A 72,089-nucleotide genomic window follows, 5' to 3' on the forward strand; every position below is an offset into this window, starting at 1 on the left:
AAAGATTCCAAGTTTTACTGTCTCTTTGCTCTCTGGGAAAGGCCCCCTCCTTCCTGAGACTCTGGACTACAGGTCACCACATCAAATTACCATATATAGGTTACAAAAATCCATATGTGGGTAGTCTTTTCTTGCTTGACAATGGAGGTTTTTACTTAGTAGTTCTACGTCCTTGTTACTCAAGGTGTTCATACTCTTTTTTTTCAGGTATCATGATTGCTTGTTTTGAAAACTCAAACCAAGAAAAGTGAAACTTTAAAACCCTTACGAACCTTTAAAAAGAAAAGTCAGAAGACCTTTAGGCAATAGAGAAACGTCCAAAAAGAAGGATATTCCCTTTATAAGACATAGAGAAGAAATGTAACTAGTATATAAAACTGACATATTGGTGGTTTAATTTAGAACGACCGGGAAATTAAAGGTTCAAATTAGAGTATATTTATAGTGAATATCTATCCATAATATTTATTATGTGGTCAGTTCCACAACTTGCACCTAGGAGCATCTTTGGGTTCCTATTATGTACAGGTAGTCCTCAACTTACAACATTTCATATAGTGACCGTTCAAAGTTGTCACTGAAAAAAGTGACTTATGACCATTTTTGACACTTATGATCATTGCAGCATACCCATAGTCACGTGACCAAAATTCAGGTACTTGGGAACTGACTCATATTCATGAAGGTTGCAGTGTCTCTGGGTCATATGATCACCTTTTGTAACTTTCTAACAAGAAAGTCACTGGGGAAACCAGATTCACTTAACAACCATGTTACTTACTTAACAACTATAATGATTCACTTATCAACTGTGGAAAAAAGGTTGTAAAATGGAACAAAACTCACTTAACAAATGTCTCACTTAGCAACAGAAATTTTGGGTTCAATTGTGGTTGTAAATCAAGGATTACCTGTAGTTAATGTTATGCTATATATGAAGAGATCCCCAGATATAGAATATGTGCTTATATTGCTTGAAGCAATAGTAGTAAACACTTTGGTAAACTCTTAATAACAATCTCCTGGATTATGGAGTTTATTGAGTCCAAATCTTCCATTTCTCTAATTTTTGCATTTCAGTCACTTCTTTTTTCTTGATATTGTATTTAACATGTAATGATATTTTGAGAATTTCTCAGTTTTTTCTAACCATTGTATCTATTATATATTTGTATTACACTGATATTCACCAGATATCTGCTAATTCTAATAGATGCTACCCTATCATTTATTGACTTACTTTGAGACATAATGTCCCTTTTGTGTATCTTTTCCACACCATTCTTCCATATTGTCTCAATGGTACATCATGAAACGTTTTAACTTAAAGCAACCCATTCCAGTACACTTAAATTCATGTATAGTATTCCTAAAACTTCCATTTTATTCAAGTTTTATTTAAATGATTCTTTTATTGTAAGCAATCACTTTGAAAACATGTGCTCGTAAAATGACATTAAATGGAAAGTCAGAGAATCATAAGGCACTCCTGCTTTGCAAAGTCTGTGCAAACTCATGCCTCTTTTGGGGAGAATATCAAAAGGGAATCTATGCATGCAAATGTTATCAATTGCTCTCTTCCTTTTAAAGTAGCTCTCTAAAATCAGATGGGAGAATCACCAGAGAAAACAAAAAGAGATAGTTAATGTCTTTTTCAAAACTGCTTTCCAAAATAAAGGAATTAATCAATAAACAAGACATGCCAGTTCTAGAATAAGCATCTCACCTGGAAACATGTTGATTTTAAGCTTGGAATTTATTGATATGAATTCATGATTAATGATATGGTCATGCTGTGCCTGACATGAACATTTAGAAGGATAAATAATGTAGCCTTGGATTTCCATTGTTATTGGCTCACATTATTGAGATATATAACCCCAGGGTTTAAAATGCCTGCAGAACAAAAGCAATTGTATTAACAGCATTTGCTTTGTACCTCCTCTGTGTTATTTCCTTTGCACAGTTAGAGGTAGAAGATCCCATTATGAATTTGCCAGTTAGTTAGTAGAGCATGAATACCATGCAATATGGCAGCAGTGATAACACATCCTTTGTAGCAGTGGTAAATTTTGGAACAACTATCACTTCCTCCAGCACCTTGTCATGAATGATGGCAGATTGCCATCTGTATAGTGATGACAATGCTTCATTTCAAAAAGGATATTTTTCATTGCTAGATACAGCAAAAGATGATTCAGAGGTTTGGCTAGAAGAATAGGTTTGGGTATTATAAATGCAGAAATATTTATTCTACTTATATTAGGGTAGCACTGCGAATTGCCATAATACAAGAAAAACACAAGCAATTATTTATGTTTCTTGTTGCTATTGCCCTAAATTCAGGTTTTAAAAAATACTTATCTATTCATTTATTTGATTTACAATCTGCCATTCTTTCAGGAGCTCGCAACAGCATATATAGCATTTCCTCCTCATATTTTCCCCCAAAACAACAATCTTATGAAGTAGGTTGAACTAAGAGAAGGATCATTGGACCCAAAGTCACTCAGTAAGCTCCTTTGCTATGGAGTGGGCTAGAAATTGGATTTTCTAGTCTACTGTTTCTTAACTTGGCAACTTTAAGTTGGCAACATTTCCGCAGCCAGCATCCTGTCCTTTCATATTGCCAAAGTTGAGAAACATCGGACTGGTTCAGCACTCTAACCACATTTACCTGTTCTTCTATGTTTTTGCAGATATTCCATTCCATATTGAACATCTTGAATTCCACAGCAAAGGACAATTTCATGAGTAGCATCACAAGGGAATGTACCACAGTTTTCCGCTGCTGATACTTTCTAGAAGCACTGGCTTTGGATTTAGGAGTCTTTCTTATTTGTCTATGGGAATGCAGGATTTCTTTTTTAATGATAATGGGAAAGTTTTGCATTTCAAGCTTGCGGTACTAAAAGATGTTACCTGTAAGTATGCCTCTTTCCTCAATGACTTGTTTGTCTGACTGCACGTTACCACGTATGTGTGTCTGGCAGAAGAAGAAGAAGAAGAAGAAAGAAGAAAGAAGAAGAAGAAGAAGAAGAAGAAGAAGAAGAAGAAGAAGAAGAAGAAGAAGAAGAAGAAGAAGAAGAAGAAGAAGAAGAAGAAGAAGAAGAAGAAGAAGAAGAAGAAGAAGAAGAAGAAGAAGAAGAAGAAGAAGAAGAAGAAGAAGAACTTCTTCTTCTTCTTCTTCTTCTTAAAGAAGAAGAAGAAGAAGAAGAAGAAGAAGAAGAAGAAGAAGAAGAAGAAGAAGAAGAAGAAGAAGAAGAAGAAGAAGAAGAAGAAGAAGAAGAAGAAGAAGAAGAAGAAGAAGAAGAAGAAGAAGAAGAAGAAGAAGAAGAAGAAGAAGAAGAAGAAGAAGAAGAAGAAAGAAGAAGAAGAAGAAGAAGAAGAGGAGGAGGAGTGTAATCCCATTAATGCAGGCTTTCTCAATTTGGTGCTCTCTAGTTGGAGAACAACTCCCAACATTCCCAACTAATAGAATCATTCTGGGATAATGAAGACTGTCATTCAAGAGATCTGAACTGCTCTAGATGGGAGGCTGGTATAAAACAACCAGCTTTGAAGATGATTATCATTTTCTTGAAAAGATAGTAGAGATCACTGGAAGGATTTTGGAATGCTGCTGTATCCCATCATGATTTTCTTCCTGATATAATACTCAACTTTTGAATTGTTCATTTCTAGTTTAGGAAAATGGAGTTCACCTCATTTTACCATGTGCCCCATTTCATTCTATCTCCCATTATCAGTTTCAAAAATGAACACTGGAATGTTTCAATCTGGGCACCATCCAAGCTCATGAACAAAAAGAACTAACAATTAATTCCTGCACCTGCAAGTTTTGCTAGTCATAACTACAGCATTGCAGATGGACTTTAGGGAGTTAATTCTGACAGCAATTGGAGAAGTAGAGCATCCACTGGCATTCCAAACACTAATGGAGCTGTTTCCAGATGGCTAATTTTGAAAATCTCAATGGTTGGCAAGTGTGCCTAAGATCCACAAGCTGCTGAGGCACTACTTTCCTGCAAGTGCACACACCCTTCAAATTCAACAAAATGATAGCACGGCAATTGTTGCCTTTAAAAAAAAGGCAAAAACACCTCGCTATAAAAAGAACGTGCAGTGAAAGCATTGTTTAGCTTTGTTAACTATCCTGTGTTTGTATACTTCTTCCTGGGGGGAAAGAAATGCCAGTAATTAATGCTGAAGCACAGCTCATTTGAGGAGAGAGCAAAATAGGGCAAAGCGTGGCATGCATGTGCACGTGGCATACGAAGCTGATGGGAGAGGATCTCAAGAGATGCAACTGCAGATTTTTAAGCTAATGTATCTTGAGCCAGCAATAACCTTGCATGTTCAAGCCGGATTATTGCATGCAGAAGATTGCTCCAATTTTGCAATAGTCGGATAATGAATTTGCATATGAAACTACAGACTGGGTCTGTCTGAATATTCTAGATTCTAGATATTCTAGATGAATCTTCTTTGATGCTAAACAATTATTAGTACATGTAGTCCTCAACTTACAATCATTCCTTTAGCACACGGGTGTCAAACTCACTGCATCATGTGACGTGTTGCAACGTATCACAACTTTTTTTGCCTTGCCGGAGCTGGGGTGGGCACGGCCTCCGTATGATGCAAGCGGCCCGCGGGCCGGCAGTTTGACACCCAATTTAGCAAATATTCAGTTACAATGCAATGGGGGGGAAAAACTTACAACCAGTCCTTGTACTTTTGACCATTGCAGCATCCCCACAATCACATTACCCAAATTTGTGTGCTTGGCAACTGGCATGGCTGCAGCAATCCTGGGGTTATGTGATCGCAATTGGTGACTTTCCCAGCCAGCTTCCAATAAGCAAAGCAAGGGGGGAAGCTGGATTCACTTAATAACTGCAGTGATTTGCTTTACCCAGGGTGACTCACTTAACAACTGCCTTACTTAGCAATGGAAATTCCAGTCCCAATTGAGGTCATAAGTTGAGGACTACCTGCATTAATGGATACTGAATGGACCGTAGGGGGGGGGGAAACCTGGGGACCATTTTCAAATGCCACCTGATATCCTGCTGGTTTCCGAATATGCATCATCACTTTTTTGAGCATCAAGATTCTAAGAAGCCATTCATTTAAAAGAATCAGTCTCTACAATATTTCAGTAAGCTCACGAGGCCATCTAGAGGCCCATCTGAGAACAAAGTCAAGAGTAAAACCATCCTCCAAAATTGGTACGCTATTATCCAATATGCTTTAAAATAAATGAAGTGCTTCTGAAGCATTAATTTCAAAGAGTTTCTTCCTTCCTTAAGAATAAGTGTATATATGTGTGTATATAATCACACCATGCAAGATAAAATGTCTTCTGCAGATTATAAACTATTTATTATGTAAGTCGATAACATTTTATCTGGATAGCCACTAATGTGCGAGATAGTTTTAGTATCTCTGATCATTTTCATACTATAATAGCCAATCAAAATATACCCCCCCACACAAAAAAAATCAGGAGTCTTTTTAATTCTAGAAATCATGCAGGAAACAATGTGCCATTTCAGATTTATGGACCCCTATAAATTTCCTGGGTGATGCTGACAATTGGGAAATCACCTATGTATCTCTTTTAAAATAGAGTGCAGATTTGTGGATGCTGATTTAATTTTATAAAATCAGGGACGCAAGCTAAATAGAAATTCAGTATGTCTCACGCAGTAGGTTCGACATGCCAGCAGCTGACTCTGCGTTAGAACATTCTGCTATCTGGATGCTCTTTTTCAACTTAAAATGTCTGACTTCCCTTTTTGCAGCTCTTAATCTTTAAATTGACTTGATAAAGTGAAATCTTCAGAGAGAGGAGTTCCATACAGAACTGTGTGTTTTGTATAATAGGACCTACAACCACTATATGTTTTTACCAGTATATTGAATGCAATGGATCAGTACAGAAAAAAGAGCATTAAAGCAATTCTAAGGTTTTGAACTCCTGGGCTTCACCATATGAGATATCTGTGAGATGAGATATCTATATACATGTGGAGGTGCACAGGTCCCTTTGCAAATGTTTCTACTTCCCAAAGTTGCTTATATTTTAGGCTTTCTCTTTTCAAGTATCCATAACTTATGGATGGACATTATGGCAAAGCAACGGAGCTAAATAGCTTAGAGTCAGCTTCATGGACTCTACATGAAATAGGAAACAATCTAATGGAATGTCATGTCAGACTGAAATAACTTCCCTACGAAACAAAAATACAGACATGTGTGCACCAGAAGGATATTGGAAGTTAAGCGATGCATATATCAACCTCACAAACTAGTTTTTTTGAGGAAAAAATGATTTTTGCTTCAGCTTCTGCGATGGTATATTTATGCTTCGTACCTTCAAATGGTTTTTATCAAGCAAGAAGATTAATGAACAAATAGCTGTCAGCGCATAGAATACATTAATTGGGGGGTGTCACGTGATTTGTATTCCATTTTAGTGTTAAATGAAGTGATAAAAGTGATAAATAACATAAATAAGTGATAAACAGTGCTATCACCCCCCACAACCTGTAGTCAAGTTGAAATAAAACTAAAATGACACTAAACTGGCAGGAGTATCCAACACCCCAGAAGACAAACTCAGGATCCAAAAGGATCTTGACAAACTTGAACAATAGGCCCTATCCAACAAAATGAGTTTCAATGGGAGAAAAGCAAAGTTTTACATTTAGGCAGGAAAAATCAAAGGTACAAGTACAAATTAGGCAAGACCTGGCTTAAAAACAGCAACTGTGAGAGGGACCTTGGAGTCCTAGTGGAGTCCTACTATGAACCAGCAGCAGCCAAAAAAGCTAGTACAATCCTGGATTGTATAAACAGAGACATAGAATCAAGATCATGCAAAGTATTAGTACCGCTTCATAAAACCCTAGTAAGACCACACCTGGAATACTGCAACCAATTTTGGTCACCATACCACAAAAAAGATGTTGAGAGTTTGGAAAAAAATCAGAGAAGATCAACTAAGATGATCAAAGGCCTGGAGACTAAAGCATATGAAGAATGGCTGCAGGACTTGGGTTTGGTTAGTCTAAAGAAAAGAAGAAATAGGGGAGACGTGATAGCTGTATTCCAGTTTTTGAGGGGCTGTCACAAAGTAGAGGGGGTCACGTTATTCTCCAAAGCACCAGAGGGCAGGACAAGAAACAATACCGTATTTTCTGGCATATAAGACGACTTTCTAAACCCTAAAAATCTTCTCAAAAGTCGGGGGTCGTCTTATACGCCCAGTCGTCTTATACGCTGGAAAATACGGGTATTCTATTTTATTCCTTTACACATGTGGTTTGGCATATTACTCATCAGGTTTTCTCTCCCCCCCCCCCTCTCTCGCTCAAACTCTATATTTTAACTGGAAAAGCTGGGGGTCGTCTTATACGCCCAGTCGTCTTATACGCCGGAAAATACAGTAGTTGGAAACTGATCAAAAAGAGGAGCAACCTGGAATTAAGGAGAAAATTCTTGACAGTGAGGACAATTAACCAGTGGAACAGCTTGCCTCCAGAAATCACTGGAGATTTTTAAGAAAAGGATAGAGTGTCTAGCTGCTAGACAGTCACTTGTCTGAGATGGTATAGGTTCTCCTGCTTGAGCAGGGGCCTGGACTAGAAGACCTCCAAGGTGCCTTCCAGCTCTATTCTATTCTATTCTATTCTATTCTATTCTATTCTATTCTATTCTATTCTATTCTATTCTATTCTATAGAATTGAAAAATTCAATAGACATTTTTTTTAATTCAACACAATGTCCAAGGAGCCACTGTCAGAGGAACTTGGAGATCAGATCGCATGAGATATCTTTAATGTAAATTTAGGTATAGAGGAATAGATTGTCATAGTACAGCAATAGATGGAGGTTTTTAAGAGACTAGACAGTCACTTCTCTGAAATGGTATAGGTTCTCCTGCTTGAGCAGGGGCTGGACTAGAAGACCACCAAGGTCCCTTCTAGCTCTATTCTGTTCTGTTCTGCTCTGTAATAATAATAATAATAATAATAATAATAATAATAATAATAATAATAATAATAATAATAATAATAATAATAATAATAATAATAATAATAATACATCTTATATTTTAAGGAGATACCTGGTTGACACCTAGGATGCTCGTAGCAACCCATGTCAACCATCAGCACCAGCCAATTTGAATGTTCAGTTGACTGAGGTTCATGTTTAATGAATAAAAGATAATAATGATGATGATGATGATGGTGGTGGTGGTGGTGGAAGGGACCTTGGAGGTCATTTAGTCCTGCTCTGCTCTGCTCTGCTCTGCTCTGCTCTACTCTACTCTACTCTACTCTGTTCTATTCTATTCTATTCTATTCTATTCTATTCTATTCTATTCTATTCTATTCTATTCTAGTATTGCTCTTCAGCCACATTCTTGCTGTAATTTGTACACAAGCCCACTGAGCAGGAGCCTCTGCACATTCATCAAAATCCATACATGAGTACAAAGCATTCATGACAGACTGTTTCTATGAGTATCTTATTATAACCATCAAATGCTTTAGGCTTGCATCATAAACCTCATCCTCCCTTTCATTCAAGCCTCTTTTAATGAAATGGAAAGTGATATCCACAAGGTGGAGCACACAGACCAGGTATCCAAGCATCAAAACTCAGCAGTTCCTCTTATCCACTTTTCCTTGATGTTGATAATGATGATTGCTTTTGTTTTATTTGCTGTTTTTACTGGAAGAAAGAGAATATTGTGCATAAGGTGTGCACAATCACCTATATGCACACATATATACATACATGTAACATGTATGTTACATGCAGACATATCCTGGGTTGGGTCTTTTTAGAATTTGTTTCAGCTGAAGTTGGAAACCTGAGGTTGACTTGTGATAGGAAAAGGTGGGGATATGGACACTGTATAGAATTTTTGTCTCTTTTATCATTGTTTTAAATATACTCTTCCTTTTGTAATTGGATTTCAACAAATTCAGGGTTTTCTTTCCTTCTTTTCTAAGATAGTTTTTCTAGGTTCAACCTATAGGACTAAATTACTCTCAGCCACCATAATGTCAACAAAAATGACATTATGATGTCAACAAAAAAATTAAGAATTTAAGAAGGCTTATTAGAACTAGGCTGCAAAAATCTGGGTAACCAATAGATAGCAGCAAATGGGGGGATTGCAACCTAATGCTATCATAAATTGTGTGAATTTTTTCAGCTCAGATCTGTAAGCTCAAATTAGATCTCGGCAAGAATCTTTGGTCTTCCCAGTTCTGCATCCCATACCAGGGTTTTTCATGTACTATAAGAAGCAGTCATATTTACCAAGGTACAACTAGGTGCTCTTATACAGGTAGTCCTCAACTTACGACCACAGTTGAGCCCAAAATTTCTGTTACTAAGTGAGACATTTGTTAAATGAATTTTGCCCCATTTTTTTATGAGCTTTCTTGCCACAATTGTTAAGTGAATCACTGCAGTTAGTAACATGCTTGTTAAGTGAATCTGGCTTCCCCATTGACTTTGCTTGTCAGAAGGTAGCAAAAGTTGATCACAGGACACTGCAACTGTCATAAATACATGTCAGTTGCCAAGCATCCAAATTTTGATTACGTGACCATGAGAATGCTGCAACTGTCATATGTGGGAAAAATGGTCATGTCATTTTTTTTCAGTGCCACTGTAATTTTGAACAGTAACTAAATGAACTGTCATAAGTCAAGCACCATCTTTATTGTCCTGTACTAAACCATCATGCCAGCAACAGAATTAAATTCTCTCCATTTCATATCCTGTCACATACAATTATCTATTTAAAATGACCCACAGTTTAGCTTATGGTTTAGGAAGAAAACTATCCTGGAAGGTCAAATATATAAATACCTAATGTGAAACATTTTATCCTTCCTTCTAGTGAATTCAGAATATTTGTGTTGACCTATATTTGAACAGTGTGGGAAACACTTGGCAACTATTTCCCCATCAATAACGCCCCACTGCTGTTTTCCTTTTCATTTATTTATTTTAGGAACAGAATTACTTTTTTTTTTACATTTCCTTAATTTATTGTATTGAAGGACTTGCTAAATTGGTAAAGCGAAACCAAAGGTTAAACAGGAAATTTCCATTTAAATTTCCATATCTCAGATTGCCAGCAAGCCAAATAACATTCAAAAAGTGACTCATTATGAATTATTCCTTTAGCTAATTTGGACATGCCTGTTTGCTTTTCATAGTGTATGCACATCTGCTTTCTGAAGCCTTTTCAAGAATTCATCATTTTTCCTCTCTATTTTTTTTTTTTTCTAAATCAGCCTGAAACCAGACAAACATCTGTTTGACTTTCTGACAGGCCATTTTTCTAAGGGCGTTTAATTGCAGGTTCTTCCTGACAGCCAAAGACTGAAGAGGCCACTTGTTGGCAATCTCTGACAGCTTGTGTTCTCAGAGGCAGGCAGTTAAAAAATGACTCCCATTCCTCACCTATGTTGGAAGAATTTGCTCATAAGGAAAAATACATAGAGAACTGCTTACAGAAATCGGATTGCTCAGCTGTGTGGGCCACATTGCCGGTGCCTATGGTACTCCAAAGTATCTGTTTAGGTTACCTTCCTTGACTTATATTCTATTTTTGTAATTAACAGTTTCTCTAATAATACAATTAATCTGACTCTCAATGCTAAGATCATCTTTCCTGGCTGGCTATTTTGTCTTCCATTGTTTTTTTTTACTGCAGGAGAGCCCAAATCTGTCTGATGACCAGACCAGACTGTTTACGACTTGTTGAGGGCAACTTTCCAAAGGAATATAGAATACCAAATAATAGAGTTGGAAGGGACTTGGAGGTCTTCTAGTTCAACCTGCTCAAGTACCGTAGGAGCCTTTATACTCAGTAGTAGGATTCAGCCAGTTCGCACCACTTTGGCAGAACCGGTAGTTAATTTTTTGTTGCCGAGGCCCAGAATGGACTTCCGGAAGCAGCATCCACACAGAGAACTGGTTGTTCACATGTTTGAATCCCTCCACTGCTTATACTACTTCAAACAAGTGGCTGTCCAGTCTCTTCTTAAAAGCCTCCAGTGATGAAGCACCCACAACTTCTGAAGGCAAGCCGTTCCACTGGTTAATTGTTCTCACTGTTAGGAAGTTTCTCCTTAGTTCCAGGTTGCTTCTCTTGATTAGTTTCCATCCATTGTTTCTCATCTTGCCTTCTGGGCTTTGGAAAATAAGTTGACCCCCTTTTCTTTGTGGCAGCCCCTCAAATATTGAAACACTGCTAACGTGTCACTCCTAATCCTTCTTTCTCTAGACTAGTCATACCCAATTTCACTAACCAATCTTCACATGTTTTAGTCTCCAGATCTTTAATCATCTTAGTTGCTCTTCTGTGCACTCTTTCCAAAGTCTCAACATCTTTTTTATAACGTGGTGACCAAAACTGGATGCAGTATTTCAGATGCGGTCTTATTAAGGTTTTTATAAAGAAGTACTAATACTTCATGTGATTTTGACTCTATCCCTCTGTTTATACAACCAAGGACTGCATTAGCTTTTTTGGCCGCTGCCACATACTGCTGGCTCATATTTAAGTAATTGTCCACAATTGTGGGAAGAAGATCAGGGTTGTAAGTGGTAAAATGAATGCTTTCACCAATGTAAAACAGAATGCACCCATTTCCCCTCAAACTAAAAAAAGCGGAACATATAGTGGCCCCATCTGTTCTATTGGTTTCAGTAGAAAAGAAATATTTGTAACTTAGGATTAACTGTAAGGTCCTTGGTGCTCTCTGAGTTTCGTGGTTTTCTTGCAGACATGTCATTACCCAAACTAGATAACATCATCAGTCCTAGTAGGGAGAAGGATTTGATCTCATTTTTTTTATATTTTTATATTCTAGTGGTGTTAGTATATAAAAATAAGAGAAAGGGTTTACCTTGCACTAAACACCTTGGGTGTGACATTACTGTAATGATATTTCTCATAAAATGAAGAAGATGGCCACAAACTCCATCCCAGATCACGGAAAGAAAGAAAAGTTCATGCCTTCCTGAGGTACTGGGTGCCAGAATTGGTTAAGATAGATGGCCATATACATTTTTAAATAAATAAATAAACATAGCTATCCAGGCAAGAACAAATAACAAATTTTGAATTAATTATATTTTATTCTATTCTATTCAGGTATCATCCCCTCCAAATTAATTCTGAGCTTGAACACTGGGCGCTATCTAACAAAATGAAATTCAATGGTGAAAAAAGTAAGGTTCTACATTTAGGCAAGAAAAACCAAATGTACAGGTATAGTATAGGTGGTACCTTGCTCAATAGTAGTAACTGTGAGAGGGATCTCGGAATCCAAGTGGACAATCACTTAAATATGAGCCAGCAGTGTGCTGCAGCTGCCAAAAAAGCCAACACAGTGCTGGGCTGCATTAACAGAGGGATAGAATCAAGATCACGTGAAGTATTAATACCACTTTACAATGCCTTGGTAAGGCCACACTTGGAATACTGCAGCCAGTTTTGGCCACCACGATGTAAAAAAGATGTTGAGACTCTAGAAAGAGTACAGAGAAGAGCAACAAAGATGATTAGGGGACTGGAGGCTAAAACATATAAGGAACGGTTGCTGGAATTGGGTATGTCCAGTTTAACGAAGAGAAGGATGAGGGGGGACATAATAGCAGTGTTCCAATATCTCAGGGGCTGCCACAAAGAAGAGGGAGTCAAACTATTCTCCAAGGCGCCTGAAGGCAGGACGAGAAGCAACGGATGGAAACTGATCAAGGAGAGAAGCAACTTAGAACTAAGGAGAAACTTCCTGACAGTTAGAACAATTAACCAATGGAACAACCTGCCTCCAGAAGCAGTGAATGCTCCAACACTGGAAGTTTTTAAGAAGAGACTGGACAGCCATTTGTCGGAAATGGTGTAGGGTTCCTGCCTGAGCAGGGGGTTGGACTCGATGACCTCCAAGGTCCCTTCCAACTTTTATTATTATTATTATTATTATTATTATTATTATTATTATTATTATTATTATTATTATTATTATTATAACATACAAAGAATAAAATATCATAACAAAGGAATAAGAAAGAAAAGAGATGACAAGTCCATCTAACCGTATCTGCACTCTAAACATATCTGACAAATATTTATCAAATTTGACAGCCTGAACTTTTGTGATTTTAAAGTTGCCATAACTCTCCCAGATATACCAGTTTCTAAACTTTTGATATGTTAAGAGGGAAAGTTGTTTTTTTTTAAAAAAAATGAGTCAGGACTTCACTAATTCTTTAATCTGCTGGGATGTGCTTCAGACATTGTTCTTTTTGTCTCAGCAAAAAAAGAGATTTAGGGATTCTAACTTCATTTAATTTGAAAATGTAATTAAATATTTTTTGTATGCCAGAAACCCCATATATAAATCATACCAAACCTTTACAGCAGCAAAGCTTGAATTATAGCTAATATACTAAGAACAGTTTGAATACTCCAATAGCAGAGAATATACAGTATATAACTCAGGGCTGAGCTGTAGACTTCTTGGGACTCTCTCTCTTATAGGGTCTCTTATAGGGTCTAGATTAAAATCATTATCTATAATATCAATGATACAATACCATTGTACCCATGTTTTTCCTCTTTCTGTTAATAGGCTATTTTGGTCACAGTTACTCCATCACCATAATATATCTAAGTGTTCTTTTTTCACTGCACAATAAGTATATATTTTATTCTTTGTTGGTGCTGTAAGGTTCTTAAATTGTTTATATTTGTATTTCTCTACTAAATAAAAAGTCTGTGGATAAAAGTCATTTGAAGATTAAGTTTGGGGTAAATATGTAAGTTTAGTAATATTCTTGGATTTCGGTTCTCTTGAGATTGCCTACTTGTCAACTTTTAGACCAATATTTGGAGCAGGCATGGTTGCATTTGCATAGCACCAGTTTGCTGGGAGAGAAAAAAAATATTCACTGAGCTTCAGACTGGGGGACTTTGTCCACTGCAGCAAGTTACTGGTCTGTATTAATTAAAAATAAATCAGAATTAAATTAGATTAAAAAGACTATAATAAATTTAAAAGACTAGAGTGTTGAAGTCCACACATTTTAAAAGTTATCAAGTTTGAAAAACACCACTTGAAGTAAAAAAAATCTATTGGCATTAAGGAAGAATTAAGATTAGGGTAACAGTTCTATGAGTTCTGCAGTTAAATTTAATAGGGCAGCTATTTTTTGCCTGAGTTTTTATTAAATGCGATATATGCTTTGGCATATACTACTGGGCATGGAAACTTCTGGTGTGGAAACTGTTTTGCCAATAAACAATTAGCCTTAGAATAAATTTTTAAGTTTAATAATGCTAATCTCAGACAGATGTTTTGTAGTATTTCCTTCTTGGCTAACTTTTAGGTGAAAATGTTCTATTTGTGTACTTTGAAATGTTGACTTTTCCCATAATGGAGGGAATGGATAGTGAAGATGATGGAATTTGCTGAAATGGCCAAATTGACTGCTTTAATTAGAGAAGACATTGTCAAAATTTAATGATGGGTGGAAACCCTTTATTGACTTTTTGAGGAAAACAGAGAAAATATGATATGTAGTTCTGAGGAATAGAATAAAAATAAATTGTAGAGAAAATGTAAACAATACTGTAGCCACAGATTAAGAGGTTGTTTTATATTTATACATATACATATAGCTGCTGTAAAAGAAAAATTTCCTCTTTTGTCATTGTAATTGTTAGTTCTTGTTCATTTTTATTCTGCATTAAAAAATTTAATAAAATTTTATTTTAAAAAAAGGGCTGAAGTGTTGCAGGTTTCAAAATAGTTACGCTTTTGGCTCACACATAGTAGAGAGGAATGGGAGAACTCGCCTCAGCCAACTCGCTGCGACCAACTCGCCATGGTCAACTCACTGTTTTTCATTCTACCAACGGAATCTAACCTCACCTATCATCCTTGACCATTTCACAAGTGATCCAAGATAAAAGTAATAACTCTGGAAAGGTGACAAGCAAATTTCACAAGGATTTCTCACCAGAGAGAATTTCATATTGCTTTCATTGGGTGTTCTTAGTTTCTAACCCTGATCATATATGTTTACAAATCCAGGAATAGCCTGAAGGAACATGTGCAAATGCTAAAAATACAGTACGGGCTATAACTTTTTTTAATCAAGTTGATATGTGAACACAGGTGTTATTGAAGACACAATTTGGGAAAATAATTCTGCTATTGCTTCCATAGAACGTTCTCTTGCAAGTTTAAGCATTTTATATATATATATCATGACATTGAAAATACTGCAGGCAAAGCAATTCTGTGGTAGTATGAGAAGCCTCAAATTCTTGCCATTTATAGACTTGCAGTTTCAAAAAAGAGAATACATCTCTCTGGCACTTCTTGGGATATTATAAATTTATATTCCATCCAAATGCAAGTAATAGTAGGATTATGTAGAGAATTCCCCACATATCAAAAAAAAACAATTGTGAGAACACTATGCTCTTCTTATGATGCTACATTTGGGGATTCTTTGAATTCAGGATTTGTTTTGGGGAAAGCACCAGTCTTAGGCCAGAAGGCAAAAGGGGCAACTTATATAGGATTTCCCCTTTAAGGTCAAAGTATTGTCTCCAAAGTGTGAGCCCCAGGAAGAGATAACTGATCCACACTAACCTCTGATGTTCTCCCTGGATCAATAGTGTTGTAGTGTCAAGTTCCCATTCATTTATACTGTTTTAATGATCAGAAATTGGTACCTTCTAGATCTTGGACTATAATTCTTTAAGACTGTGCTAGCTGGGGTTTATTAAGGCTGTGCTCTTCAATTACTTGGGCTAAAATATTGGAGAAAATTGAATGACATTATAGACACTGTGGTTGTAAAAAAAAGGGAAAGGGAAACTCTCTTCTCCAAAATAATAGTATGTGTTCCCATTGATGGATGATTTAGAGCAGCGGTTCTCAACCTATGGGTCGCGACCCCATTTGGGGTCGATTGACCATTTCATGGGGGTCGCCAAGCAAGGCTATCCGCCATTTTTAGCCCCTTTTCCTGCGGGTGCCTTACCTCCCTTGAGCTGGGCCAGCTGGTGGTCGGCCTGCTTCGTCTCTGCCGGTTGCCAGCTATGCCTCGGCCGGCGCAGGGGGCGGAACCATGCATGTGCGGCGCTCCCGGCAGGGAAAGTCCTCGACTTACGACCGGTTGGGTAGTCCTCGACTTACGACCGGTTTAGTCCTCGACTTACGACCGGTTTAGTCCTCGACTTACGACAGGTTGGGGGTCACGGCATTAAAAAGGTTGAGAACCACTGATTTAGAGAATCCTTCCAAAACATTGCCTTCCTTGAAAAACTCTGTTTCATATTTGGGATTCCATTTACCTCTTTTATATACAATCTTTGTATTTATTTTTCTTCCTGGACAAATATTCCTGCGTTTATTAGTCTACCACATTTAATGGAGCCAGTTACTGTCTACTGATAGATCAGAAAGAAGGAATTAAACTTTACTTTGTTGCTTGAATTCATCTCATTTCTTTAAGCGCTTTCATTTTCTTTTTCACTATATGCTCTTTTATTGCAAATATACTTATTTAATAGAGCCCTTCTTATATATTTAAAATGCTAATGAGTTTGGTAGAAAAATAATGAAGATTCCGAATATAAATTCATTCAATCATTTATTCACTTAACAAAAGTATATAGTTGCTCTGGACAGTTACTGTATATAAATTTATAAAAGCTAGTTAAATGTATTACATAGTTACAGCAAGATGTAACACACAATCAGATGAATGAACATTAAGTCAATTGAGGCCATTATTTAAAAAAAACACCTTACTGTAATGTCCCACCACCCCTCACACATGCTAAGCTCCATTAATATCCCAATCACAGTGTCTGAGGTTATGGTCTTCACGGATCTTCATAACACTCTGGAAGGTCAAAAATGATGGTGCCATCTGAATTTGGGGGGGGGGGGGAGAGATGTTCCCTAAGGCAGGAGCCCTATGCAGGTAGAGACACTTTTTGGATGCACCAGAAAGTACTGTTCACTGAGGAGATCCATAGCATGCCCATGCTAGATCTACTAGGCAGGCAGAAATCAATGGGGATGGACAGTCCAAGTAACCTGGTCCCATGCCATAAAGGGCTTTAAAATTGACAACATGCACCTTGAAAGGTATCTAGAAGCCTACTGGGAGCCACTATAATTCATATAGCAATGGTGATATATAAGCATATCATAATGCATCCAATACTGCAGCGCTGCTGCAATTCTAGATCTGTCAAAACTTTTGAACATTTTTCAAGGACAGCTCCGTGTAGACTACATTACAATGGTCCAAACAAGAGGCGATTAGGGCATACATGACTGTAGGCATAGGTGTAACTAGTGCACAAGATGCATTTATAACACCTCAGAAAAGCAGCCACCTGCTCCTCAAGGAAACACAAGGAGCAGGTAGCAATTGTAGTCTGGAAATTTGCACAAATATACCTTTGCGTGAGTTGCATTAATTCCTGTGACTATCATCATAAAAATAACCCCTTCAGTTAAAAAACAGTTGGCTTCAACGTTAAATACTAAACAATCGGGTGGAAGGTCTTGCCTTGATTTCCCTCTGCAACAGTCTGTACACATAATCTCCAGATCAATTACAGGTGGTCTTCAATTTATAAACACAACCGGGACCAGAATTTCCGTTGCTAAGCAAGTTGGTTGTTAAGTGACTCAAGCCAAATTTTACAACCTTTTTGCCCCAGTTGTTGAGAGAATTATTGCAGTTGTTAATGATTCATGTTCATTGATTTATTAAGCAAATCTGTCTTGCCCCATTGACTGTGATTGTCACAAGCTGGCTGGGAAGGTCGCAGATGGTGATCACATGACCCCAGGATGTGCAATTATTGTAAATACATCCTGATAACCAAGCATCTGAATTTTAATCACTTGATTGTGGAGATGCTACAATAGTCGTAAGTGTGAGGACCTGCCATAAGTCGCTTTTTTCAGTGCCATTGTAACAGTCACTAAACAAATAGTTGTGAATTGAGGACTACTTGTATGCAAATCAACAGATTTATGCAACAGAAATTAACCTGAAAAATTGGGATTAATATACAATTCTTTGAGTCTCAGTTACATTGTGCTTGTAAACTTCTTTTCTGATAAACTATAGTTAAAGAACACCAGCTATCAAGTCTCTGTCTTGACTCATTACATGTGTGATTTGACTATTTCATTTAAAAGTCACCATGCTGTAGTGCAGGCATATCAAACTTGCAATGTCACGTGACGTTGCATGACGTATTGCAATTTTTTCCCCATTTCCAGCAATGGGGTGGGCGCGGTTTCGGCGTGACGCATCCGGCCTGTGAGCTGGCAGTTTGACATGCCTGCTGTAGTGTAATGTGGTCTTATTTAAATATTGTTACCAAGTAACCACTAAATTGTTGGTTTACAAAAGAAACAGTACCACTTTACTTCACAACTGAACTGGGCATAGCTAAAATGGAGACACACAAGCAAAAATACATTTTTGTTAATGCCCAACAGAAAACACAATGTAATGCACATACTTAATTTACAAGATTCAACTTGCACAATAAAACAGAAGAGTTTATTTACATATTGACAAGGGACATATCAAAGAAAAGGCAACAATTTTGGTAATGGTTTTGCTACTACTGGTTTATAAGTACTAAACTCTTTCATCATGATCATCTCAATCTAATCTGGAGCTTGATCTCAGACTTCTGAGGATGGTAACTTTAAATACAATTTTGACACTCAAGAATTCTGTTCCTAAAAACAGATCCCCAAGATCACGGGTGTCAAACTAGCCGCATCATGTGACATGTTGCAACGTATCATGACTTTTTCCCCTTGCCGGAGCTGGAGTGGGTGCGGCTTCCACGTGACGCATCCAGCCCGCGGGCTGACAGTTGACACCCCTGCCCTAGATGATAGTCTTACATTCTACAGTAAACAGAGCATATACACACATATAAAGACATCTGCTAACAAATAAATACAACTTGTTAAAGGTCACCACTAAAATAAATTAGGGGGGGGAATGTGCACTTCCTACTTATGACTAGGCTTCAAGCTTATTAAAATCAAATGTCTTTAAAAATATTTTTTATTATGTAACAGTCACTTGAGTGATCTGAAAATTACAGTATTTACAAACTACTAATTAAAGAAGGCTTCACACATGACAGCTTCCTACATACAGGAAAACCACAAGCTCCATATGGTTCTTGCATAACAGCAAGGAAATAAATGCATCTTTGATAGTTTCGCCATTTGCTTATAGAAAGATAAGATAATATTGCTTCAAACTGGCTTGTTGGCAAAGGCTTCTACAATGTGTAAATATGGCAAAATAGTTATTTATACAATCACACTGAATTAGTAGTAAAGCTACAATTGTTGCCTGGGAGTAAGTCCCACAAAACACAATCAAACTTATTTTCACTCAAAGCACAATTGCACTATATAAAACTTTATATAGACACATTAAGGAAAAAAAGAAATGAGTAATATTTTGAAAACTTCATTCATTTTACAGAAAAGAACTTTTTAGATTGTCAGGTCAAGTTAGCACAAGGAAATAAGCACACAGTTGTGCCTAAATCTGTAAACTGCAAAGTTTAAGGCACATATTTTATTAGTGCACAATTTTTAACTATTCTTTAAGGCTAACTATATAGAGGTATTTTAAAAGAATCGGCATTTCTTTTTAGAAATGTTTTAGACGTTTCTATACTGTTGCATCCATTGTATGCATCTTCAAAGCATTATAGAATGATCAAAGAACAGGTAATGAACTATTCCAACTGGGACATCCGTAAGCAAGTGGCTGAAAGAAAATTGCTGGAAGATATTGGGTGATTTCCTTTGTTAAACTAGGTTAGGCATATTATGCAGTTAAATTTTCAATTTGAGTGTGTTTTCTTATTTAGAATCCTGGGAAACCATGCTGTTGATTTTTAGCAACACTTATGAAAACAAACTTTGGGGGCCACAAAAGCAGGCCTGGAACCATTGATTGTCCTTTCCTTTAACTGGGTAAATAATAAAGTATTACTTAGGGAAAGTGTATGCATAAATCTCACCCTTCAACAAATAAAAATCCAAGTCACAGTTATATTTCTGAAACTGCCAGCAAAAATCAAATAAAACAGAAATATACACATCACTGTTTTCAACGGAAGCAATTTATACATTCATCTATAAAAACCTGTCAAGTATGATGCATGGTAGAAATCAGCCCTTAATACTGTTTTTTTCCTTTAAAAAACTGAACAGAACAAAAAAAAATCATGCGATCCCTAATCTGATGTTGGCAAATCCCTAATCTGATGTTGAACTTTTTTAAAAAAATGTCAAAAATGGCTCATTAGAGGATCTGTTCGTGATGCTTTGAACACTCATTAACAGAAGTTTGGCAACAATTCTAATCCTCAAGGCTGCAGAGGTAGAAAAGAGGGTGGTAATCATGTCCTTTGGGGTCTGGACCACCAGACAAATTCCTAGAGCTTTCATAAGGTGTCTGTACCACTTACTAATACATTCTAATACTGAAAGGAGCATCAAGCGATTAGTGCAGATACTTTACCGTTAATATACGTCAAGACTTATTCCTCTAACTCCTGGAACTTTCTCAGCGGATTCCCAGTTTAGAGCAACTAGAAAGTCTTTGGCCATCAGAAAAGGTCTACATAGAAGGAGTTGTGACGGGAGTCCACGTGGAGGCAAGTCTAGCATGCACTGAGGCATCATACTGACTGTCAGTAATATCTGTGGGTGCCCCATTGTCATAGAGGGGAGAGCCCGAGGAAGTCGTAGCGACGGAATGAGGAAGTGTGGGGTAGTGGGTTGTAGAGCCTCGCAAAAACTGGGATCCTATCCCACTGGACATTCCACCTGACTGTGAAACTGGTGAGATGGTGCTGTTGCTCACAGACCACAAATTGGGATATTGGCTACAAGAAAGAAAAAAACAAACACAGGTTTTCCATTTGTAGAAAGGTAGCCTCGTTAGCTAAAGGCTAAGTAACTTAACATATCATATACTTTTGCAAACTATGGCTCACCTCATTAGACACACTACTCTAAAGATAGAATTTATCAACATCAACATATTTGGGAGTAGGGGAGGAAGAAATATATGCATTTGAGTCAGGCACTGACAGGATGAAAACAAGAGAGATAAACCTTAGTTCAAGTGTGTATTTACCTGGATCATGCAGTTAGTATATAGCAGTGAGGGGGAACCTTTTAGAGACCGAGTACCCAAACTGCAACTCAAAACCCACTTATGCATTGTTGGGTGCCGGGTGGGCGTGGCCCATTGGCTGGGCGTGGCTGCGGTGGTAACGCCAGACTGGGTGGGACTAAAAAGTTCAATCAATCAATTCCAACTTTGCAAAACCTTTTTTTTTCCCACGAGAAGTTGAAATTGACTGATTGATTGAACTTTTTTTTTTTTGTACACAGCAGCGGAGGCCTAAAGCGAAAAGGTTTTATAAAACCCAGCTGAAGGCCTAGCACTGGGGCGACGGCGCACATGCCCACAGAGAAGGCTCTGAGTGCCGCCTCTGGCACCCGTGCCATAGGTTCGCCACCACTGGTATATAGCAATATCACTTAGACTTATATACTGCTTCAGAGCACTTTATAGCAGTTTACAAGGTCAGCAAATTGCCCCCGACAATCTGGGTCCTTATTTTATCAACCCCAGAAGGACGGAAGACTGTGTCAACCTTCAAACATGCAAATTTATAATGCACATAAATACTGCCACCTGACTCCAAATCACCTTTTTGGCTTCAGAGGGAAAGGTATGGCAAATCCCTCACTAGGAGAAGTATTAAAGGTTTTTGGAAGGCATGTCGCAATTGGGTATTTAATACTGAGTCAGACTGGTCTCAATATAGGTTCATGAGTCTCTCTCCAATCTCAGATGCACAATGCCCTTAAGCAGCCTATTTACTTAACTTCCAATCACCAGCTACTAAAATGGAACTATCTGTAAAGTTAAGCCCAAAATCCAGCAGGATCCTCACCAGTATAGGAATTGGAAAATTATATCAAATCAATTTTCTTATTGTGGTCATAAACTAGCAAATTATAAATACTTATTAACGATTCCTCACTTCAATGACTAGCATAAAGCAACGTTCTTACACAATAGCAGAAACTTTAGTTTGTAAAAGGAAGAAAGTATTTTAGGGAACTTTGCACTTGGTGATTTCCTGCAGATTAAAGATGTGTTACCGTATAGGACAGGTTTGTTTACATACAATTTCTTCAGAATCCTGCAAATTGCCATAGCTTGCAAATGCCTGCTGCTGTTAGATGGAGTCTTTCCCTAATAATATTTTTTTACTATCCTAGTATTTATTTATTTAGTAAATTTATATGGCCACCTGTCTCACTGAATCGGGGCAACATTTCGTAAATTCCATAATAAAAGACCTATTACATCCAAGCTCCTTAAGCAATTTTTTTTTAAAAAAAATGGCCATCAGCATCAGGAAAGAGAGAAGAGAAGTCCTATTTCCTTGGACTTGCAAGAAGTAGGATTGGCATCCAGAATCTTGTCTTTATTGACCTCTGTCATGGATGCTAAGGAGGTGTACATTTGCATCTTACTAACCTTTTTTTTATACACCAATCTCTTCTCCCCCCACCCTTTAAGCCAGGGATGGCTGTAGATGGAACTAGTGATATAGTTTTACACTATTTTTCAGTGGAAAGTGTGTTGGCTCACACTCACCAAAGGGAAGGAGTTAAGAGACTCAAAAGTTTGGTTTTCAATAATGTTAAGTCACTGATCTCCTCCAATACGCATATAAAAGGAAATAACAGATGAAGTGAAAAATAATTTTCACCTATAGCAACAAAGAGAGGCGGCACAGTAGCTAAGACACTGGGCTTGTCGGCTGGAAAGCCGGCAGCCCAGATTTGAGACCCAAGCTCCATGCGATGGGGTGAACTCTCTTCTTCGCCCCAGCACTTGCCAACCTAGCAGTTTGAAAGCATACAAGTAGATAAATAGGTACCACTTTGGTGGGAAGCTAACAGCATTCAGTGGTGTCATGCTGGCCACATGACCACGGAAATGTTTGAAAGCATACAGGTAGATAAATAGGTACCACTTTGGTGGGAAGCTAACAGCATTCAGTGGTGTCATGCTGGCCATATGACCACGGAAATGTTTGAAAGCATACAGGTAGATAAATAGGTACCACTTTGGTGGGAAGCTAACAGCATTCAGTGGTGTCATGCTGGCCATATGACCACGGAAATGTTTGAAAGCATACAGGTAGATAAATAGGTACCCCTTTGGTGGGAAGCTAACAGCATTCAGTGGTGTCATGCTGGCCATATGACCACGGAAATGTTTTCGGACAGCACTAGCTCAATGCCCTTGAGGACTGCCCCCTATAATTGGCAATGACTAGCAGAGTAAAATCCACAGGACTCCTTTACCTTTATAGCAAAGTGGCTAGTATATCACACAATAGCTGTTATCCTATTCTTGCAGATAAAGAACAGAACCACTCCACCCCTGCATAAAACATACTATACAAACAGTATTTGTGCACAAACTATAGTTATATTGGGGGTGGGGGGTCTCCTCCATGGGACTCGTGTAGAAATGGATCTACTTTTTCACAAGAGGACTTCCTCGTTCATAGAAGAGGGCTTACCTGGAGCTGGTTGGTGGACCGCTACTGTGATTCATAGGCAACATACTTGTTGGAGTTGGAACTCCTAAGCTGGACCAATTATCGTGGCTTTGGAGCATAGAAAGGCATGCTGAAGAACTATCTCCGTAGGGTGCTGCAAAAGCAAGCATTTTGTGTAAGAACATTACATACTTTCAAGTACAATACCTAAATATGACCTTCATCAGTATAATTGAATTCATTAGGAATTGTTAGAATGTATTTGCATTTCCAGCAATGATATAAGGATGTTTAAAAATACTGCATTTTGTTCTATATAAGTATCCAATCATTTTGCAATCATATGAGTATAGACCCAAAGCAGGGGTAAATTCTGTATATTTAGCCTACAAAGTTTCAATGGAGCAGGGACATATCAACTTTTCAAAAGAAACATGTAACCTTCTTAGCCTTTTTTTGAGTCATTACTCTATAATCAGGTTTGAAAGAAATGAGCAAAACATCATTTTCATACCAACAAAATCCAAGTTCTTTTTATAAACAGAAATAGATAAGATAAAAGTGTCTTTAAAAAATAAACAATCTGTTGCTGAAATAAGAAGAATTGCTCTCTTAGAGTTCTTTCGGAGAGCCATGATGGTGCAGTGGTTAGAATGCAGTATTGCAGGCTAACTCTGCCAACTGCCAGCAGTTTGATCCTGACTGGCTCAAGGTTGACTCAGCCTTCCATCCTTCCGAGGTCGGTAAAATGAGGACTCAGATTGTTTGGGGTAATATGCTGACTCTGCAAACCACTTAAGAGAGGACTGTAAAGCACTATGTAGTCTAAGTGCTATTGCTATTGCTAAGTAGCTCAAAACCAAGTATGTAGTTTAGATTTACCTCAGATTCACCTTTCTTACAATCACCTAGCTGGAAATTTTACGACTTATTAGGCAGCTAGGCTCTTTAAAACTGCTAATGAAACTGACTGCATACTGTAATTGAAAACATTATATAGTCTTTATGGAATGATGAATTGTGTGTGAAAATCAAGAGGCTTGCCTCTTTTTACTAAATCCCAGTGCCATAAAGATGAAATCAACCGAATCATCGTAACAGGCCAGGTTCTCACAAAAATCTGATTTTAAATAAGATTGAAGTCTTTTACTGCAAAGACTCTCAATTAAATGATCTATCTGTTATTAATAGTGCACTCTTTTGTAGACTATTCAAAACATTTAACAATTATTTGAAGAACGTATTTTAAAAAAACAAAACTTTACTTTTACTTTTCTGAGTAAAAATGCCATGATTCAGATGGTTAATGAAATCTCATTTCTGTCATTCTGAAGAGATGTTACAATTCCTACAATTGATTAAGATAAATAATCTATCCCTCCCTCCCTCCCTCCCTCCCTCCAATCCATCCATCCATCCATCCATCCATCCATCCATCCATCCATCCATCCATCTATCTATCTATCTATCTATCTATCTATCTATCTATCTATCTATCATCATCATCATCATCATCATCTATCATCTATCTACCTGAGCTTGAATTAATTCATTGCAGGATTGAAGATTGCATATGCACCATAATCTATATGCTGGTCAAAAGCAGTTTGTATAAATGTTTTCCAACCTCTCAATCTAAAGCTAAAAGAGGATGACTGGCCCAAAGTAGCCAGACAGCTTTCATGAGCGTTAGAACCTAAGTCTTCTGCTGCTAATTCAGCATTTTAACTGCTACACCACATTAAATCAGATTTAGATCTAGCCTTTACCACCCAGGACTAAACTAATGGTCCTACAGATGTTGCTGAATTACAACTTCTATGGCTCCAGATATAATAATCTACAGTGGGGGACAGATTTGTAGTTTAAGACTGGGGGGGGGGGTGTCACAGATTCCACACTTCTGCTATACATTCACACTGATATCTATTAGTATTGTATGACATCAAACAACTGTAGTACAGTATAAAGTACTTACTTGGAGAATTGGTTCTATGGGTGTATGGATTTGGATAAGGGGCAGGACGGTGATTTCTTAACGACGAATACCTTTCACAACTGTGAGCAGGAGACAGTGAAAGAGATGTGCCAAACTGGGAATGAGGACTGGCAGGAGGACAAAGAGTCCCTGTTCCAGGAATTAGCCAACCACCTACTGTAAAAAGATGAATATCATTTTACCAATATATAGCAGGATTATTTGTCCAAGATGACAGCAGCTTGTTTGCACAAATCAATCCTAGAATGTAAAATCTATTTTTAACTCACATTTAAATAATAAAAATGGATTGCAAGCTCTTCTTGTCTCTCCCAGTAACTTGTGGCTATAAATAGCTTTGTTCTGGCACAATTACGGCATATTTACCCATCACTGCTGACCAATGGTGTGCCATAAGTGAAACATTGTGACACAACAACATTCCTACACATTAAAGCAAGAAAACAGGAGCACCATCAGGAATAATCTCAAATCATGAACATAAGATTTTTATAACCTCACATCTCTTATTTGCTACATCAGTGATTCTCAACCTGTGGGTCGGGACCCCATTTGGGGTCGATCGACTATTTCACGGGGGTCACCAAGCAAGGCTGTCTGCCATTTTTTTTGTCCACCATTTTTTTTGTCCGCCATTTTTTCCCCTTTTCCGGCGGGTGCCTTACCTCCCTTGGGCTGGGCCAGCTGGTGGTCGGCCTGCTCCGTCTCTGCCGCTTGCCAGCTACGCCTCGGCCAGCGCAGGGGGCGGAACCACGCATGCGCGGGGCTCCTGGGCAGGGAAAGTCCTCGACTTACGACCGGTTTAGTCCTCGACTTACAACCGGTTTAGTCCTCGACTTATGACCGGTTGGGGTCACGGCATTAAAAAGGTTGAGAACCACTGTGCTACATCATAATCTGGGAGGTAATCTTTTGCATCTAATAGCTTTGAAGAAGCAATGTGAGAACAGCAAAATATCCAAGTAAACATATATTTGAATAAGTGGTAGTCATAGATCTCTATGGAGAAAAGAGTGGGAGAATGACAAAATCTGTGTCACGATATAAACCATCTTAGTTATACTCTGCATTGAACTTTACTATATTGGTATGAAAGGTGGGAAATGAGCCTGTCAGGTTAAACTTTATCTTCTGTCATTTTTTATATTATTGTAATTACAGGGGAGCTATTCAGACAGCAGCACAGTAATACTCAAACTGTGAAACTCAGATAAAGGGAAGGGTTCCGCTAATATTTCTAATTAACCTAATCAAGCTTCTGATCTTCTTCAAAACTTTGTGCTGTTGCCAGCAATCCCTGTCTCAAAGATTATTGAACTCTTCTGAAAAACAACAGTGAGATTTCAGCGGGGATATTCCAGACTTTGCATGGATTGATACATTTGACCAATTGATTGATATACTTGAACAAACGAAAGAGATTGTAAATACCAAATTACACCGGCTTTTTCCTTATCCCACTTAATTTCAATACTAGAGGCACAAAAAAACCCCGATGGCTAATATTTTAGGTGCTTTAAGCAAATAGCTTTTCTACATTTTTAAGTGTGAAATCCTGTTTTTGAAATGAGGCACAGGTAGTCCTCAACATACGACCAGAATTGAGTCCAAAATTTCTGTTGCTAAGTGAAACATTTGTTCAGTAAGTTTTGCCCCATTTTACGACCTTTCTTGCCACAGTTGCTAAGTTAGTAACACGGTTGTGAAGTGAACCTGGCTTCCCCTTTGACTTTGCTTGTCAGAAGGTCGCAAAAGGAGATCACATGACCCCGGGACACTGCAGCCGTCATAAATATGAACCAGTTGCCAAGAGTCCGAATGTTGATCATGTGACCGGGGGGGGGGGTTGCTGCAATGGCCGTGAAGTGTGAAAAACGGTCATAAATCACTTTTTAGTGCCAAACGGTCCATAAATGAATGGTTGTAAGTCAAGGACTATCTGTAGTATGCACATGAGGAAAACTGCAGAAGGTGAGTTTCTACAATTCCAGGTCACACCTTTAGTCCACATCACATGGTATTTTCAACCCTGATTAGCGGTGGTTTTCCCCAAGTTAGCAGGAATTTTTTGAATTCTACTTGGAAATGACCGTAACTGAACCAGGGTCCTGCTGCACTCAAAATATATATTCAACTGCTGTGCTCTGAGCCCATTAAAAGCAGAGTACATTTCGCTGCTTAATCATCAGATACCCTAAAACGGTGATTCTCGACCTTGGCAATTTTAAGTGAGGTGCTGACTGGGGAATTCTGGGAATTGAAATCTACCCAGTTTAACGTTGCCAAGGCTGAGAAGCGCTGCCCTAAAATATCTAGAGATCCAGGAATGTGGAATCTTCCAAGGTAGAGCACATTCTTTCGCCTCTGATCATTTTTTTCTTCTGTTTGTTCAATGCAGGTTCTTCTTCATTCTCAATGTTCAGTAACAGAAACAGGGCAAGGACTTTAATAGTGTTTACAGTCTTTGGCATCAGGACTGTAAAATTATAATACCACTTCTCAGGCTGAAGTATATTGCAGTACACATTTAAAAAGAAAAAAGAAAGAAAGCTTTCTAAACTGTTGGTGAAGATTATATTTTATGAAATATACATTCATGCATTTTATATTCATGAATAATGTTCTTAACTGCATAACAAAGTAGAACTGATACTGGAACAAAACTGGTTTGAGATTTTTTTTCATATGGCAATGGTGTAACAAAAATATAACATAACTTTCAGAAGAGAGTTTAGACATACATTGTGAATATTGTGATTGCTGACCGTCTCCCACTTCATCCATCATGTCTTTGTGATCACTTCTGTCAAAGAAACACAATTCATTAGCAAAAATATTAAACGGCCTAATGAAATGCAATCTGTAAATGCAATTAAAAGCAATCAACAGCTCTCACCTTTCTTTTGCATCCAGGAAAGCTTTTGCAAAGGGGTTATATTTTATCTTTAATGCTGTTATCTACGAAAAATGAAGAAGATATTTCAAATTCAAATGTAATTTTAATTATTTTCTTGTTAATTGAAAATATAATTCAGCAGCATTACTTGCTAATTCCACTAAGGTTTTTGCAATTGATTCTGGTGGGAAAAAGCCCAGAATGAAATTATTAAAACTACTAAGACTGCAAGAGCACACTTTGAAATCCTCTACAATGTCCCCTCTTTGCCTTACTAAGATGCCTGGTTTTATTATCCTATTAAGGAAGTACATAAAAGGGACGTAGGGTGGAGGGAGGATACACTAAAAACAGTTATAAAAAGTGTCAGGTTCCGGGTAAAAAGAGGGGATAATATATTGGAAGAACAAATGATTTATTTTATTAAGAAATGAGCTATTGTTTCAGCATGGAGAATTTAAACACAAAGGATTTATATCATAGTTCTACCCATTGTTCAATGAAACAGAGACATCCTAAAAACTTTGAAACAATGATGTATAAACATTTAACAGAAGATTAACTACTTGCTAGACTTTAGCTTGCTATACATTAATATGATTTTTAAAAATTAATTGGTAATCATTAGCACTTAGCTAGTTTAGCATAAGTGCTTAACCTCATTACAATTCATCATGTAGGCTTCAACTTGAAAGTTGAAGGAACTTTATTTCTCTCTCTGGAGGACCTAAACATTTATTCAGAATCTATTAAAGCATGATGAGGCATAATGCTTAGCCCTTTACATGTTCTGACAAGACTCAAAGTGAGCAGTAATAAACATTAGAAGCTAACACAGACATAAAATAGCAGATAGAAAAAAGAGTTTTACAAAAAAATTAATGGTTATTATTTTTACAGGAAAGTCACAACATGACAAAGAATAAGTTCAAATAGGTATATCTACGTAGTACTCCTATTACTTCACTGATATTTATATATCAACTGATTAGGACAATTCAAGTATATGTTTAAAATGTAGGTTTTAAACAATCTTTCAATTTGTATATTATGATAAATTGCTTAGTGCTGTCAATAATCAAGGCTGTTTGGATTCAAAGTAATTTTTTAAAAATGATTTGCATAATACAGCTATTTTCTACATTAAATAATGACAACGTGTATTGAAAATCAATACTCCTTTCATCAGACTCATCGAATAAGCTCAGATCCTGGTCCTCTATAAATCTTCTTGGAAATCAATTCCATATAATCCAATGGTGTTAAGTTGCAATTAAAGAGTGCTCAGTAATATAAACAAAATAAAGAGGTGATTACTGATAAAGTCTTGACGTTAACTGAAACATTTTCCAAACAAGCAAAAACATCAGACAACCTTCTTTTTTTTTAACTCAAAGAGCGAGATGCTTCTAGTTGAAAAAAAAAATCACTTAATATTCTCCTGAAAGTATAATAAAAGTAGTTTTTTTTAAATGGCCAAAATAAACCAGTAACATAGAATTGTATCTACCTTATTTCATTGCTAAGATCTTTTTATGCTTAAGACATTTTCTCCTACTTTCTAGAAATTCCATTTCTTTTCTTTTTTTTAAGTATTCACTGGAAGTGAACAATTACTACATCTCCTTTGTAGCATCTTTTAAAATTCTTGTAAACAGCATACCCCTAATTTTAACATCCCCCTTCTCACTCCAAGTCCCTTTACTACTTTGAAGGAGAGCAATCCATGCCGGCTCTTCCACACTTTATGCCTACCTCTTCGTTCTGGTAAGCTGTCACAGCTATAAACTGTGTCTCCGGGAAGGAATGGCTGGTGATCATTCGCTGAGGGCCGCCAACTCTCACTATGTGAATCCTAGGCTCATACTTGTGCAAGGAGTTCAACATGATCTGTTGGTGTAAGAACAATAGAAACAAGCACTGAAAGAGTGATAAACCCTATTCTGAGACTGCAACACCAACTATAGCAGTAATTTTGGCTTTTTAATAAGAAGGAAAGAAATTTGCTAACTTAAATCTAAAACAAAAAGTAAAGGTAAGAGTCCAGACCTCAGTGGCCATTTTACCTTTTGTCTTTCCAGATGAACAATCAAAACAGGAACATTTTATTTACACTTAGTTTTCAATTTTATCCAAGGTAGGAAAGTAATGTTACTAGCTTTGAAATAAACTAAGACATTAAATAATTAAAAATTGATTTATTAGCTTGGATTATTTCAAAACTGATAACTACATTTTGCCAAACTCTAATTAAATGTTTATAACTTGATTTTCATCTTTCGTTATTGAGGGAGGAATGAAAGGATTCCATGCAGAGCTTTATTCGTTGCTCAGAAAGCAAGTTATTATTATCTAGACATAATCAATATTACCCAATTAAAAACTACCACTGCAAGTTTTTATAAACTGACCAGAATACAAAATACCCACAAAACTGATCCATGTTTTTGTGTGCAAACAATTTAAGTGATATGTTTTCCTAGTAAAAATAAGGGAAACTCCTTTTTACTGGGTTCCTTAATGACTGTCATATCATAATTGCAAAAACATTCATTCAATAAAGGAAATATTAGCTTTTGGAATCTCATCAGAACCAAAGATATGTTAATAACAACAAAATATAACCAACCAAGGACCTTTTGGTGCATATACCATCCTACAGGATTCTTTTTAAAGATTTTTTTTATCCGAGATTATTTTTATAAGTAACTCAAGGTGCCAAACATACCTAATACTCTTTTCTCCTCCTATTTTCCCCATAACAGCCCTGTGAAGAGAGTTGGGCTGAGAGAAAGTGATAAGAAAGACCAGCCAGCTTTCATGCCTAAGGCAGAATTAGAACTCACAGTCTCCTGGTTAATAGCCTAGTGTGTTAACTTAAGGGTTTCATTTTTTTTTCTTTTATAAGAAACTTAAAATACTGAAAATGCATAGTTAGATGATGCTAAAAATAATAATAATTGGAGAACAACAGTAATCGGTAGTCTTGGTTAAAGGAAAGACAATGATTCCTCTGTAATTAAAACTGTAATTTCTAACTTTGTTTAACTAGCACAGTACATGGCATATTTATGCCCAATACTGGAACAAACATCAAACAAACTATACAGGTTACCCATTAGGTATCTCATTTTACTGTCAGATTAAAAATTTTGCTAATATATATTATGCTATCAAAAATAGAGAACCATGCTGAAAAAAATGTACATTTGTACTACAATATACAGCTATAAACATTTCTAAAATTAGTGATCAGCATGCTATTTAACTATATTTCGTGCCCATTTCAGATATATAGAATGCTTTACATAAAAAACTTTCTTTATAACTAGGTTACATAAATTACAGAAGCTAAAACAATCTTGGTACAGATTATCACATTATTCATTATAATAAGTGACTTGAAAAATGTATCTGCAAATTTATTGAAACTTTCATGCTGCCAGATTGGATGCTAACCTGTCATTTTTCTTCCTAAAAAAATCCAGGTATTAGCCAGTGAAATATTTACATAAGAGTTTCACATGAATAACTTTCCATGCCTGGCATATCTCTGTCAAGAGAGGGCAATGAACAGAAAAATAGCTATTAACATGTCCTATCATCACAACAATAAATATGAATTGGGCAATGAAAACATACTTTGACATTTCCAAAATTTCACTAGCTGTTGGTCCTACAATTAACTTTTTTCTGTGCACAAAGAGAAATTTATGAATAAAATTAACATTAAGACTTGCTCAACAGTCATATATTCTGTTGCTGCCATTATTATATATCGCCATATTACCCCCAAGCTCTTAGCAAACTGGCCCTGGATTATTACTTTGGTTAGTCTTTATGTAGCTTGTAAATATGCTAAGAATGGTGCATGTCACACATCACTTTCTCCAAATTGTCTCTATACTTATCTTGAGATAACACCCTAGAGGTCTAAGCATGTTCCAGAATGTTGACAATAATATGCAGCACTAGATTTTGCACCCAACCATTGCATCCATTTTCTGCATTAATATTAAAAAAAAACCTCTGTAGAAAACTACAGAAGAGTCCTCTGTGACTGATTTTGTCCTATAAAAATACAAGTTGAATGGAATATCCCTCCAATCCAGAACAGAAGACAATTTTATTAAAATATTTTAGGTCCATGCCTTTTATTCTTATGGAGTTCCCAAGAAAATTTGTGCTATATGAGTTTGCTGTGCATTACACTGCCACACAGACTTCACAAGACTCTAATCCAAAATTTAATTTGGTAGCAATTAGGGTGAGACATTAACAGTTCCAGCATTCAGGACTGCCACAAGGTATCTGGTTGCTTGAAAAAAAAATTCTAAATTTCCATGAAAAATAATAAACAAAATAATTATAAATCATTGCTTTTAAATAAAATTAATTGTTGAGGATAGGCTATTTCACTCTTCTTAATTATAGGACTAGAACTACCAGGTAGTTTCTAGGTACCTGCCTCCAAATAGGTTAAATCAGGATATACTCCAATTCACCTTACAAATCACTGTTCTTGTTGTTTTGGGATAAAATAAGTTTTTTTTAATATACAAGTGTATCTACAAAAGTGAGTTTTGTAGATGCCAATTCTCTGGGTCCCAAATATACAAATAGCTGAGACTGTGTTTCATTCTAAGAGATGGATACAAACACACATTGCCAGTAGGTTATCTTTTGACCCTCCTCCAAATTCTTATTGTGTATTTGTTGCTGCATGCTGTTTCAGTTCTTAACACATCGGAATCCAGGTTTTAAATGTTCTTAAAATTATAGGTTATGTCAGAAATTAATGATTACAGTTTAAGTAACACAGACAGAAGCTTCAGAACATTTAAAGCTATCTTGGATGACAGTTCACTTCAACAGTCAATGCAATGTCCTATACTGGCCGATGAATATACTTAATACCTCTGATGGACATACAGAAGTTTATGCCACACTAAAATATGCCCAATGCTTCAAGGAATTGTAATACTAGTTTGGGATTTCTTTTTCTGCTTAAAGACATCATTACCTTCTTGCAAATTGTGCAAGCTCCAGATGAAAATATTGCAATCAATTTCAGATCCCTAGGACTGTGTGCAAAGCAACTGGCCTTTCAGGCAACTACCCAAATATGAAAAAATTACCAGAGTGTCTATAAAAATCCAGACTACAGAGCCCAGGACACAAGAACAGAACACATTTTCCGGAATCTCCTCCAGGCCGCACATCTCATTACACCGAATAAAACAGCTAAACTGGGTTTCCTAGGATGCTTTCCTGTGCAAGGCAGGGAAGGGGATACTCAAAAAGCAGCCAAAAGGGTTGACAAGATGGCAACGAGGGACCTCTGTGTAAAATATTTTCCAGATTCCTAAGCTGAAAAATAAAAGGCGGCTGAAGGCCTAAGAATGCCTATTGAAGAGGCAACTCTCTGGAACCCACTGACATCAAAGATGTTTTCAGAAGGCGCTTACAATGGTCCAAGCTACTTACTACACATTCGACCTTCATTTCTTCTACAGCATCCTAAGTTCTAGGGTTGCCAGGTGTCCACTATTTGAGCGGACAGTCCACTTTTTTCACATTATGTTCACTATTTTTTTTCACAAAATAGTGGACATTTTTTTTTATTCAAAAGCTTTATGATGAAATGGTACGTAATCTAAAGCTGTACAGTCTACTTTTTTTACTACTTAACCCCCACCCCCCGCTTGTCCACTATTTTTTGGAAGCAAACCTGGCAACCCTAAGTGAAGTGGACCTGCGTCCTTCTCCCCAAAGCACCTTGCTCCTTCTCTGCCCCCAGCCCGTTATTTTTGGATGCCTATTCCTGTCCGCAGGAATATATATTTTTTTTTTCCACCTCCACGCGCACCCTCCTCACCTGGCCTCCCCCGTTGAGCTTATTGGTGAGCTTGACCTTACTGAAGGACACGGGCGCCTTCATCCAGTGGGCGCCAAAATTGGGCGAATCCGGGTGGATGTAGACGCAGCTCGGGGCCTGCGGCTCAGGCTTGCCGCCCGGCACCCATTCGCCGTTGACGTACTTCCAGCGGTGATTGTCTGCAGCCACAAAGTCCAGCAAGAAGGAGTACATGGCGTTGGGGTCGAGTCCGGACACGCTGGCCTTCAACACCGGGAACATTCGCCTGCAGGGAGGAGACGCAAGGAGCGAGGAGAGGCGGGAGGAGACACGGGCGGCGCGGCCTCTCGGGCCAGGCCTAGGCGGCCGACGTCGAAGCCCTTTCTGCCCAAAAGACAGACCCTCCTCCGCCCCGAGTCGAGGAAGCCTCGCCATGCCTGGATGCTGTCTAGAATCCAACGTAAAGGAAAACCCGCTTCAGTTTGCAGCCCGCTTTGCGGCTGCTTTCACGCTAACATTTCATTGGAGCGCAGGCGATGAACTCCTTGGGTTGGATTCCCAAATAAACATGCACTGGGGTTAGTTGGCGGTTAGTTATATTTCTAAACCTGGAGGGGATTCTCATCTCACCCCCTCGAAAAGAGGTCTTTGGAATCAGTGAGCCATAATTAGTGACTAGCAATAATTTGGAAGGAGGCTCCTCCCTGGCCAAATGACATCTTACATGGATTCTATCTTTAGACTAGGAATAAGCCATTTTAGAGATCAGATGCAAATGCTTTAAAAGGTACCCCTGTAGGGTATGGCCAACCAAAGCCATTCTTTGTTCTCAGGTTGTGGAAGTAAATTCTTCTGATTTAGTCATTTTGAGGGATGCACTTTGATCCTCCCTTTTTAATTTCTTTGATTTGGGAGAGTTCTCTCTGCTTCGGGGAAATTCACTTGCATGTTAGAGGCACAGGTTCGCAGACTTACAGCTTTGGATTACAAAAAGGGAGAGTCTGGGTTACAGCTTCCTTTTTTTAAGTAATCTTCCATTTGTTGTGATTGCAAGCTTTCCTAAACAGGCTAGAAGGCCCACAAAACTTTTTTTTAAATGGAGACATCATGGCAGTTCAAATTAGTCATGGAATGGAAGGTAATCTTCAAAAAAGACTGATGGGAAAGATGTTTATTAGAACTGAAATTCTACTGATATCACAATAAAATCCTGTACCCCACTAGGAAAACTTTTGTTTTTCTCTCCTGGGAAAGCTAATCTTTATGTATGCAATTTATTGCCAGGGTGTTAGTTTCTTCAAAAGGCACATGAAAAATCTAGTTTGAAAAAACATCACTGCAAGCAGCCAGGTGGCTGCCTTTGAAAAATAACTTTCTGCATTTCCACAAGGGACAATCTCATATCCTGAGTGGAAACTCAGGCTGTAATCCTCCTCCTTTACAAATAGACTGGACAGGATTGTTAAGGATTACAAGAGCAGAGGAAGAGGAATGGAATAAAGACTGGAAGGCTACAAGATGACTGGAAGAGACCAAGAAGGGGTGCCAGTGGTCAAGGGGCAAAAGAGACATTAAGAGGGTATGTCCCAAAAAAAGAATAGGACTTGGGAAAGATAACTGAAGGAATTTCCTCCGTTAGCTACTAAAAGCAATTGAGAGCAGAAGGCTTCCGATGCTTGGGTGACTGATTTTCTGAAGTCCAGGGCAACAATTGAATGAACACAAGAGAAAGCAAAGTGGGAACAACAACCTGAAAACATCAATACATTTCTCTGTCTTTCTCTTTCCTCCTACCTGCCATTTTTGGTGACAATCATCTCATTGGTGAGTTCTTTGAAGCGCAACCACAGTTCACTGTCCTCCAGAGTGACTCGCAGCTCCCTCTCGGTAGGATCCCCCTTTTCTCTGCCAGCTTGTAGTTCGTTCTCCACGGCGCTTAGCAGATGATCCACTTGATACTGCAGACTCTTTCCTGAGCTGTCCGTGGTTGGAGAACCCATCTTACTGGCCACCCACCAAGCCCCCTTTAATACCAAGATCCTTCTCCAGCCTTTTGGTACCCCCGAAGCGCTCTGCCTTGGAGAAATTGTCAGAGGAAGCCGCACAACAAGCTGTAGTGAGGGAAGTCAAAAGCACCCTAAAAGTAGGTGGTGGGGCGTGGGACAGGTTTGCAGTTTGGGGGCAGAAGGGTTAATTCCACTTGACCTCTCTGATCCACGCCACTTGAAACGAAACTAAACTAGTTAAACGGGGGAGCAATTAAGCCCCTGGTATAAATATCCTTGTGACATCACAATGCCAGTAGGGGGCTCACCTGATTGGAGGACAGTCTCTTTGATGTATCTGTCCCGCCTACCTGATTGGCTCCCTGCGGCCATATCAGAACGAAGCCCAGGGAAAGCCTGTGATGTTAATTGCAGCCAGTGGGATTAAACGCAGCTATTTTATGTAAATCTGCCCCCAAATGTTTGCACCTCTATCAAAGCTGCCGGGCTGTAGTTTCAGCAGCCAAAGGAGGAAATGGCCCAGGTCAGTAAGAGAGCCATAACTGGTAGACACTCCGCACTCACATTGCTTATTCCAGTAGCACCATTTACCCATCCAAAGATGTGTCTTACTACTCCTGCAAAGAGCAGGACGGTCTGGATGAAATCCTTGTGGGTAGGAGTATACCATGAGAATGTGAATAGCCATGGATCCATCACCCCAAACTTTGGTCTCCAGTGACCGGATCTTGTAAGCACACCTATTTGCATATCAAGGTTGTTCAGATCAGTGGGACTTTGATGTAAAATGAGCCACAACTGTGGCATGAGGAAAAATGGTTATTTACAGTCAAGAATCCATTTTAAACATGCTGTCCATTTACCAAAGGAGACGGAATCATGGATACTTTATATTTGTGTCCAGTTTTACAGAGCCTTTTAATGATATATTAGCAGGAATTCTCACATATTTTAAATGTGAAAGAGTGAAGTTTTTTTGGTCTCTTTAGTGCTAAAACCCTAATGGAATTAAAACTAACTGAAAGGATAAATATTCTCTTTCCATAATAAAAAAAAACAACCTCTCTCTTCCAAAGAGCTGTAATTATAAATAAAAACCAATTAAAATTGGTTTTAAAAACCAAGTACAAATATATAAGAGAGAGAGAGAGAAAGAGATGATACAGCAGGATCCAATTCTGAAAGAAAAACTAGGTATCAATCTCTGTAAATATATAGTTAAGAGATATGTTCCAGTGAAGCAGAGTTTTGCAGCTTTATGGATGTGGATATTGGATAGGACCTACATCTCAGCACTTTCTAGTTTTTATGGGGAACTTAATCAAGATTAAAGTTACTTCCTCCAACATTCTGTTGTTTTATACTCTGAAACAGATTGGGAAACAACTAAGGTATGTGTGCTCTCCACAACTGGAATAAATAATTGCTGTAAGTTGAATAACTTGGAAGTGTGCTCTGAACTTCAAGTCTGTATGACAGGCAACAGGGCAAGAAAGTTGACAGAGGCTTGGGATCAAAGAAATATTTCAATATCTTTTTAATTATTTCAAAAAGTAGCTTGTAAATGTGCTCTTACTGCATATAATTTAACCTATGCTGGAAAAGGTAAGGAACCCAGCATAAATCTGAAGTCAATGATTCCATGCTTAAGGATGGAAGGTTGTGGAGCTGAAATCCAAGCTGTTTAGATAGAGACATTTCAGTCAGCTAACTAAGATAAAAGATAGGGACAGTCTTACAGATCTTAATAGATGACTTTACTCTAATTGCCTGGGGGAATATAATGTTATGGTAATTCCAGTCCTTTTCAAGGAAAATGGAATCAGTAGGGTTTGGGAACTCTCTTTTGAGGTATCATATGTTTCCATCTCATTTCATATGCTTTTCACTACTGCCACAGAAAAAGGTAGCTAGAAACTTTTAATTTCAATCTACTTAAGAACATAAGAAGCAAATTGGTAATCTAGCCAACCTTCTTAGGGATGTTTTTAAGTATAATTTTAATTGGAATACAGCTTCTAATATTTGGTTTTTAATTTGGTTTTATAGGGGTTTTTATTTCTGTATTTTACATTTGTATCTGTTTTAATATGCTGTGCACCGCCCTGAGTCCTGCGGGAGAAGGGCGGTATATAAATTAATAATAATAATAATAATAATAATAATAATAATAAATTATTATTATTATTATTATTATTATTATTATTATTATTATTACTGTTGTAAACAAAATGCATTAAGGAAACACAAAGACTTGGGGGGGGAAAGACTGATATTTCTCCTCCACTTTTGCTTCCTAGCAGCTGGTGTTCAAGGTTGTCTGCCTGTGAATCCAAGGGCTAGGAAACAGACATCAATGCTTCCTTTGCAGTTGTCCAGTTCCTTTTTAAAACTCTCCTAATTGGTGGCCATCACCACATCTGATGACAGCAAATTCCACGGGTCATCTATGCTTTGCGTAATCCCAGGGAGGCTGTGGGCTTTCTGAACAGATGTCCAGAAGCAAATTGGGGATGGATGAGAGCAAACAAGTTGCAGTTTCATCCAAGTAAAATGGAGATGCCCGGGTGTGAAAATGGAGTAATCGGAATGGGTGCCTTTGAAGATGATTCAGAAAATTCGGCTAGTGCTAAGTGTGGTTTCCCAAATGCTTATGGGTGCTAAGCATCAAGATATGTCACTCTGGTATTATATCAATTGAGCAACCTACATATTTGTTCCATGCCTTTTTTTTTTTTTTTTTTGTCTTTTTAAAGGAATCACAATTTAAAATCTCATAATTGCTCACACACATTTAAGCTTTCATGGGACTGATCAGTAGGTACATTCAAACTGGTGGGGTGTGAAAAAGGAATTTATTAGAGACGGGCCACTGTTTGGAACTTCCTTCTGACAGTTATGTCTAGACATTGCTGATAGTGCTGCCGTTTCATAAATGCTTCTTTCCACATTTGATTAGGCGTTATTTTATTTTTATTTTTTATTTTAGTTTCAGAATGTTTTTAACTCTTAGACTTATGTAAAGGATGGTATCTTTTATGTGGTTCTCTAAGTGATCAGAATTTTAAATTGTCTGGTTTTTCCATTGGCTGTATGTATTATATCTTGATATTCCTTATTACTCATTGCTAGTTATTTTGCAAAAAAAACCAAACCCTCAAACAATGGCATAAAGATCTTTTCGGTAAAACCGATCATCCCAGAAAGAAAGAATTGAGCTTTTGTACATCATTTTTTTTTTGTTTAAGAGTTCAAACGGTCGAAACAAGAGTGAGCTATATATGATAGGAGGACAAGGCACATATATATGATATATATATGATATATATATATATATATAGCCCTGATGATGTCAGCAGTGGCTGACGAAAGCTTGGCGTTTGTAAACTTGGTATTAAACTTTTATAGTTTAAGGATTCTCCCTGGTGTTCACTTTTATTTATTTATTCTGAAAACACACACACACACACACACACACACACATATATATCCTTTAAAATTCTAAAAATTGGAGGATGTAAATATATATGTGTGTGTGTGTAAAAATATATATATGCCCATATATATATATGTAAAATATATATATATGCCCAGGATAGGGTCCTGGGCATATGTATTTACTGGGAAAATCCTGACCTCAGTGGAACTTAACTTGGGAACGAACTTAGATGGGGGAAAATAGCAAGGTTGCAGTCCTAAACAGGTCGCCTCTCTGGAGTGAAGCGGACTCTGTGCCAGAAGGCCGGTCGCATAATAAGAGCGATCCGTGGTCTTCAGGATAATCATGTTCGAAGATGCTGAGAAGGCGCGACCGATTGCGCAGCAGCTGAACTGGGAGTCGCTTCTGTTTTGATCCGACGCTGCTCCCGTTTAACGAGATCTTTATTGTTCTTCCAGAAGCCCAAGCAAACCATTTCCTGCCCATTGTCACCTCTCGCTCCCAACTCCCCCCTCCCCGCCCGGCCTCATCCTCCTTCTGGTCAGAGGTTCCCACCGCAAGGTAATAAAGTCGCCCCTGCTAAGAACCGAAACGGCGGCGGCGGCGGCGGCGGCGATCCGACAGTTCCCCCCCGGATTCCTCTTTTGGGGCTGCTGCAGCTGAAACGAAGCCTCGGCTTCGGGGAGCGCCCAGTCTCTAGCAGCTGGCCTTTATTTTATTTTATTTTATTTTATTTTATTTTATTTTATTTTATTTTATTTATTTTATTATTTTATTTTATTTTATTTTATTTTATTTTATTTTATTTTATTTTATTATTTTATTTTATTTTATTTTATTTTATTTTATTTTATTTTATTTTATTTTTTGAGAAAGGAGCCCAAGGGGTTGCTTTTCGGTTGTAAACCCGAGCTGGCGCGATGCACAACATCAGCCCGCCCTGTTCCCACGCTCCCCTTTTAGCCCCGCACGCGGGGGCTAAAAGATGAGGGCGAAACAGTCCGTGTTTCAAACGGCTGGCTTGAATAAACCCAGAGTCGGTGAGCCCTGGCTTCGGACGTGCTGCCAACCTCGTTTCAGACCAGTTGCGTGTTTGTTGCTCTTGTTTGAAACACCGTAGAGGTGCGCGTCACGATGTTTACACTCAGGAGTTTCTTATCTAGCCCCCATCCCGGCGAACGACAGAAGTCTAGACGGGTCTGCTCTGACGTAAACTCTTGTTGATTTCAGGAGGGACCTGTTCCTAAAGGAGATAGGTAAATGATTCCCACCTAAATTTATCTTCAAAAAGACTTGGCGATTGTTTTGGCAGAGGCCACTGTAAGCTGCACTTCGCGCTTGATACAGCAGCGCTTCTGCATCTCTCTTACAGCGCCTCAAAGTTCGCACGCTCTCAATCTTCCCCACAACAAAGGCAAATCGTAGTTAGTGACTGGTAGGATCATTTCATTTCATTTCATTCATTTATTATATTTTACCCCACCCTTCAGGAACGCCTGAGTCCCGCCGATTGTCGGATTATTTTTGTTTATGTTTTCATGTTTTTATGATGGCAATTTTGTATTAATTTTCCTTTATAATTAAACCGGAAACAATAAAATTTTTAATAAAATTTTGGGTTGATTTTTATGGGGAATCCGGTCAGGACGGTCGAATTTATCGGTACAGAACTCCCGCGCCGGGAAGGGAGATCCGGGATCACCCTGATCTCTGGGGGTAGTTCGTTCCATAGGATCAAATATGAACCTGATTAAAACTAAATAAAAAATCCCGGGGAGGGGTTTTTTCACACTGTAACAGCCCTAGGGCTGGTTAGCCATCTCCCTCCTTCCGGTGTCCCCCTCCCCCATCCCAGTCTTTTCCCAAGAATTCTTTTCACGTAGGATGAAAGAGTGGGAGGTGGGTGTTTCCTCAACAGTTTTGAGGAGGAGAGACTTAACAATCTTCTTAAATAACCCCCCAACAGACTGGTTCCTCATTGTCTTAGCTCAAAGGTCCGCGGAATTCAGGGGCGAATCTCGGCAACACCTTAAGCGAAACCCCATTTGGATTCAGCAACTTGTTTCGCGAATCCAGCCCAAATGGTTTGTAAAGCATAGCTTTAGGTGGTGTAAGAATCCAGACATAGAATCTCTGAAGAAGTATATGATAGTCACTTTAGCCCACGTAATCTGGTTTTATTTGGTTGTGTTCGCGCCACATGAGTGGCTAATTTAGTCATGGGTGAAATCCAGTTTTCAGTCATGCCTTTATCACAGTAAAAGGTTGAAGCTCAGATGATTAGTTTGTACACGGCCACTCCAACCTGGGTGGGGTGCAAAGGTTGCCCACGCGTGCTGAGGACAAGGCAACTCTTTGAAAGAAAGTAATTTGCTTTTCACCGAGGTTCCATCCAGGTTCTTCTGGATGAGTTCAAACACAACTTCCATAATCCACCAGTGCTGCGGATCTCTAGCAGGCTGGGAATGAGGACCCAAAGCTTCGATCACTTGACTATGAGCCAGCAGTGTGCAGCAGCAGCCAAAAAAGCTAATACAATCCTGGGTTATATAAACAGAGGCATAGAATCAAGATCACGCGAAGTATTAGTAACCGTTTTATAAAACCCTAGTAAGACCACATCTGGAATACTGCAGCCAATTTTGGTCACCATATTTCAAAAATGATGTTGAGAGTTTGGAAAAAAATCAGAGAAGAGCAACTAAGATGATCAAAGATCTGGAGGACTTGGGTTTGGCTAGTCTAAAGAAAAGAAGAAATAGACATGATAGCAGTATTCCAGTATTTGAGGGGCTGTGACAAACACGAGGGGGTCGTGTTATTCACCAAAGCAGGACAAGAAACAATGGTTGGGAACTGATCAAAGAGAGAAGCAACCTGGGATTAAGGAGAAACTTCCTGACAGTAAGGACAATTAACCAGTGGAACAGCCTGCCTCCAGAAATCGTTGGAAAATTTAAAGAAAAAGCTAGACAGTTACTTGTCTGAGATGGTATAGGTCAGGGGTAGTCAACCTTGGCTCTTTTATGACTCGTGGACTTCAACTCCCAGAATTCCTGAGCCAGCTAAGATGGCTCAGGAATTCTGGGAATTGAAGTCCACGAGTCATAAAAGAGCCAAAGTTGACTACCCCTGGTATAGGTTCTCCTGCTTGATCAGGGGGCTGGACTAGAAGACCTCCAAGATTCTATTCTATTCTATTCTATTCTATTCTATTCTATTCTATTCTATTCTATTCTATTCAAGAGCTCCGCCAGGTTGGGAAAACTGCTATTCTAGACTCACAGGAGTTTTCAAAAATACTATCTGCAAGAGCGCAGCGCGCGTTTCCGTCCAAAAGGGGCGGTTTGGAGAAAGTGGGGGTAGATGAAGAAGGGAGCCCTAACTGGCGTCAATTCCCCATTTGCCGGTTCCTATCGCATCTTTCCTAAGCTTCAGAGAGCACGGGCAACACGGGCGTGCTAATCTGGAGGGCGCCAGGTTGCCGAACTACGGTTCTGTCCCCACTTGCACCTAGCTCGGCCTTAAGGCCCCGAAACCGCTGCGGTGGATGAAGGTCGGCGCTGCCAGCCTTTTCTTCTCCGGGGTCCCCTACTGATTCTCAGGATTCGGCCGCCTGAGAGATCCTATACCTCAGTGTTTCTCAACCTTGACAATTTTAAGGCATGTGGACTTCAACTCCCAGAATTCCACAGCCAGCCCTGAAAATATGGCGTTTGGTCTTTTCCTTGCCCTGATACCTTACAGTGTTTCTCAACCTTGTCAACTTTAAGATATGTGGACTTCAACTCCCAGAATCCCCCAGCCAGCATGATAGCTGAGGAATTCTGGGAGTTGAAGTCCACACGTCTTAAAGTTGACAAGGTTGAGAAACACTGCGCTGAGAACAACAACGTAATAAATCTGGCCACTGGGGAGAATTCCGAGGCAAAAGATGGCAATTGAATTGCAAGGGGAGGGTAATCTACCGCCGTTTCCACCTTTTGTTGATTTTATTTTTGCATAGAGCCATGCGCTCAGAGTCACTTCTGGTGAGACGGGAAGCTCTATAAATTAGATAAATAAATCAAAAGGGTTAATAAATAAGACCCGTCAATTACACCTTCCAGATGGAGGAACTGTTTACGGCCCGGCGAACGGCTCCTGCGGGAAGCTGCATTTCTATGCAAACCAGGAAGACGATTCAATTGCAATAAACAGAAACGTTTATCTGGCTGACTCTAGGGGCGAGATGGATCCGGTTTTGTAGGCGCAAACTTCCTTGTTGTGGTGGTTTTGCAGCGTCTCCATGAAGTTGTTTGCGTATTGTCTCCAATCCACGAGTGAGACAGATCAATTTCTGCAGGGCTCTTCTTTAAGTCGTCTTGTTCCTCCCTCCCTTATTCAGAACCATCTAAGGACACCCTCAAGGTGTCTCACACCTGTTCGGCTTTCTCCAGTGTTGGTGGAAGGGAAGCCAAGAGCCGGACACCGACTGCCAAGAAAAGCAATAGAGGCAATGGGTTAGCATTGGTGACTAGTATAATTTTCGGTCCGTTGTAGGATAAGGATCATATCTATCAAACGGCCCATTCTCCCGTATTTGATTTACATTTTCAGCTAATGTTCGGGATTATTTGTTTATCGGATTATTAAAACTTATTTCTACCCATCGCAATCAAAACAATTCTCCGAGGTTCAGGAAGAAAAATTACCATGTAAAATAGAAAGCAGCACCACAGCCGCATTGAGCGGTGCGGCCGGAAAAAAAATAAAATAAAAAGGAAGCAATATTAACGGGCTATATACTGAACTTAACGCTGGAGGAGGGGAAAAAACCCTTTAAATCTAGTTCTAGAAACAGCTAAGTTAGTGTTTCTCAACCTTGGCAGCTTTTAAGATATCTGGACTTCAGCTTCCAGAATTCCCCGACCAGCATCCACACATCTTAAAGTTGCTAAGGTTGAGAAACACCGAGCTAAAGATTTTTTTTTTAAAAAAAAAGCATCTACACCAAATCTGATGCCCTTCGAGGGTGCGTTTGCGCGCAGGTGTATTGGTGATGGATGGAGGTGACGGTAAATTGGAGCTGCACCTCCCGAGCTGAGGAAGCTAGTTGAAACTCACGGGGTCCTGAGCCCATTTCATGGGGCATTAAAAAGATGGTTTCTCTCAGCTTCAACCAGCACGACAGCCCTTCTGAGACTAACTTCGACTTACTCCCATTCACTTTCCACCTTTTTAGCAATCGTGATTTCCTAGCTTAGTTAAAGAGGATCTGGAGATCCGCGACGGTAATCCCCTTGAAATCTAAATGAAAGGCAACGGGGAGACGCTGGACTCGGCCCTGCCTTCTTAAAGCGGTAGGACTGTGGTAGCAAAGATGGGCGTCAGAGGCGGCGGCGGCGGCGGGAAGAGTCTGCGCCCCGCAGGGATTTTACTGCCGGATCTTCTTTATTCAGAAGAAAGGCGCCCGTTGCGTTTCAGCGCTCGACTTTCAAGAGTCAGCGTAGGCAGAATCGTAGTCCTTAAAGGACAAAGTTCCCATGGTTAGCAGTGCTAAGTATTGCTCTCCTGAGAAATTGACCTTCTATGGGTGTTTTATATATGAGGGCTGAATTGGGTGTCCAATTTCTGCCCTACGATCTCTCCGAGTCCCTCTCGAGGCCTGGTCCGCGTCCTGGCCTCTTGGACAAGACCAAATTGCGGGTGCAGAACGACCCAGGCGGGTGGGGGGAAGAGAGACGACAGGCATATTTCACCCTGAAGGAAAGACTTCGTTCAGAAACTATTTGGTGGAAAGAGGCTTCGACAAGGGTAAAATAGCACGGAGGCGTTTCTTAATGCTTTCGTTTTGGTTCAGATTAAGGAGGCTTCAGGTATACTAGCAGTGTTTCTCAACCTTGTCAACTTTAAGACGTGTGGACTTCAACTCCCAGAATTCCACAGCTATCATGCTGGCTGGGGGATTCTGGGAGTTGAAGTCCACATATCTTAAAAGTTGACAAGGTTGAGAAACACTGTAAGGTATCAGGGCAAGGAAAAGACCAAACGCCATATTTTCAGGGCAAACTTAAAACAGAAATGTTTGCCAATGGTTACAACCGGACATATTTCATGATATTATATATGACACATGAGATCTGCAGTATCCGGATATGTAATTCCTCAGCAAGGCAGGCTGGGGAATTCTGGAAGTTGGAAGTCCAAACGCCTTAAAATTGCCGAAGTTGAGAAACTGGCCTGGAGTGAATGTTGAAGATTTCCATAGCGTTGGCGAAAAACAAACAAACAAACCACACTTTGATCCAGCACGGCTTTGGCTTTCCAATATTTGTCTCTTTCCCCCCCCGTCCCCACGCCGATTAATGTTCACGGCAGACCAGAGACCCAAATTTTCCTTCCTTGCCCCTCGTCGCAGAATGCAGCTCTCGCTTTATTAAATGGCACCGCCGAGAGCTTCCCTCCACACAGCCTCAGCTCATTGGAGTCTGCGCCTGCGCATTTGGGCTCAGCCTGATTGAAGGGGAATTGCAGAAGCTGCGTGGGAAGAGAAGTGAAAAAGTGAAAAAACAACAACAACCCGGCTTTTCTTCACCTCCACAAACGTGTCAGGTTTTTTAGGAGATTCCTTGCCCTTTTCTGGCCCTTTTCCCGGGCGATCTTAATGCACTTCGATCCTCAGAAAAAGACGAGCAAAGCCCCCGCGCTTTTCTCCCAACTTTTAGCTGGAGCTACTGTGGATGATAGTTTTTACTTCAAGCCAGAGCTATGAAACCTTCTGACTTAGAGCAAAACTCCTTTGAGGGACCAAGGATCAGTTTTTCCACCTTCTAGGTGAGGGTTCACCCAAGGTGCTGAGCCCTCAAGGGGATTATTTCTTTTCTATTTTATTCACTAAGAAGATTCTGGCTTCTCATGGTGGGTGGTTGTATCTGCATAGGAGCCTCTCTCCCAAAAATTGTGAAGTGATGTGATGCTTTCTGTCCCGATATTTAGGGAACCTTTTTGCAAAAAATCTCTGCATCCCAGGAAGGACTGCATCCACCACAAGCATAAACTGATTGTGTTTGATCTTCAAGGCAGTAGTAGGATTTTCTAGGACTTTCCAACCCTAAACAATACAGACAAGGATGAATAAAGATGGATCCCATAATTTTTTAAAAAAAATACTTTTAGGAAAGCTAGTTTTTAAGAAGAGACTGGACACAGCTACTTGTCTGAAATGGTATAGGGTAGTGGTGGCAAACCTATGGCAAAGGGTGCCAGAGGCGACACTCAGAGCCCTCTCTGTGGGCACGCGTGCCGTAGCCCCAGTCCTAGCCTTCAGCTGGGTTTTATAAAACCTTTTCGCTTTAGGCCTCCGCCACCGTGTGCAAAAAAAAAAAAAAAAGGTTCAATCAGTCAATTTCAACTTCTCGTGGGGAAAAAAAAGATCTTGCAAAGTTGGAATTGATTGATTGAACTTTTTAGTCCCACCCAGTTTGCCATTACCACCGCAGCCATGCCCACTCAATGGGCCACGCCCACCCAATGGGCCACACCCAGTCAATGGGCCACACCCACCCGGCACTTGACGATGCATAAGTGGGTTTTGGGTTGCAGTTTGGGCACTTGGTCTCTAAAAGGTTCGCCATCACTGGTATAGGGTCTCCTGCTTGAGCAGGGGTCTGGACTAGAAGACCTCCAAGGGCCTTCCAACTCTATTATTCTGTCATTCTAGGAAGACTCTGACATTACTATTCTCCCCATGGATAAAATAAGTACTACAGGACAATCCATAAGTATGTAAGGGTTATGTGTATAGGCCAATAGGCACAGCTTTCTTTGGAACAAGTGAAAGTGGCGGGTTGCTGTAATGACAAGAATTAAGCCAAAAATCATTGCAGTAAGTATTAGGGATGAAAGTAGGAAAAAAACTTGGGAAAAGCATCAGTTCTCAGACTCTCAAAGTGGTTATCAGGGTGATGTAGGAAGGGGAAACCATCTTGCATGTTATTCTGTAGGATGCATGTTGTATGTTAAAATTTGGAGGTATCCTGGACAGGAATTTAAAAACTGCTGCCCTATTACAGTTAATGATGAATCAAGCATGATTCATGCAGATTAATTTGCCAGTAGATATAATTTCATTTATTAACCTGTATGCTTGTATGACACCCAACTCTCAACAACAGATATCTATAATCCATCCATCCATCAATCAGTCAATCAATCAATTATTATCTCTCTCCAAGGGGCTGCATTAAAATATTATGAGTCATTCTTCCTAAGTATTTTTCCATTGTGCTGGTGCAGCGCTTTTTGCAGAATTAAGTTACAAAGTCCAACATGAAGCCCCAAAAGTGAAATTTAAATAATGATGCAGATAGGATCCTGAAATACCTATGCTTTAATAGAACTGCTTTGTCAAATGAATAACCCAAAATGATAGGAATGTTTTTCATGAAATATTTAGATTTATTTATTGATTTTATCTTTCTCAAAACCTACTTTGAAGGGTGCTGATGCATGTAAGATACCTAGTTTATTGAATTTTCTAGATCACGGGTCTCCAACCCCCAGTCCACGGACCGGTACTGGTCCGCGGCATACCAGCAACTGGTCCGCACAAACAAGCAAAGCCCCATCCACGGGATGCAGGCAGCACCCAAAACCACACCTCCTCCGGTCCATGGAAAAACCTCTCTCCATGGAACCGGTCCCTGGTGCCCAAAAGGTTGGGGACCTCTGTTCTAGATGCTTAAAACCAGGTTAAAAAAAACAAAGACAATTTCAAGCATAAAAGATATGTGACTGAAATTTGTTGGATTTTAAGGCATCTGCAGAGGACATTTCAAAATGAAAAGTCTGTGGTTGGTTTGTTTCCATTCTGTGGAACTTTGTAGTTTACACTTATTTGTTTTTTCCATTCTGTGGAAAGTTGTGATTTTGACTTATTTAATATAATTTCAGTCTACTCTGTCCTAGGCAGCTGAATTAACTCTGTATAAAGCCTAGATCAATCTTTTTCAATTCCGTGTAACCCTAGGCATTTGTGGGAGGTTACTGGGGGTTCCATAAGAGAGTATTATTGAAAAAAGAAATTTTTTTGAACTTTGCAGACACAATGATAGTGCTTGTGAGCTGTAGATATAATATTTATTTATTTATTTATTTATTAAACTTGTATAGCTGCCCATCTCACAAAAAATAGCTTTGGGTGGCATACAACAATTACCTGGGACCTATTAAAAAGGTTGAGAAAGGCTAATCTAAGTTGTACACATAGATGTGTTGATAAATACAAATGCAGAAGATTACTGTGTTTTGCGCAGGTGTACTTATCAAAACAGCAGATTTCTTCAAGTGCTTGAAACAGTAACATTAAATCTTACTGAAACTGCTTGAACGGCATTGGTCCAAATGCCAACTCCTTCTGTTTTGTTGTTGGATGACTCTTGGCAATTTTTGTCCTTTTAATCAAATCAATTGGGATATAACTTGTTTTTGAATTTCTGAGAGAGAATTTTAAAATTCCTGGGCTTTCTATTTTTGATACTTTCTCCCAAGGCTTTGGGTCACCAGTGCTTTGCAAAACATTTGAAAGAAGAGAGAGAGAGAGAATAAGAGGGTGGGGGAGGTGATTAAGGAGAATCTCTGAATCTTCACCTTTTGGCTGTCTCAAGTACTTGTCTGCCTTAAAGCTTAATACAATGCAATTGATGAACCACCATCTTCTACCCTTCCTGCCTTGTCTCATGACAAATGTGCTGGTAGAAACGACACGTTTTTTAAAAAAAGAATTGTGTTTATGGAAGATGAAGAATTTAAAGAAAGTGGAGGGGCAAAATACATATGAAATTACCTGAAAAGTTGTTAGTTGCAAATGTCTACAAAGGTTCATAAGTACCAGAAATTTCTAAACACCTGTCAAAATCTAGAAAAGCTAATGATGCTGTTATTTATTATTTTTGGAATTATTGCTACTGCTAGAACAGAAAAAAATAATATATAGGAATATATGTAAGAATTCTGAAGTATTTATACCTTTTAATTACCTCCAATAACATTAAATATGATAATGATAATGATAAAGTTGGAAGGGACCTTGGAGGTCATCTAGTCCAACCCCCTGCTCAGGCAGGAAACCCTATACCATTTTGGACAAATGGCTGTCCAGTCTCTTCTTAAAAACTTCCAGTGTTGATGCATTCACCGCTTCTGGAGGCAGGTTGTTCCACTGGTTAATTGTTCTAACTGTCAGGAAGTTTCTTCTTAGTTCTAGGTTGCTTCTCTCCTTGGTTAGTTTCCATCCGTTGCTTCTTGTCCTGCCTTCAGGCACCTTGGAAAATAGCTTGACTCCCTCTTCTTTGTGGCAGCCTCTGAGATATTGGAACACTGGTATCACGTCCCCCCTCGTCCTTCTCTTTGTTAAATATGTTTTGCTATCTTATTTTTTCAGATAAAATGCACACTGAAACCTGAAAAGTAAGTACAGATATTTTTATGTTTCATTTGTTTTTGTTTCTGTTCTTTTAGAAGCCTCATGTTTATGATATATGCAGAATGATTATTATTTTTAGATCATACTATACATTTTGCAACAGAATAGACCAATATAAACTATTGATCTATGGCAACAGGATGTTTTCTCACATGTCAAGATATTAGAATACATCTCCCACCCTAAATACTATTATTAAATACTAAAATATTAAAAAAACCCAGAATGAAGCCATCGTGGTTCACTAAAATAATTATAATAAAAAGATGGAAGGAAAAATGGATAATGATAAAACTTGGGAATTCCATAACAACTGAACACTACAAAAAGAAACAGAAGGCTTGATTTTGGCTGCTCAAAGACTTTTTGAATTATTACAATCAAGGCCAGCATTGAATAATCAAATGATTCTGAGGGAAGTTTGTGCAAAGCAGAAGAAACAGTAGATCATGTGTACTCATTACATGCAAGAAGATCACATGAATTAATTGTAAACAACAATATAACAGTTACCAAAATGATTCACTAAAATTTATGTAAAAAATTGTATGTGCCAATAATGAAAAATTGGTGAAATGTACAGTTGAAAAAGTAGTTGAAAACGAGCAACATGTAGCCTTTCCAAAGACAAACTGATAAAGTTTGGATAACACACTAATAACTGATGCACCAGATCTAATAGTAGAATAGAAGATAAAGAATTGGAGAAGATCACAAAGTTTCAAAAACTGAAAGTTGAAGTTGGAAAGTTTATGACATAAGTTGATTGTGGTGGTCCCAGTGGTTATTGGCACAGTGGATGCCATATCAAAAAAATCTTGGATGGCACTTAGAAAACATGCACATGGACAAAATTTCCATCTGTCAATTACAAAAGACATATTGTTTGGATCTGCACATAGCCAAGGCCAATAAATTATGAAATTCTAGGTCAGTGGTGGTGAACTTATCGCACGGGTGCCAGAGGTGGCACTCAGAGCCGTCTCTGTGGGCACACGTGCCGTCGCCCCAGCCCTGCCTCCCCCCATGGCCCCCTCCCCAGCAGCCCCCCTGGAGGAGAGTCGCCCCCGAGTGCAGTCCACGCGGAGCAGCGCAGCTGGGCCAGCGGGGACAAGACTCTGCCCTCGTATCTTGTGCGCAGCTGATGCTGTGGGGCATGGGTGGACAGTGTGGCTGCCATGGCACTGCTGGGCCGCCTGGGCAATCTGTGGCAGGCCATGGAGGCGGTGAGTGGTCCTGTGGGTGGGCAGGGGTGGGGCCGGTGGCATGCGGGCAGGCGGTGGGGCCAGGTTTTGGGCACTCGGTCTCTAAAAGGTTCGCCATCATTGTTGCAGGTTCTTGGAAGGAACTTGATGTGTGAAGGCCAACACCACCTAAAGACTTGGCAGCTGTGATTTTATTTTGTTGTGTATACAATAATAATCATAATAGGTAACAGAATCAATAGCTGAATAGCACATAAAGATCAGCATAAGTGGCACAAAGAACTACATTGGCTTGCCATTCTTAGGGCTAAGATTTACACCCTGTATTAAGCCAAAAGATTATTTGTTTGTAGCATAGCACATTGTGTGAGTCCAGCTATTGTTGTTTTGTTAACCACAATTGACAGCTTAGCATTATGTATGAATCATGACTATCACCACTTAGCAAGCTGTGGATAAAGCCTTTTTAACATGACATCTAAACTGAGGTACTAAGAATTTTAGCTCCATCACTGCAGTTGAATACATCTTGAGATCCTTAAAAGTTTGTTCCTTCCACGAGCACTGTATTTCCTAAGGTTCCAGGAGAGAAGGGGGAATTATTGCACAATAATTATAATTTTTATTTATTGTTTTTTAAACATGCCTGATTTTTTGAGGGGGGTGTTCCTTCGGATTAGTATTGATTCCTGGCAACTGCCGGGACTAGCTCCTTTCAGGGTTTTTTTTGGCAAGATTTCACAAGTGGTTTGCCCTTGCCTTTTTCCCAGGGCTGAGAGAGATTGACTGGCTCAGGTCATCCAGCTGACTTTGTACCTAAGGTGGGACTAGAATTCACATTCTCCAGCTTTGTAGCCTGCTATTTTAACCACTACCCCAAACTGGTTCTCTCAGTGTATCTAACTGGTACAGCATACCAAAATAAAAGTGCAACAAGCCTACTACAAAATATAAAAAAATAAAATAAGCTAAGAATTGTAATATATGTTGCTTGACCTACATGTCTATGTTGTTTGCTACCCATGCCTGGCTTGGCTAAATAAGGTTTGGATAATCCAAGTGTCTATGGAGATTCTCAATCATCCAGATCATGGTTCTGAAGTAGCTTCTTGAATGAGAAGCGAAACATTTTTGGGGGGGAAACCCAATAAAGTCTTTTGGAAAAGCACCTTTGGATAATCCAAGGCACATGGAAAAACCATGTGCAAGGAACAAACAATACAAATTCTTTGCTACTTTGTCACTTTGCCTACCCAAAGCATTGTCGTCTTGCCCACTATCGAGATATCACATAGCTTCAGATAGGCATTCTCATCCTAGTCACCACAAGATTCTACTACTGCAAGGCTGTCTTTGAAAACCATTCACAAACTTCAATTAATTAGAATGCAGCAGCATTGGCTGTAATAGTCATGCCTCAATATGCCAATATGGCACCCTTGCTTCATGAGCTGTACTGACTGCCACTATGTTTCTGAGTGCAATTGAAGGTGCTGGTCATCTCACATAAAGCTCTATATGGCATAGGGCAGGGGTAGGCAACCTTGGATCTTTTATGACTCGTGGACTTCAACTCCCAGAATTCCTGAGCCAGCCATGCTGAGGGAAAGGGAGAGGTTTCCAAGCCAAGCCATGCTGGCTCAGGAATTCTGGGAGTTGAAGTCCACGAGTCATAAAAGAGCCAAGGTTGCCTACCCCTGGCATAGGGCTAGGTTATTTGAGGGACCATCTATCTCTCATGCCCTGCTGTTATGTGCTGGCAGAGGTGGTATGTTCAGGGTTCCTTTATCAAATAGGACCATGCATCAGGAGTCAGGAAGCATATCTTTTCTGTTGCAGCCCCCCCCCCCCAAAAAAAAAATCCATGTGGCTGCCATCTTGATGTTTTTTCTGTACAGTTTTGAAGATCTGATTACTCTCCCAGCCTTTGGATTGAGATGTATGGGGCGTCTTGTTGGATATGTTTTCTCTGTGGTTTTGTATAAAGCAGTCATATCCTATTGGGTTTCATTTTCTATTGTGTCTTTAAGGTTCAATATCTTGTCAGCCACTCAGAGTCAGTTTGCAGTCCAGCAGTGTCTAAATTGAATTAAACAAATAGGTCTGGCAGCAGGATTAAGTATCTGGGTTTGCACTGAAAGCTACAGCATGCACACTATTGAATTAAATCTCTTAGGTGTAGTGGAAGGGGCAGTATTTCTAGCAATTTTTAATGCTGAACTATTAAGCATTAATAGATATTAAGGAGCTAAATCTGAAGCACAAGAAGGTGGGAGTAAATCAGGTTCCTCTGCAATGCAGAAAAAAGAGATTATTTACACCTTGCAAAATTTATACAGGATTGTAGGACAAAAACTTCCAAAGCATTCGAATATTCACGTTTCATCCTGGCAGGAGTTCTTATACCTATTTCCCACTTATTTCCCTATTTTGCAGTGTACAGCACACAGCCAAGGAGAAAGCCATTGTTCTCAGAGAATCCTAGGTATACCTTCAAATAGCATTGTAAAATTTCAAACATTACACTTCCACTCTTTTCTGAAAAGTGTACTAATTCAAGTTCTATTGATTAATAGAAAGTATTGCACAGAATATTTTAAGTCGTTTCTGAGCTGAAGAAGACTGAATATTGTAACACACACACGCACATAATTGGCTTGTAATTTCATTACTTTATGACGGGTGTCAAACTCAATTTCATTGAGGGCCGCATCAGCATTGCGGTTGCCCTCGGGGTGTGTGTGGCCAGGGTGGGTGCGGCCTACTGGGTGGGCGTGGATGGAGTGGGTGTGGCCTAACTGGGTGGGCATGGCCAGCTCTACATCATTTGCGTCAAGGGTGCCTGTGGGAGCCTGAGCAGGAGTGGGACAGATCTGAGGGTCTCTGGCAGAAAGGGGTGGGACTGGGGCAAGCGCCAAGGCATGGTCCATTTCTTCATTCCTCACAAAGGATGACACCTCCCCAGCATGCACCCAGGGGGTGGGGCCGACACGGCAGGGGCTGGTTCCTCGCTGTTTCTAGACGGCCTTGTGGAGCTAAGACTGAATGCGTTTCAGCATAGATGGCCACCACAAAATTGTACATTGGCTCCCGGCCGGCCTGGGCCAGGGCCAAGGCAGTGGAGGCCGTTCCCTCACTGTTTCCAGGATGGCTTCGCGGGCCACATGAAACCACTTTGTGGGCCGCATCCGGCCCCCGGGCCTTGTGTTTGACATGTCTGCTTTATGAAGATAGTGTTTTCAAAGGAAAAGTGCATACAAATGCAAAGAATAGAATCTTCTTGCCATGGGGAAGGCGAGTCCAGCTGTCCTCCCCTCCTTTTCTAATAAAGTATCTACCTGTACTTATCACAATGATGCATGCAGTTTGGCCCTAAGGAACTGTTCCTTTAAATCAGCGGTTCTCAACCTATGGGTCGCGACCCCATTTGGGGTCGATCGACCATTTCACGGGGGTCGCCAAGCAAGGCTGTCCGCCATTTTTTTCCCCTTTTCCGGCGGGTGCCTTACCTCCCTTGAGCTGGGCCAGCTGGTGGTCAGCCTGCTCCGTCTCTGCCGCTTGCCAGCTACGCCTCGGCCGGCGCAGGGGGCGGAACCACGCATGTGCGGCGCTCCCGGGCAGGGAAAGTCCTTGACTTACGACCGGTTTAGTCCTCGACTTACGATCGGTTTAGTCCTCGACTTACGACCGGTTGGGGGTCACGGCATTAAAAAGATTGAGAATCACTGCTTTAAATACTTAGGACTTAATTATTAAATATGTTGTTCTCAGTTACTTCAGTGACGTTGACACTGGGAATGTACTGCTCCTGTATCACAGGTTTAAGCATTTTTATTTACAAACAGGGCATGGAAAAGCCCAGGAGCTCAGTATGAAGAGAAGAACAACTTGGTTGTTCTTGGTTCTATGTTCTCCCGGTTACAGATGATTTGTGAATATGCAAGCTGCATATGCCTTTCTGCAAGACCCAACATGGTGTGAAGAAGCTTAAGTCTAACTCTGATCTATGTCACACAACATTTCTCACTTCCTTCGTATCTGAACTCCAGCCATTTACACCCTTCTCTGCCTTTTAACAATCTGAGCTTAATCTTTGTACGAATGTTGCTGCAAGCATTTAATCGTGTACTCCAAGGCATTTCTATCAATTTTAATATTGCCTTTATTCTTCCGGCCGTTGTTGACTCAGTTGTGTATATATTCTTTCGAATTACCCTTTTGTTAGTTTTGATAAATGTGTTAGGGTTGTAGCAACCATTTTTAATCAGCATTCCAAAAATGACTTCTCACTTGCTTTCCAAAGGGTGCCTCATTAATGTTAAGAACTTGAATAGCACCCAGGAGGAAGTTGTCAATTAAATTCTCTTATAATACTCTAAATCTCTCACATAAATAATTCATTATCATAGTGGGTAGTTGAAAGATTTCACTTCTAAGAACTTTTTCAAAGTGTGAGAACCCCAGAAGTCCATTCGCCCCACCCCCCCACCCCACTCCAATGTTTAACAACTTACTGTAGTAGAATGCAATCTGGAGTCAGCCGCCTTGGAGTGATAAAAGAGGAAAAGAATATAGGCTGCTTCCAGAAAGAAGCACATTTTATCCTTGCAGAATTAATTAGCGATATGCATTCCAGAGCTGGAAAATAATTCACAGCTTTCAAAGTTCTGAATGATGATGATGATGATGATGCTTATTATGTCGATGCAATTTATCTACATGTGCTCTTTGCTAAATTTTTGGTGTATTGTTGTTCTGTCACTGAAGTTTGTGTTTGATTCCTAGTTAAATCACACTCACTACTCCTTCTACCAATGTAAAATAGAAGGTTGGAAAAAGTTTGCCTTTTGTCACTGTCTACGAAAATCACATGATGTTTACAGCCATGCCTTTTGGGTTGTACTTTAGTGTCTTTGTCTACCAATATTAATTCCATTGTCCTGCTCCAAATGAAGCCAAAATGAACTTGGCTTCCGATTACTGGGTGGTAGAGAGGGAGGGGGGGAAGCGAAGTTTGATAGTCTTGGAAAACTGGCAACCTACCAAATTAGATGATGTGGAAACAGGAAAATCAGGGACCAAAACAGGGAAAGTGAGGCTTTAATTACAGGAAACAGCCAGGAAGTTTTAAAGTACTTAACATACCCGGAGGGCAATATACTGCCAAACCTTCACACATCTCTAGGATCTAGGGATGGTTTCAGATGTATTCTAGGGGAGGACTTCTTTTTCAAGGGCTACTTAAGAGTTAAGAAATATTCATGAAGGGCAGTTTAAGAAAAATAGGGGCTTTTCCCCCCTGCATCTATCGGTGCATATTGGAAGCAGATGGCACTGGTGTTGCTGTTGTTTTTGAAAAATAAACTCACAAACTCTGCTGATAATAGTTAAAAGGCTTATTTGATGGAAAGATTATGCAAACGTAGACTGGAAAAAAAAGTTGGGGGGGGGAGAAAAGTCAATGGTCTGAAATAGCTTTGTGTGAGAAGCTTTTCTCTCACAAGGGTTTTAACCTTTAACAAATTTCTTATGTTATATTGCATCTTGTTTTGTTGGTACTCCTATCTAGTAAATACCATTTGACGTGAGTCAAAAAAAATGGAAGAGTTGTGCAAAAAGTTGGTTTTTTTATTCAAGATTTTCACTGAGAGGACCACTGAGTCAAAATTTCTGATTGTTTTAATCATTGGCACATCATCCTGGGAGATTTGCACATATATTTTGATAATACAGTTTTAATTAATATTCTGCAATACGTCTGGCCATCTTGGGTAAGATATCCAAGACTCAGTATGAAGATGAAATTGTTACATAATCCAACAACAAAAATAAAAATAAAAAAACTCTCCATGATACTGCCCTACAATAGCAGCAATCAGTCATAGCTGGAAAGGCAGTAATTCAGTTGAACCAGAACAGCAGCTTGCTATCTACAAATTTTAGCTGGATTATATTGTTTAATTTGGCTAAGAAGTGTAAGGCATGGTACAAACTCAATTATACTCAAATATAGGCATTTAGCTATATAAAACAACATTTTTCCTTTATTAGAAAATTGGGCTAGTAGCATTAAGTGGCCCCAAAGGGGGGAAAAAGCATTTAAATAGAATAGAATACTCAATTGAATATTAGCAACAAGGGGACAATAGTAGATGAACAATAGTGGAGTAGATTATAAGTAATAAATGATGGAGCACAATCCCAATAGCAGTGGTTAAGACACTTAAGTTAAAATGTGTAATCCCAAATACTTCCTAAAAAAATTTCTACATATAATTTAACAAACGTAATACTTTTCTAGGCTGAATTGCAGACAGTGGGAATGAAGTCTTTTAGCCAAATTACATAATTTTAAATTTATTGATTGATTGATTTTGTTAAATAAGAAAAACAATTTCTTTTTGCATTCTTTATAATGCAGAAACAACAGAAGAATGTAAAGGGGGGGGAATCCCCAGAGAGTAGATATTTCTTCCAACCCTTCATTTTCATCAACTCATCACCAAAGTTTGGTGATTTCTTTGTAGCTGGGAATTGATATATTTATCTATAAAATTTATAGACAAACCAATTGTACTGCCAAGAAGAATTTAGATAATGATATGGAACATATATATTAATACAAATTCCAATACATAGCAATACAAACTCCAATATTGCCAATATTACATCTGCGTATGATGGGGATTATAGTATGCATGGCATCACACCGAAGAAGACTGGCATATGCCAGCATCAGAATTTTGTAGTTCTCTGAGAAACTGGATTAAAGTTAATTTAGAATCTTGAAACAATAGCCAAGCAGGGAGAGGCAATTAGTTGCAGGAAGGATATGTGCAGAAGAAGTCTAATCCATGATCCAAACCCCCTCATGAATCATAGAAAGGAAAAGTGGAGAGTTTGTAGACTGTAAAGTCCTTTTCAGCTCCAATCAGCTTTCAAAAATCCAAGAATAGGGATAGGAGCAAAGAGCTGACCCCATCCAACTTCCCCATTTCCCTGCCACTCTGCCTTTCATCATGGAAACCCCCCCATGCTATAGCTACCCAGCAGACCTGAGTACAAAAGCAGATAACCTGGATCAGTTTGACCAGTTTACTGAGTGCAAAAACTCTCTGTTCAAAAACTGTGAATTTCTGTGAAAAAGAGCACATGGTACTTATGAGGCATGAATTCAAGCCAACCTGGTAAATTTTTCATCACCTCTTGCGAAGATGTGGAGAAGGCAATAAGGTCAGAGCTAAAAGAATATCTGAGAGTGAATCCTTAGCATATGGATACTGGCCAGAAAGCATGTTTAAGAGCAGACAATGAAGCACATTCATTCAAGGGTCTTCCTCTTCATTCATGAAAATGTGAATTAAGAGTATCAGCTTGCATTAAATGGAATTTATTTGAAATATATTTACTGGAAAATACAAAGAACTGTACTGATGCTCTCAGAGACCTTAGCAATACCACGATAGCAACGGAACAATTAAAAATATGATTAATATTAGTATAATTAGTAAGAACGAATGTGTATAAAAAGTCATATTTAGAGAATTACAATGAAAGAGTGGCATGAGAAGGATACAGTACACATACAGTCATAAATCATGTTGATCAAAGTATCCATAGCATGTTTTCACAGGACCAAATATTTAGTTAATATTTTTCATGGTTGAAGAGATTTTTGCCCGTGTAGTTTGTCCAATATTTGCCTATTTGCTTGGGTTCCTAAAAAATATTAAAAAGATTTTAGTATATCAACTAGTATATTTCCTCTATTTAAACAAATTAACAGCCAATACATCAGAATACACATAAGTAATATTACCAGCATTTTAATAAGGGAGTTATCCAATAAAAAAAAAGATTAATCTGATAAACCTTATTTTTGACATATCCATGCAGAATTCTGGTAATTGCTGCCTTGTTTTCAAGATGCTTGCAGATCAATCCTTTAGTGAAATATTTAGACTCTTTCCCAATATCAGTATCAAACTGATTGGGTTTTTTATAGTTTTATTTAATTGTTTAAGAGACATCCATTATGGCTGCTTTTTTTTGTTCCTGCTCTAGAGTAGTAATCTTTACCCTTTTTTATTTCCAATCCCTCTCTCTCAATTCACCACGGTTCCTGAAACCATATCTGCCTTTCTATAATGTCTTACTCTTCTGTAATATTATTATTATTATTTCTCTTTCATACCTCCTCCATTAACTGGATAGATGTATGGAGGAGAATGGTGACTGAGCAGATGTAGAGGCAGAGGGCTTTTTCCAGTATCTTGGCTCCTTGTCTAGCTAGCTAGGGCCAGAGAGCAGACAGTGAATATTTACTTATTTAATTATTGCTATGTTTATCTCTTGCCTTTACCCCCAAGGGCAAAAGAGCATTTCCTCCTGTAATTTTTCCCCCAACAGCAATTGGCTGAGCTTGGGCTGAGAGACAGTAAGAGACTCGAAGTCACCCAGTGAGTTTACAGAAACGAAGCGTAAGTTGTAAGTGGATTTCTCCATTTGTAGTCCAACCTCTTAACCACTATACAACCCTGGGCTCTCACAGATGTTAGCTCAGCTGCCAGTGGATGATGTTTATTTATTTGCCATCAGTTATTATGTCCCCAACTCAAATTCCTGTTGGCAGCAGGTACACCTGCAGATATTTTCTTTGGCATCTATCAATCCGCTTGCTCCTTTTATTCTTAAAAAATAATTTTAAAATGGAGCCAGATTGAAAATATTGCCTTTGGGCATTCTTTTAAAAAAAAAATATTTGAAGGAAGATGGCTGGCTATTTATTGCCCACTATCAGGTTTGAAAATGTGCCCACTGCTCAGGAACAACCCTCCCACCCCCAAAATAAGGTGAGGTGATAGGAAGCATGTAAGGATGATACTAAAGCAGCAAGTTACTTTGCCTGTTTTCTGTCTTCTAAATGGGTGTTATTTGATTAATGTCCAGCAGGACAGCCCTGAATTGACAGGCCTTGGAGTAACTATTTATGAGAAGATCCAGTAAGACAGTCCTCAACTTACAACCACAATTGAGCCCCAAATTTCGGTTGTGAAGTGAGATGTTTGTTAAGTGAATTTTGCCCCATTTTATGAGCTTTCTTGCCGTAGTTGTTAAGTGCAGTTGATAAATTTGTAACATAGTTGTTAAGTGAATCCGGCTTCCCCATTGACTTTGCTTGTCAGAAAGTCGTAAAAGGTGATTACAGGACCCCAGGACACTGCAACCGTCATACATACATGTCAGTTGCCAAGCATCCAAATTTTGATTACGTGACCATGAGGCTGCTGTGAAAAATGGTCATAAATCACTTTTTTCAGTGCCGTTTGTAATTTTGAACGGTAACTAAATGAACTGTTGTAACTCAAGGACTACTTCTATATGCTTTCAAAATATCGAGGTGACCACCAGTCTAGAAAAGTTGTCTCGCTGGGAGCACTTAGATGCCACTGGTAAGCTTGTGAATTATTATTAAATAATGAAAAAAAGAAAATAAAAGAAAAAAAGCCTACCATTACAGGATGGTAAAGGGCTGCATCTTCCAGAGATAAAGGCACAGCAATAATGTTTTTCTCACCAAGAGCAGATGACTTCTCATCTTCAACCCTGTCAGGCAAAACAAAACTGGAAACCAATAGCTGTATTAGTTATTATACCTTCAATTATCATCCATTTATCATGGCATCATGGTATGAAGTAGCTGACAGAAGCACTGAGATTTTTTGTTCTAGAGATCCTGTTTTTACATAATCTAGGGCTAGGCAGTCCCCAATTTACAAACACAAATGAGACCAGAATTTCTATCGCTAAGTGTTGTGGTCATACTGCTGGATGTCACATGACCACATTGTTTAGCAATGGCAATCTTGGCACGCCCCACTGACATTGTTAAATTCCACCAGCTTGCTGAAGACCTACCCCAATCAAAGCCATTCTGGGCTTAGTTCCTTCTTCAGCTCCCCTCTCCTGACCAATCTCCCTCCCCTTTGGACCACTCTGCACCTTGCCCTGAAGGATGGAAAGCAACCTCAGAACCATACGGACCTGGAGCTGCTTGCCATATTGTGGTTCAGGGGCATCTTGGCATGCCATAGATCTGAATCCTAAGCCACAGCCAATCCTGGAGGACTCAGCCACCTTAACAGCATGGCAAAAAGCCATAGTGCCCCAGGAAGTCCCCGCAGTGCACTGCAAAGCTGCAGCATCCTGATAAACCTCAGCTATCCTAACCCATGGTTACCCATGCCATCTTGGACTCTGAGGCCCTTGCTGTCCTGCATTCTACAGCCCCAGCTAACCTTCACCATCTTCTTATTCTCACTCCTGATGAGGTCTACCTTCCCCTGTCCTTTGCAAGGCAGCTATTGGTCATGTGAAGCCATATTTCCCAGGTCTTATGAGGAAGCTGTCATGAATGACCTTGGGAAGAAAGCCTCGTGTGGCCAGCAAGAGCTAGAGCAGGCATGTTTGATCAGCAACAGGAGTAAGAAGATGGCAAAAGGCAATAGGGCAACAAAGGCCATGGAGTGTAGAGGACCAAAATGGCAGAGACAGGAGGAGGATAGGCAGGTAGAGGGAATTGTAGCACTCCTACAGTCATAAGTGAAGGTGGTGAAGTGCCTGAATTTTGATCACTGGCCATTGTTCGTAATTTCAAACGGTTGCTGAATAAATGGTCATAAGTTAAAGACCACCTGTGAGTTGCTTATACATTCAAAAAGCTAAAGTCAATCAGCATACAGTAAACAGATATTGGAGCCAACACAATAGCAAACTTTAGGATTTCCAGCTCCAAGTAAATTAGAACTATCAGTCTCTGTCCACTTGGTCCATTAACAAGACGTGACCAATCAGCAGCCTTAAAGACAAAAAAAAAACTTACACATCAACATGTTTCTCTTGCTTCAACAATATTTTCTTTTCTTTTGGAATTCCGAGCACTTTGGGAGAGTCTTTCTGATGCATTTCTTGCTGCTTTGCATGAATTGTACATGGAATTGTGTTTTCTTCTATTACCCTCTTATTGCATTTCAGTCCGGAATGTTCGTGACAATTTGGAAACAAATACTCCATCTTGAAATCACAAAAACAAAGGGTGTTTTTCCCCCCAAAAAAGTCATTTGAAACAATTTTAGCCTATTAAATGTGAACTTGAATATTCAACACAGTTACTGTTTAGTAAGTTCGATACATATTTTAATTTATGTTGTAGCAATTTTAGTGGAAATATCTGTGTTTTGATATTCTGTTGTCAATGGGTTTGTGCCATGATCACAACAAAAAGTATATGAGTGCTAAATTTTTATTGCTAGTTTTCATTCTTTATTGCTGTACTCATTCAAAATACAACCCATAAGGAAGGTGCAAATCTAGAAGTATCATATACAAAAATCAGATAAAGTACCTTTTAAAATGTAACAATATGTAAATCATACCAATCATATTGCTGTTAGAAATGTTATATTTCCAGAAAAAGTGAATTTTTAGGGAGGCTTGTATGGCTCTCCAGTTTATTTATTACTGCTAGTACTATGTTGCAGGCTTCTTTCTAGCCATTTTTCAAAACTCACATACTTCAAGTCATAATTTTTACCCCTTACCAAACTTTCAAAATATTATTGGCACTGAAGTATAGACTATAACTGTCTGCAATCCTGGAATAATTGATCACATTGTCGTGATTGGAAAATATACAACTTCAAATTTAAAATATACTGACTTCCAAAAAGATGGAAAGATAGAAAACTGGAGTCAAGACCATCTAGTCTAGAGGGAACTGTAGTTTGATGTCTTCATCAGAAATGAGCATTCTTACCTTTACGGTTGACAGGTGAGCTTTTGAACATTCAAAATTAAATTCTGACTATAAAATATCCCCATTAATACACTGTCATTTTATTTCTGGGAATGCTTTTCTAAATCATATTGTTATATTTGATTTAACATCAAAGATAACGTTAGCAAAAATCAATGGGAAGCATGTATACATGGCTACAGGAAACATGTCAATGTAAATCTTAACACAGAGAGAACAAGATTGATACTAACCAGATCATGGACACTTTGCTCTTTCCTGACATCTGAAAACTGACCATTTTGCTTTAGGAGCCTGTTCCAACAGTAACCAAAAAAAAGAAAAAAAAGAATTGAAACAGCTAGTATCACCTTAAAAGATAAGACACTTCCTAACTTGCTTCAGTGGCAATTCTTCCAGGAAAACAAGGACACCAAAGATTGCTGTTGGTAGATTTGAAACTGGCCAAGAATCTCAGTGTCATCTGTACAAGTTATTTCTATACATTTTTAAAAATAACTCTTTGGCATCATCTTTTATATTAAAGAATCCTGAAAATATAATTAATGCAATGAAAAAAACTTTTAAAATTTCATTTCACCTTTTTTTTAAAAAAAGAAATCTGATTAAGATCTTGATAATCCGAAGGGGGAAAATGTCATCTAAAACCTATGTATTACAAATTTAACAAATCAGAATAGTTAGTGATTCTAGCATTTACAATGTTGTTTATAATTAATTTCCGCTGTTCTTATTTTAAGGTATTACTCCCCCCTCCCCACTGTGAAATATTTTCTTATCTGAGAAGGATGTTTCAAATTGCCCTTTTCAAGTCCCACAGATATAGTATTAAATATAACTGGCATGATTAAATCAATATGTCATGCAATTTTTCCTTCAGATTCATGCAAAGAAAACCAAAATCTATAAGATAAACTTCTCCAGAGCTATACTAATAAATAAATGTAGAATAAGTCAATTTATAATATGACATATGATATATAGAAAACATCTTTGATGTTACACACTGTACAAAAATAACATAATGCTACCCCAGATAACATTTCTATTAATTTCAAAGACCACAGTGCTTTTCTAAGCACGATTTGAGTATGTCAAATATGGTTTTTTTTTTAAAAACAAAGTTAAATACATTAATAGAGTCAAATCCATTACTTTCACTCTCCAAAAATGATAAATGCTTTAGCATACAAATGTCTCCTTTGATAGTCTTGCAATTCAGCTTTCTTAAATTTGTTAGAGTCAATTTGTAGGCTTCTACATCGCCATTTATCATAGCCACTATCTGTTGAACATGAGGAGCCCCACATTCTGTGGACATGGCAAGACACATGTTCCTCTTCCTAACTTTGAAAGTGCAGAAATATACTTCAGTAATCGGATTACAGTGATTAACTTATCTCTGGACCCAAGGTGGGGCAAAAGTCTGATGTTACTTGGTCAATTCTCACTGAGAAACATTTTACACCAGGGCTAACCAGATGTGGTCCCAATGAATGCAATACTCATTTAAGATATTTAAGTACTTTAATCCTGATTATGTGCCCCCAGGTTATTGACTCTTAGTGACCACATGATTTCAAGATGACCTGTCCACAAGGCAACCCTTGAAGTCTTCCAGTGATGCACCCATGGCTACTGTAATTGAGTCCATCCACCTCATCATCTTTTAATCTTTTGCTCCAGTAAGCTCTTTCAAAGTCCCAACTACACTGTTAGATTCTAAAAGTCAACGATAAACTTCTGTGTTAAACAGAGCAAAGTGAAATTAGTATTTCTCTAATAATTGTAATGCCACATGTTATAACTCACCTCTTGGACAGTGCCATTTTAATAAGGGAAAAGTAATACAAATGATGCAGACGATGAAGACGCATTTCATGTTTCCTTCTTTTATCTGATTCCTTCTATCAATTAAAAAAAAAGTCAGATTTGCGCTAATCAGCCTATTTGTTTCGGGAACCCTGGCTTTATCTTAATGCCATTTATTAGAGAGAAGATAGGGCTTTGAGAAAAAAACTGACAGAGAATTTCAGACAATTTATGTATTCAATTTATTATCCTGCTGACTGCTCAACCCCGCCTCCCACCACATACAATTTAGATCTTTTTTCATAATAAGCATGCAATGCAGAAATTGAAACGAAAGCATCCCAATTCAGTTCCATTCTACTGGAACACATCCTATGAATAAAAGTCCCTGCCTACTCCATTGTCATACTCACTGTTTGGAAGCGCTTTCTAACATTCCATTGAAACCTGCCTTCCTCTAACTTAAAAAGATGATCCCAAGTTCTGCACTCTAGAACAGGGGTCCCCAACCCCGGGTCCATGGACCAGCACTGGACCGCCACATGCCAGAAACTGGGCCATACAAACAAGTGAAGCCCCATCCATGGGATGCAGGCAGAACATGAAATTACACCCCCTCCGGTCTGCGGAAAAACCTCTCTCCACAGAACCGGTCCCTGGTGCCCAAAAGATTGGGGGCTGCTGCTCTAGAATCAAAGACAGTTTTAATTTTTTTCCAGGTGACATCCTTTCAGTTACTACTCTTACATTCTTAATCAGCACCATCATCTTTCCCAAAGACTACACATTTCTAGCTCTGTCAATCTCTCTCCACAAGACTAGTCACCGACTGTTTTCATTGGTCCAAATTGGTCCATTTTCCCTTAACTGTTCTTAAAGTATGGGACCAATAATTGTACTAAAAACTGGGATCTGAGCAGAGAAGAATAAAGAGAAACGATTATTTCCTATTATTTGAATTTATAGTTATAAATATAGAAAACTGATAGCAGAAAAAGACCTAGTGGTCTATCAAATCTGTCCTTTGAGGATTTTAAATATTATTTACATGTTCTAGCATAATCAAATTAAGCAACGACTAGTTCAATAAGCTGTTTGAGAGAGGGGTTTTTGTACATATTAAGTATATAAGGCCAGTTTGTATGGGTTGTACTATCTCAATATATTGCTTAATAGATTATCAAAACTTTCATGAGTTCATTTGAAATCTTACGTCAATCATAGATTAAGTGGACAACCAGAAGGAAGCCAATATTGGCTTCCATGTGCCCTGTGAGAATAATAAAATATTGACTCTCCTTAAAGCACTGTAAGGAATATATGATGTAGTGAATATTCTAAAGTAGTCCTTAGTATATGTCTTCCTTTCCCCCCCTCCTCTTCTTTTCACTATTTTAACTTAATAAAGCTTACTAAAGAAGCTATGACAACCCTGTTCGAAGACTATTTAGCATATCAGTGACTTACTAGAAAATTATGATTTAAATAGATATTAATCAAAATAGATAGATTTCATGCCATAGCAAACATGTCCTTATGTAACATCCGTTAGGACTATTTCACATTATTATTGATCAGAACCTTTATAAAAAAGGGCATTTCATTAAGCTAAGTAATAGAGAAAAACACTCCATCTGGTTCCACCACCTTCCAGATTCTTCTCTGTCCTTGTTAATATTAGTTCCAAACACTTTATTGAACAAAAATGGTCAGACCATCTAAATAAACTTTAAATAAAGAAAAATAAATGTATTTTGTTATTGTCTCTAAAGTCACTAAGAAACACAGGTTAAAAATCAATTCCTTCATTCATTATGACGGATTCATCCAGACTCTGTAATATTTTCAACTTTTGATGCAACAAAAGCATATGACCGTGCTTTCATAACATTAATTGTGATGGTGGGCTTTTACTTTCGTGGCAGCAAATTTATCTGCTTTTCTTGTTCTATGTGAAAAAGTGTTAATTTGAAAAAAAAAAGCTTTAAAAATCCATAAATCAGATTTCAAAAGAGCAGAAAAAGGCAGCCAATGTAAGGCAAGGTTTACAGCCCTAACAGGGAGATAACCAACAATCTCACTCTGCTGTGCATAATTGATTGGGAAGCTTGATTGTACCCTTTTGCAGCCTAAGGCCATAGAATAAAATGCAAGTGAGAAATGGCATTTTGAATAAAGACAATGTTGACACAAACCTGGAGCCAGCCTCTGTATGATTAAGGATACCTTCCTAAAAGCACCTTTCTCTAAAATTCAGTGACCTTTGGCCTTCTTTACAAGCAGAGCTATATTTTTCTACTTTAGGTAAGAGCTCAGTAGGATCAATTGCTGTATCCTGTTTTCATCAGTCCTTGAAAGACCTGGGTTAAAGGTAGGTTTAAGGATGTTTGCAGGACACTATTTTGGGCTGTTCTCAGCAAAGTTTTAATGGGACTGTGCCCAACTTAAAGATGGCCATCTTAGAGGGAACAGCTAGCTTGAAAAAAGCAGTTAAATCCCCAGAGCTTCAGATAAGAGTGTGAAACCTACCCCTCCCCTTGACTTTGTAGTTCTCTAATCACCTTAAGTAAAGAAGACTTGTGAATCTCTGTGGCAGGGAGGAGCTGATGGCCCAGTAGCCTACCCTCCTTCTGTAGACGCCTTCATTACAAAATTATCATAATAAAAGGCACTGCTTCCTTTCAGCTCTCAGCTTGATCTTGAAACTTCAAAAATTCTTCTTCGTACTGTAAAACTTTGGCTTCTCTCCAGGTGAAGAACAAAAATAAATAATCCCACCCCGCCCCCACCTGCCTACACATGCATATATATATACACACACACATAGCCACTTCCATCCCACAGTTACAATTTGGGGAAAGAAGGATGGGGGCAGGACAATGCAAACCTGTTGAAGAGGAGCTGAAAAATGCGCCACCTGCTGAGATTTCAGTGGCTCCCCTTGCTTTTTCCGCACATCAGAAAGCAGGAACTGCAGAGGGGGAGAAGGAGAGGTTTTAAAAATTCCTATGAAATTTCAATCAATCTTAAGACACGTTCCTCTGTAACATACAATAAACAAACCATGAAACGGGTTAGTCCCTGTAACACATAAATATAGCTGTAGATTTTATTGGTATTAACTTATTGCAGTATAAAAACGAATTACATGAAACAATAATGATCAAAGGCATTAAAAAACCACTGCCCAGTGATAAATTATCTGGCCTATATTGCATTTAATAATACTTACAAGTTTTGATAATCGTATACTAGATTTTTGTCTGGTTTGGGGACCGATATTACTTGTTTTCGCCGCAAGAAAATTGGCATTTACAGTAAATGACAAATCCTGTTTTATTTGTTGAATATTTATCAAGTGAACATTTTATCAATCTTATGTACTAAGCTTTTTTCTTCTTTGAATGTTTTTGTGTCCCCAGATGGAAATATTCAGACCATTGACTCAGCAGGACAAATAAGTCATTATATTAATCGGTGGTTTTTATCAATACAGTATTTAATTCCATCACTTTAATTTGGAAAAAAAAAAGAGATCCAGAGTCCTGGATCAGGCTCCTAATCCAAACTGTAGCTTTGCATCCCTACTTATAATTAGCTCTTGAAAACTCGGTTTATAGCAGTGGTTCTCAACCTGTGGGTCGGGACCCCATTTGGGGTCGATCAACCATTTCACGGGGGTCGCCAAGCAAGGCTGTCCGCCATTTTTTTTGTCCATTTTTTTCCCCCTTTTCCGGCGGGTGCCTTACCTCCCTTGGGCTGGGCCAGCTGGTGGTCGGCCTGCTCCGTCTCTGCTGCTTGCCAGGTATGCCTCGGCCGGCGCAGGGGGCGGAACCACGCATGCGCGGCGCTCCCGGGCAGGGAAAGTCCTCGACTTACGACCGGTTGGGTAGTCCTCGATTTACGACCGGTTTAGTCCTCGACTTACGACCGGTTTAGTCCTCGACTTACGACCGGTTGGGGTCGCGGCATTAAAAAGGTTGAGAACCACTGGTTTATAGGCTATATAACATGTTGATCTACATCAGCCTTCTCAAATCAGGCACCTTCCAGGCATATTGGGATGCAGTTCCCCAAATTACCACACAAAGCAGAGATGATCAGTGAATGCACAAATTGCTAAATATTACGCTCCTCTGTATTGATTCAGATAGTCCTTGGTTAATAATGGTAATTAGGACAGGAGTTTCTGTTGCTAAGCAATGCAGTTGTAAAATTCAATGTCATGTGATCACGCCCCTTAGCCACAGCAATTCTAGCAGCCCCCATTGCTATCATTAAGCGGATCACTCTCGGTTGTTAGGTGATGACCCATCTCATCCAAGCCAATTCCAGCTTGGGCCCTCAAGCCCCAAGCCTTAGTAAGCTACAGTAAGACTGTCTCCTCTTGAATTTCTCCCATCTCCCTATTTCTCCATCTCTCTCTTTTTGGTCACCCTGCATAGTGGCACTCCTAGATGAGGGCAGGGGCTAAGAGGCTTAGTGCTTAAGCAGAGCTAGTCTCAGCCTGCGGCTGCCAACCTGAGACCTCTACATCAGCCTCAGCATTGCTGGCGCTGCCATCGCAGAGTGCTGCCCCAGCTTCATGATGCAAAGCCGAGCTGCTCCAGTGCCAAGCCTAGCCTTAACTTCAGCTGCCCTGCCCTCTGCCAGCCCCAGTTGACCTTTGCTATCTTCTTCCAGCCTCCCTTCTAGAAGTGTCCTCACTTACTGACCACTTGTTCAGCAACTGCTCAAAGCTGTGACCATGCTGAACAAGTGTTCTTATCATTTGTTCTTGAAGTTCTAGCTATTGTCATGCCTTCACAGTCACGTGATCGCAATTCAGGCGCTTGGTAACTCTCACACTTACAACGGTTGCGGTGCCCTGTAGTCACTGACAAGCCAGTAAGAAAGGTCGCAAGTCACTCTGGTAATTCCCCATCCTCGGCCTTCCTGCGCATTGCACTGCACACTCCTTTCCTCGGCTTCCCTACACTTGCACCTTGCCACATTTGTTAGCCCTACCAGGTAAATTAGATAGGAAACAACTAGATCAGGGGTCTTCAAACTTGGCAACTTTAAGACTTGTGGACTTCAACTCCCAGAATTCCTCAGCCAGCGCTGGCTGGCTGAGGAATTCTGGGAGTTGAAGTCCACAAGTCTTAAAGTTGCCAAGTTTGAAGACCCCTGAATTAGATGGACTAATTCTACTTTACTATAAGGCTAAATTAATTTAATCTTGCAAGTCTGAGGACCCAAATTTTCCGCTGTCACTAAAATAGTCTTTAATTCCCAACCTATTCCTCTTCCATCTTCTATGTGTTGATGTTCTGTTCTTAATCCTACTTCATTCTCTCTGTTCCTGCATTAAAAATTCCCGTGCATCATAACCTCAATGCAGGTTGCAAAATCTGCGGAGGAAAAAAAAGGGAAGGGACTTTGCCCTATTAAATTCTGATTTGGAGCTGTTACGCTCTCACCCTCTGAAATAAAGGAGCATCACAGTTCATAATAAACTGGACTAGAATGAATAGAACGCCAGCCAGTCTTATTCTTTCTTACTTGCACATATTTGTTTAAGCTCGGTGCATAAAGTCATAGATTAATACATGCCCCTGCATTTACAGTGTGCCTTTCTGCTAGAGAACAGGGCTTGCTAACAAAAAGTTAGGGCAAGGTTCTCAGTAAGAGTTTTCAGTCACAAATTCTCAGTGAGTGTATAAGCCCCTCACCTTTATGCATTTCTCCCAAAGCACTGGGGGGGGGGAGATCCCCAGAATTGTGGTAAAATTGAAATTTTTAATGAGCAAGCTAAATTATTACATGCATAGGGAATATTTTAAACTGCATTAATTACAATTAAAATCGATCTGTCATTTCCCCTCTTTTATTTTTCTATGCCAGGCTCACTTTTTGGAGTATGGCCCATTGCATGCCACTCAAGGATGTCCATGGGGGAAGGGGGTGTAAAAAAAGTGACAACTCTGTGATCAAAGTCCTGCCCTGTTTTAGGGCTTCATATGATTGTGGCTATCAAGATAACTTTTTTAAACCCACCCTCTGGACATCCTTGATGCCATTCAAATATTAGTTTTCTTAAACTATTGATCTAAATAGTGAACCAAGTCTGTAGGTACTTAGCAAATGTTTTAAATATTGTATGTATGTACGTATGTATGTATTTAATTTATAAGATTTATATGGCTGCCCACTCATTTACAGTGACTCTGGGCACCTTAGAAAGAATAAGTGAAATGTGCTTTTTTCTAACTTAGGGGTGATGTTTTGTATCATTGGAAAGATATTATTGAAGAATTTTTTTTTCCACCATGTTTCAAAATTAGTATGTCATTTTTTTTTAATATCAGAAACCTCTTTTTGAAAAGAACAGATATAATTCTACCTAAAGATTTTTTTTGTTGTATTTTTAAATATGCTCCAAATTGACACTATTGAATTCATTTGCTCTGGTATGAAAGTGGAGCAAATATTTAATTTTCTCTCTCTAGAATCTGTACTAAAGTGCTTTCCTGTAGCTCAGTCATGCCCATTTTATTTAGATGATTAGCATCTTTATAAAATACTTTTCTCCAGATGCATGTTCAAATAACTGTGTAATTCATTAAGATATCTGCAAAAATATATTTATGCCTTGATTTAAACTGTTTGTATAGTGTTACATCAATTTAAAAAGAGTCTCTAAAGGCTTTTGGTTTGCAACTGCACTTCTAAAAAAAAATTAGACTGATTTTCTCCTATTCAACACAAAATCAATGCAAAATGGAACTGGAACAGAGATTTAAAAATTTATACAATTTCCCATCTTTCTGAAAAATTCAAAAGCTTAAATTTGATAGAAAGTTCAT

The 72,089-nt window shown here is 39.0% G+C and overlaps 1 protein-coding gene across 3 annotated transcripts; it reads right to left on the reverse strand.

Annotated features, from left to right (window-relative positions):
• Positions 1-20,767: 20,767 nt before the first annotated feature.
• Positions 20,768-36,499, reverse strand: TBXT (T-box transcription factor T). 3 transcript variants are annotated; one of them, XM_015818445.1, is made up of 8 exons: positions 36,294-36,499; positions 34,521-34,785; positions 30,398-30,532; positions 28,643-28,704; positions 28,488-28,549; positions 25,726-25,899; positions 23,769-23,901; positions 20,768-21,035 (listed from the first exon to the last, which is right to left on the reverse strand). In XM_015818445.1, the coding sequence occupies exons 1-8, from the start codon at positions 36,497-36,499 to the stop codon at positions 20,768-20,770; spliced, it is 1,305 nt and encodes a 434-aa protein (XP_015673931.1). The 3 variants fall into 3 exon arrangements, with proteins under 3 accessions (XP_015673931.1, XP_029140367.1, XP_015673939.1); XM_029284534.1 differs by having other exon boundaries at positions 25,726-25,902; XM_015818453.1 differs by lacking the exon at positions 25,726-25,899.
• Between the last annotated feature and the right edge of the window lie 35,590 nt (positions 36,500-72,089).

The sequence above is a fragment of the Protobothrops mucrosquamatus genome, unplaced genomic scaffold (genome assembly GCF_001527695.2).
Source record: "Protobothrops mucrosquamatus isolate PMUCROS unplaced genomic scaffold, P.Mucros_1.0 scaffold_135, whole genome shotgun sequence".
In the NCBI taxonomy this organism is placed as follows: domain Eukaryota; kingdom Metazoa; phylum Chordata; class Lepidosauria; order Squamata; family Viperidae; genus Protobothrops; species Protobothrops mucrosquamatus.

What these genes read in the sequence shown, in the direction of transcription:
- TBXT (XM_029284534.1), bottom strand. Translation starts at nt 36,499, where the DNA reads ATGGGTTCTCCAACCACGGACAGCTCAGGAAAGAGTCTGCAGTATCAA. An exon ending in ATTGTCACCAAAAATGGCAG is followed by an intron (nt 34,786 to 36,293) that starts GTAGGAGGAAAG and finishes TCCTCCCTGCAG; the next exon opens with GCGAATGTTCCCGGTGTTGA. An exon ending in CCATAGAACCAATTCTCCAA is followed by an intron (nt 23,902 to 25,725) that starts GTAAGTACTTTA and finishes TTGCTTTTGCAG; the next exon opens with CACCCTACGGAGATAGTTCT.